The 72,089-nt window shown below is 42.1% G+C and overlaps 2 protein-coding genes across 2 annotated transcripts; both read right to left on the reverse strand.

Annotated features, from left to right (window-relative positions):
- Positions 1 to 44,283: 44,283 nt before the first annotated feature.
- On the reverse strand, positions 44,284 to 45,486 carry LOC140889252 (uncharacterized). The gene is made up of 3 exons (XM_073296964.1): positions 45,317 to 45,486; positions 44,912 to 45,073; positions 44,284 to 44,710 (listed from the first exon to the last, which is right to left on the reverse strand). The coding sequence occupies exons 1-3, from the start codon at positions 45,484 to 45,486 to the stop codon at positions 44,284 to 44,286; spliced, it is 759 nt and encodes a 252-aa protein (XP_073153065.1).
- Positions 45,487 to 63,905: 18,419 nt separating this feature from the next.
- On the reverse strand, positions 63,906 to 64,802 carry LOC140889253 (uncharacterized). The gene is made up of 2 exons (XM_073296965.1): positions 64,597 to 64,802; positions 63,906 to 64,422 (listed from the first exon to the last, which is right to left on the reverse strand). Exons 1-2 carry the CDS (start codon positions 64,800 to 64,802, stop codon positions 63,906 to 63,908), a joined length of 723 nt encoding a protein of 240 aa, XP_073153066.1.
- Between the last annotated feature and the right edge of the window lie 7,287 nt (positions 64,803 to 72,089).

The raw sequence follows: 72,089 nt of genomic DNA on the forward strand, positions 1-72,089 counted from the left end.
GATTTCTGATGAGACCTTGGTTCTTTTGCCTGAGCAACTGCACCAGTGTTGTCGCAGTACACCGGGACTGGATCAACTCCATTAGGAATAACGCCCAACTCTTGGACGAAATTCCTAATCCAAACAGCTTCCTTTGCAGCATCGGATGCAGCAATATATTCTACCTCAGTGGTTGAATCCGCAGTGCTATTTTGCTTGGAACTCTTCCAACAAACAGCAGCACCATTGAGCATGAATATAAAACCGGAAGTTGACTTCGAATCATCAACATCGCTTTGGAAGCTAGAGTCGGTATAGCCTTCCAATTTTAGTTCTCCACCCCCATAAACCAAGAACATATTCTTAGTCTTTCTCAAATACTTGAGAATGTCTTTCACAGCTTTCCAGTGTGGAAGACCAGGGTTCGATTGATATCTACTTGTAACACTAAGTGCAAAGGCCACGTCAGGACGTGTAGATATCATCGCATACATGATACTACCAATTGCAGATGCATATGGAATGCGTGTCATCATCTCTATCTCTGCATCATTTTTGGGAGACATGTACTTGGATAGAGACACGCCATGACACATTGGTAGATGTCCTCTCTTGGACTCATCCATCGAGAACCTCTTAACGATGGTATCAATGTATGTGGACTGGGTGAGACCAAGCAATCTTTTCGATCTATTCCGATAGATTTGTATTCCCAATACAAAAGATGCTTCACCCAAGTCCTTCATCGAGAACTTACTCGATAACCATACTTTAGTTGATTGCAACATTCCTACATCATTCCCAATGAGTAGAATGTCATCAACATAAAGTATTAGGAATGTCACAGCACTCCCACTGACCTTCTTATACACACATGGTTCCTCAGGATTCTTAGTAAACCCAAACTCTTTGATTGTACCATCAAATCTGAGGTTCCAGCTCCTAGATGCCTGTTTGAGACCATAGATAGATCTCTGAAGTTTGCATACTTTATGCTCACTTCCAATAGATGTGAACCCTTCAGGTTGAGACATGTAAATTTCTTCCTTAATATCCCCATTAAGAAAAGCTGTCTTCACATCCATTTGCCATATTTCATAGTCATACCATGCGGCAATGGCAAGCAATATCCTTATGGACTTGAACATTGCGACTGGAGAAAAAGTTTCTTCAAAGTCAACTCCTTGCCTTTGAGTATAACCTTTTGCCACCAATCGAGCCTTGAAGGTCAGAACCTTCCCATCCGTCCCAAGCTTCCTCTTGTAAATCCATTTACACCCTATAGGAACAATTCCTTCAGGTGGATCCACAAGATTCCACACTTGGTTCGAATACATGGAATTCATCTCAGATTCCATAGCTTCAAGCCACTTGGATGAATCGGCATCAGACAATGCTTCCTTGAAGGTCCTTGGATCACATCCATGGTCAGGCTCATCTTGGCCCTCTTCAAGAAGCAGACCATACCTCATAGGTGGTCTTGAGATCCTCTCGGATCTTCTAGGAGCTAGTGTCTCCTCTCTTGGCTGTTCGGGTGTGGGTTCCATAATCGTGGGTGTTTCTCGAACTTCTTCGAGTTCTATCATCTCCCATTTTCTATCCAACAGAAATTCCTTCTCCAAGAAGGTTGCATTCCTAGAAACAAACACCTTTGTTTCTTTGGGATGATAGAAATAATATCCAACCGAATTCCTTGGATATCCCACGAAGTAGCATAAAATGGATCGAACATCCAATTTATCTCCCACTATCTGCTTCACATAAGCAGGGCATCCCCATATTCTTAGATAAGAATACTTTGGAGATTTTCCCATCCATATCTCATATGGTGTCTTATCAACTGCCTTTGAATGGACATTGTTCAACAACAGTGCCGCTGTCTCAAGTGCATATCCCCAAAAGGATGGCGGCAACTCCGTGAACCCCATCATAGACCGAACCATGTCCATCAAAGTTCGATTACGACGTTCTGAAACACCATTCAACTGAGGTGTACCAGGAGGAGTCCACTGTGAGATAATCCCATTCTCCCTAAGATACTCTTGGAATTCAGTACTCAAGTATTCACCACCTCGATCCGATCGAAGTGCCTTGATGCTTTGTCCCAATTGTTTTTCTACTTCATTTCTGAATTCTTTGAACTTTTCAAAAGCTTCAGATTTGTATTTCATCAAATACACATACCCATACCTAGAGAAGTCATCGGTAAAGGTAATGAAGTAAGAATGTCCGTGCTTAGTGGTGATGCTAAGTGGACCACACACATCTGTATGGATCAAATCCAACAGTCCCTTGGCTCGCTCCACATGGCCCTTAAAGGGAATTTTGGTCATCTTTCCTTTTAGACAGGGTTCACAAGTAGTAAGAGAATTAATATCAGACATATCAAACATGCCTTCTCCCACTAGCTTGTTCATCCTTTTAAAAGATATATGACCTAATCGAGCATGCCATAAGTGTGCTGGATTTAGAGTATCTTGTTTTCTTTTGGATGTTGTTGATATCTCTTGGACATTATACATAGGAATATCTTTTAATTTTAAATTATAGAGATCATTTTCCAATTGTCCTGTACCAATTAAACATTCATTCTTGTAAATATTGCAAACACCTTTGCCAAATAAACAAGAATATCCATCTTTATCAAGCATAGAAATGGAAACAATGTTTTTCACCAAATCTGGTACAAACAAAACATCTCTCAAACATAATTTAAAATCATTGTCCAACAATAAGTAAACATCTCCAATAGCTTTGGCTGCAACTCTTGCCCCATTGCCCATCCTCAAGAAGGTCTCACCATCTCTGAGTCTCCTACTTCTTGCCATCACCTGCAAATCATTACAGAGATGTGAGCCACAGCCGGTATCCAATACCCAAGAAGAAGAGTTAAGTGAAATGTTTACTTCAATGTAGAACATACCTTTTCCAGAACCATTCTGGTCAAGATATTCCTTGCAATTTCGCTTCCAATGTCCAGGTTTCTTATAGTGATGACAGACGTCATTAGTCTTGTTAGCCTTAACTGGTGTGGCTACCACAACGGGACTCGGAGTTTGCCTCTTCAAGGGCACGTTCTTTTTGGGAGCATGGAAGGAACGCTTCTTTCCCTTCCCATGTGGTCTATTCTTTGAACCAGATGAAGATCCCACATAAAGAACCGGCTTCTCTTTCTTGATTGTGGATTCAAACGTAACAAGCATGTTAACCAACTCCTCAAGGGTTGGATCTAACCTGTTCATGTTGAAATTCACCACAAAAGGATCAAATGAGCTAGGCAGTGACAAGAGCAACACGTCTGTGGTCAACTCAGTTGGTAGCACAAGATCCATGCTAACGAGTTTCTCCACGAGCCCAATCAACTTCAGGCCATGCTCATGGACCGAAGCCCCATCTCGCATGCGCAAAGTGATTAGCTCCTTGACAATCGCATGTCGAAGAGGGCGTGTTTGTTCACCAAAAAGTTCTTTGAGATGCAAATGAATGTCAGCAGCATGATTTGCACTCTCAAAACGTCGCTGAAGCTCATCATTCATAGAAGCCTGCATATAACACTTGGCTTTCAAGTCATGGTCACACCAATCCTTGTAAGTCTGTAGCTCCTCAGGGCTACAATCAGTCGGAGCCGTATCAGGGGGCGACTCATCAAGTGTGTATGCAATCTTTTCCGAGTTCAAGACGATTTTCAAATTTCTTAGCCAATCGAGGTAATTTGGACCGGTCAGTAAATGTTTGTCGAGTATTGCAGACAACGGATTGCGAATTGATGACATTGTCAAAACTTTGTACTGAAAAATAATAACAGATAAATGTCAATGACTTTTTAAAATATTTAATAAGATATGAAGTATGGACTTTAACTTTATAAATATTTACTCCCACTGTTTTGACATTTTTACTACCCTCTAGTAAAAACGGAAAACTCCTTTCCTCAGTAGGTACATAAGGTCCAATTAGCCAATTACGATCCCGAATAATATCAGCCAATCATAATTTCTAAAAGGTAGTTTCCAATTGCATCTCCATGCAACCCTTACGTAAACTTTTGTCTCACGCTTGATTAGGACCCAATAATATGACGTCGTTCATCTTTACGTGTCAAGCCTTACCCATCGATATCGAACCTTAATGGACGGTCGCCATGAGTTCCCCCAATAAAATGAGCCGAAGTCATGGGAGTTCCACGTAGTTCACATCACCATGTCAATGGATGTCACAGCTTTCTGGCATCCAAGCCCCCCCAATAATATGAGCCGAGCATTGAATACGGGTAGCGTTCGTCATGCATCTATTGTCGATGGAAGACATGGAAATTATAAACAAATTTATAATTCCCCTTTTCGGGCTTGATATAAATTTTGAATCTAATTCAAAATGAGGGTTTTTAATTTTGAAAAGGTCTCATCATTAATTTTAAAGATCGCCATGTTTGATCGTATGTTTGCCGGATTCATGCAACTTTGTTATTATAAAATAATAACGCACATACTAATTAATAAGGATGATTAATCGCCCCAAAAACTATTTGGCCCGTGTGAGCCAAACACGGGCCTAGGTCCAATTCTTAGGGAATGCATGGGATGCAAATGCAACAATTACATAAGCTTCCAATATTTACATGTCTTGAATCTTCATAATTCATCATGGCCCACCATCTTCCAATCTTGAACTTCCGCTATTAAATATTTTACATGAAAATATCCATGGCAAATAGGGATACATCTCATGGGGTGGGAACGGGCCATAAACCAATCCCACTTTGTAATTTGATAATTATTACAACCATTCAACACAAAATATCCTAGCATACACCTAGCAAATTGGTATTGGGCTTTTAATCATCCTTCATGCACAATATCACATATCATACACTATCAATTAATTATCTCAATAATTAATTGATCAAATATTATATATCTTGGTCCAATCACTAACCACCACAATTATAAAATAAATTAACAAAATAAACAAACACCTTTGTTTACTTTCAAATTAATTTATTTATAATTGAATTTCTTGTAAATCACAATTTACTATAAATAATCAAAGTCACACTTTAACTATTTATTTTATGAGAAAAATCACATATTATAAAGTTTAATTTTTCATAAAAATTAACTATAATATATTTAACAATTTAGGGCCTATGAAACATGATATTCCAAAACACCTTTTGAAAAACTCAAGTCGTCATAGTCGTCACCGAAACTCCGTCGCCGGATTCCGGCCAAAACTTTTTTTTTTTTTTATTAAAAATATGGGGCAGCCCACGGCTGCCCCTAGGACACCTTCGGGCAGCCCACGGGCTGCCCGAAAATAAAAAAATAATTTTTATAAAATTTTCCCTAAATGTTAAAATATTGATTTTCTCATGCGGTTAGAAATTGACCTCAACATAATATCCAACAAATACTACACAAAAGAGTAACCTAGGCTCTGATACCACTGTAGGGGATCGGTTAACTCGTGCCCGGAAACGCAGCGGAAATATAAAATTTTTAATAAAATAAAACCGAGCACTTGTGTAGTATTCAAAAGTTAAACAACCATAGGGTGTTTAGAATTTTACCTATCAATCTCAAAGATTGATTTATGGCTCCAACCAAGTTGATAAACAATTAGGCTCTTGAAAAATGGTAGACTCAATCTACAAGCTTCCAAGAGCACTCCTTGCTCAAAATGGATTCAACTCTTCGAGCCTCCGAATTAGGTCCACGACTAGACGATCTAAATCCACTCTAAATATGCACTAGAATATTTAGATGATTTTTCATTGAGATTTTTCTTTTCTTCTTCCACAAAAATGAAAGAAAAACTTGGAAGAAAAAATTGGAGAGTGTTCGGCCACCTTTGTTAATTGGAATGGAATATTGTGTGTTATATGTATATATTATTCATAATAATATATTAATGGTTAAGGATTTAATGGGTACAATTAAACATGCATGGAAAATTGCAAGGCATGCATGGAAAATTGCAAACCATCTTACAACCCTTCAAATTCCATACACACACATATATATATCATATATATATATATACACGCCTATATATATACATATATATAAATATATATATTTAAATGTAATTTGAACTTATTTTTAATTAATTATTAAACCTAAACCCATTTAAGTTTAATCAATTAATTAAATTTAACTTGAACTCATTCAAGTCCACTAGTATCAATAATTATACAACACTATATTAAATTTGAGCTCTGCTAGACTCAATAGTGTTTAATTAATTCAACACTTGAATTAATTTAATTATTTGTACATTAAAATTCCTACTAGTGTTAAATTAATTCAACACTTGAATTAATTAACTAAGTTCAAAATAATAGTTTAGAAAATCACCATTTTCATAAACTAATTATTTTAAGTCAACTTTTAATCTTGGAACACATTCACAAATTAAAAGTTACTTATTCCATTCATTCTCCAATTAAGAAGTCAAACTTCCAATTTATTTTACTTATAAACTCCTTTATAAGTTGTTCAACACAATGAACTAATTTTAATCTCAACGGGATCTAGAAAGCTAGTACTTGTGTGACCCTCAATGGTTCACTGATACAACTAGCAGTGGGTTCACATCTCCATGTGATTCAGGATCAACAAGTCCCTTATATGAGCATACCCTAGATAGCTCCATTCTTATTAATCAACACATTGACAATAAGAACGTCAGAAAACTCAAGTCTGATAGTACCCAACCAGTCATGTAAACATCTAGCAGCATTGCTTACATGACTCCCTAGGTATCAAATGATAGTGCCTGCAAGAACCAATCAATTATGGTTAGCGTACAGTACGGTCCCTTCAACTCATATATCCCGACCGATTCGACAACCATTGGTTTATCGAGAGTTGTCATTGAATCGATAACTATGTGTCATGCCGTAGTTGCATCGAAAGTGTAATTCAAGAAACTCCTTTCTTAATTACCACTTACTCTGATCAGAGATTTCAAGCTACGTATGCATGATATAACATAGGATATCCATACCCGTAGGTAAGCGGTGAATCCCCGACTACAATGCATTGACTCCTATATGTTTCGTCACAACACCCAACATTGCCACCTGATGACCCCAGATGAGTCGGTAAACAAGTCAAAGTGAAGCACTAGCATATAGAGTCTCCATGTTGTCCCGGGTTATAGGACTAATGGTGTACAACCATAAACTAGGACTTATCCACTCGATAAGTGAGAACCACTTGGAAAATCCTTTAGGGAGGGTTGTTCAGTGCACTCTACAAGGAGCACCTATTTGCATGCTTGGACATCTCCATGTCCCCTACCAATGAAACATGGTACTCACATCGCAAATACTAGTCTCAAGCTCGAGCGACCTTTATCCTTCTTTATGGCGGCTGAATCGACTAGGAACAGTTTAGAATATACAGTATTCCAAATATGAGTTTCATGATAGTCATCACATGACCATCTCATATTCTTTCTACTATTTGTATATTCAAGGGCTTTATCTATGCAGCTTGCATGGGTATAAAGATAAAGATGTGCCAAATAAAATAATGTCAAATATTATTAAAACAAAGATTGTCATACAAGAGTTCTCTCAAGGACCATCGGCCAACACATTGGCTCGACAGGCACCTACTCTAACACAAACATCTGAATACTCTGCATACCTTTCTTATGCCTGAATGTATAACCTGAAGTACAACAGTCACTGATCGCACTAGACATCGAACAAGCCTGAAGTGCGGATAGTCGCACCTTGCGACTCAAAGCATCAGCGGTGAGATTAGCAGCTCCCGGATGGTACTTAATCTCGCAATCATAGTCCTTAAGCAAGTCCATCCAACGTCTCTGCCACATGTTCAACTCTGTCTGAGTGAACAAATACTTGAGACTCTTATGGTCGGTGAAGATCTCAAATTTCTCGCCATACAGATAATGACGCCAGATCTTCAAAGCGAACACAATGGCTGCTAACTCCAAATCATGGACTGGGTAGTTGTCCTCGTGAAGCTTCAGCTGTCTAGAAGCGTATCGATCACATGCCCATTCTGAGTCAGGACACAACCTAACCCCTGAAGAGAAGCATCCGTGTATACCACATACCCTCCAGATCCGGACGGTAATGCCAACATCGGCGTAGAAGTCAACCACTGTGGAAGCTCACGGAAATTCTCCTCACACTCGGAGGACCACTCGAAATCCACACCCTTGCGAGTAAGCTGCGTCAACGGTCGAGCTAACTGAGAGAAGTTCAGAATGAAGCGACGATAATACCCTGCTAGACCCAGAAAACTACGGATCTCAGCAATTGTCGTCGGACGCGACCAATTAAGTACCGCTTCAATCTTGCTTGGATCAACAGAAATCCCCTCCCTGGATATGATATGGCCAAGAAAGACCACTCTATCCATCCAGAACTCACACTTGATCAGCTTTGGCGTACAACTGCTCATCTCGAAGAGTCTGTAGTACCAACCGTAAGTGAGAAACATGCTCTTCCGTATTACGCGAATACACCAAGATGTCGTCAATGAAGACCACGACAAACTTGTCCAAATACTCCCTGAAGACACGGTTCATCAAATCAATGAATATAGCCGGCGCATTAGTCAAACCAAATGGCATCACTAGAAACTCGTAATGCCCATAGCGAGTACGGAATGCAGTCTTGGCTACGTCCTGATCACGGACTCTCAACTGATGATACCCAGATCTCAAGTCAATCTTGGAGTAAACTGACGTGCCCTGCAGCTGATCGAACAAGTCATCAATACGAGGCAACGGATACTTGATCTTCACAGTGACTCGATTCAGCTGCCGATAGTCAATGCACAGCCGCATCGACCCATCCTTCTTCTTCACGAAGAGAACAGGAGCTCCCCAAGGAGATACACTAGGACAAATGTACCCCTTGTCCAAAAGATCCTGTAGCTGATTCTTCAACTCATGCATCTCTGATGGAGCCAGACGATACGGTGCTCTAGAAATAAGCGAAGTACCCGGCACCAACTCTATGCCAAACTCGACTTCCCTAGCAGGAGGAAAACCCGGAATCTCATCGGGAAACACATCTGGAAATTCATCTACAACAGGAATGCTATCTATCCCAATACTCTCAGCGGACGAATCAACTGCATAGATAAGGTAGCCTTCCCCGCCAGACTCTAGAGCTCGACAGGCTCTCAAAGCTGATACCAAAGGCATCGGGGGTCGCGCTCCCTCACCATAGAAAAACCAACTCTCACTCCCTTTCGGATGAAAGCGTACTAATCTCTGATAGCAGTCCACTGAAGCTCGATAGGTAGTCAACATATCTATTCCCAGAATGCAATCAAAGTCGTCCATCGCCAGGACCATGAGATTCGCTAACAGAATGTTCCCTTCGAACTCTAAAGGGCAACCCATCACTAGACGCTTAGCCAAAGCAGATTGGCCCGTCGGAGTAAAAACAGACATCACTACGTCTAGTGCAATGCATGGTAACTTATGCCTCTTAACAAAATGTGCAGAAATGAAGGAATGAGATGCACCAGTGTCAATAAGTACAAGAGCAGGTATACCATAAAGCAGAAATGTACCTGCGATGACTTTCTCATTCTCCTCCACCGCCTGATCATGTCTCAGGGCAAACACCTGGCCAGAAGCTCATGGCCTCCAATGAGAACTCCCAGCAGACTGTCCCTGCGACCTCTGCTGAACGGTGGCCTGAGAACTAGATCCTGAACCAGAACCAGAACCGCCTCCCCCAGACAGTGGACAATCTCTCCGGATATGACCAGTCTCTCCACAACGGAAACAAGCTCCAGAAGCTCTACGACACTTGTCGGATGGATGGTTCTTCCCACAGTGATCACACTTGTCCTTCTTACCGAAACGGACAACACCTCCAGAACCAGAGGAAGAAGAAGATCCAGACTTCTTGAAAGTTTGGGCACGGGGACCCAAAGAACTAGCAGGTCTCGACTGAGAGAAAGACCTGTTCCGCCGAATGCTGTCCTCTGCCTGGTGACAACGGCTCACCAAACCCTCGTAGGACATGTCGTCGCCAACCGCCACACGGTCATGGATCTCAGGGTTAAGGCCCTGAAGGAACAGATTATACTTCATCTCTGAGCTATCAGCAATCTCGGGGCAATAGGATAGCAGATCAAAGAACCTCTGCTGATACTCATCGATAGACATGGTTCCCTGTCGCAGACTCTGTAGCTCGCCTGCCTTCGACTGACGGAGTGCAGGAGGAAAATACCGCTTTTGGAAAGCTGTGCGGAACTCGGCCCAGGTGGCCACTCCTCTCGCCGTAACAAAAGGTGCAGAAGTAAACCTCCACCACCTGCGCGCACGCCCATCCAGAAGATAGCCAAGGGTCTCCACCTTCTGCTCATCGGTGCATTGGAAAGTCTGAAAAGTCATCTCCATGCGGTCTAACCAGTTCTCCACATCCTCCGGAGACTCACCTCCAACTAAGGGCTTAGGACCCATAGCTAAGAATCGACGCACAGTGAAACGCTCGTCGTCATGGTGACGATGACGCTGTTCTCGACGAGGCTCCCGGTCGGCATCACCCCAACGCCCACCCACACTGCCATGAGAACTCTGGTCGTCACGATTTGACATCTACAAAAATATCTCAAGATGAGACTAAATCCCAAGAAATCTTTTGCATGCTCTGATACCATAAATGTAGTGACCCTTACCCGGATCACCTACTAAACAGAACTTAGGCATGCAATTAACTTAATAAAACAGATATCAGAATAAAACTGCGGAAACCATAAACATTATACAATCCCAAGTAAAGGAATCTGTAATTTATCCAATAATATACAACCAAATCGAATAGCTGTATAAACCCAAACAACAGTAATAAAACCTAAGCAAAGCTCCAGCTGGCCAACCACTGACTAGCCCCTCCTGGATCCACCCTCCTCGTCCAATCGCAAACCTGCCCCATGGAATAGGGTGTCCAGAAAATACAGAGTACGAGACGTGAGCATAAAACGCTCAGTACGAGAGTATGAGTATACATGCATGCAAAGTGAACTCCCTATAGACTCAAGGTCAAGGATCAGATAACAGAGACAGACCGGGCCCTGGTATGTAGCACGCTGTGCCGTCGCTTCAGGAGGTGGCTCCCATACCGAGATAACCGTGGAAACGCCGGACCCAAATTGATGGAAGTCCATCCACTAACAGGATAGGGTACAACCCTACTAACAGACATCTCGAAGGAGATACAGCAAGATGCAAATGAATGCAGCATAATATCATGGCATATAAATCATGCGGTCACATAATACATGCATACTCAGTCAGGATATCTCGAACGGTACTTTCGTACCTCAAAACAGAGCAAGCTCTACCAACTCTAGGTCCACGCCTATAGTCTGCTCTACACTGCCAAATGATACTACTATCATTAAAGTGCTCTAAAAGCCTTAACTAAGGTATTGCATACTCCTAAATATTTATAGGAAGCAAAAACTATACCTTCGTCCGTCGTTAGCCCTTTGATGTCGATGCCTCCAGAACTTGGGCACAACTCCGCTACGACTACCGAATGCCTCGCCGACCTCCGGACCAAGCCTAAGAAGACTAGAACAGCTTCAAAAGGACTAGAAGGGAAAGGAGAACTCGGAATTGGCAAATGAAAGTGAAGTCTCGGCCTTCTATTTATAGACAACGATCGGAACTTCCGATCCTGGATCGGAACGTCCGAACCTCGATCGGAACGTCCGATCCTGCCATCGCAGCTTTCGAAGATCCTGATCTGCCACGTGTCAAAATATCACTTGTTGACTCCGGATAGGTGTGATCGGAGCCTCCGGTCCTGATCGGAGCTTCCGATCCAACCACACGTCATGCCTGACGTAATACCGATCGGAGCTTCCGATCCTGTTCGGAGCTTCCGATCCTGATCGGAGCTTCCGATCTCACCTTCGGAGCTTCCGAACTCTACCCAAGTAATTATGATTAATCCCTTAATTACTGATACTGGTTACGGGCTACTACATTCTCCCCCACTTAAGATATTTCGTCCTCGAAATCAGATCTTAAGTACCGAATGCAAATACAAAAATCAGAAACATTCTTTATTCAAATCAATCATTTACAGAGTTTGCAACTGAATACAACTTAAAGAATGAAATCAAAACAACTCAGGATGGTCTTTATGCATCCTATCCTCAAGCTCCCACGTAGCTTCCTCAGTTCCTCGGCGCTGCCACTGAACTAAAACCAAAGGAATGACTTTGTTCCGTAAAACCTTATCCTTATAATCCAGGATACGAAGAGGTTTCTCAACATAAGTCAAATCCTTGTCTACCTGAACCTCAGACCGCTGCAGAATATGAGATTCATCTGCCACATACCGTCGTAACAGAGATACGTGGAACACGTCGTGAATACTGGACAGATGCGGTGGCAAAGCTAGTCGATAAGCCAAATCGCCAATGCTCTCCAAGATCTCAAACGGACCGATAAATCTGGGAGACAACTTGCCCTTAAGGCCAAATCTGAGAATCTTGCGGAAAGGTGACACTCTCAGAAACACTTTCTCCCTGACCTCGAACTGCAAAGGCCTACGCTTGATATTAGCATAGCTGGCCTGACGATCCTGTGCAGTCTTAACCCATTTCTTGATCTGATCAACAATGTCTATCGCCTGCTGGATAAACTCCGGTCCCTCAGCCTGTCTCTCCCCCACTTCTTCCCAGAAGAGTGGAGTACGACAACGTCGCCCATACAACGCCTCAAAAGGTGCCATCCCAATACTAGTATGATAGCTGTTGTTGTAATCGAACTCGATCAACGGCAAATGATCCTGCCAGGCTGAACCAAAATCCATGACGCACGCTCTAAGCATATCCTCTAGGGTACGGATAGTGCGCTCTGACTGACCATCAGTCTCCGGATGATAGGCTGTACTCAAACTGAGAGTAGTACCCATCGCACACTGAACACTCCCCCAAAATCTAGAAGTAAACCTGGGGTCCCGATCACTGACAATGCTCACAGGCACTCCATGAAGTCGGACGATCTCCTGAATGTACATCCGTGCCATGCGATCCACAGAGTACTCTCGGCTATAGGCAATGAAATGCGCTGACTTGGTGAGTCGGTCCACCACAACCCAGATAGCATCACAGTTCCTCGGGGATACCGGCAAATGGGTCACAAAGTCCATAGTGATAAACTCCCATTTCCATTTAGGAATAGGCAGACTGTGAAGCAATCCTCCAGGTCGTCGGTGCTCTGCCTTGACCTGTTGACACACCAAACATCTCGAAACAAACTGATAAACACTGCGTTTCATTCCCTTCCACCAGAAACGAGTACGTAGATCCTTGTACATCTTGTTGCTCCCAGGATAAATACTCAACTTAGTGCGATGCGCCTGAGACAAAATCTCCTCTCGCAATTCTTCATCCTGTGGAATCACAAGCCTACCAGACAAACACAAAAAACCATCTAACTGATAATGAAATCCAGACGAGCTACCCTCGTTAGCTAGACGAGCTAAACGCTGGGTCTTCGAATCAGACATCTGAGCATCTCGGATCCGCGAATACAAGGCTGGCTCAGATAATATCGCAAACATCTGGATACTCTGCATACCTTTCTTATGCCTGAAGGTATAACCTGAAGTACAACAGTAACTGATCGCACTAGACTTCGAACAAGCCTGAAGTGCGGATAGTCGCACCTTGCGACTCAAAGCATCAGCGGTGAGATTAGCAGCTCCTGGATGGTACTTAATCTCGCAATCATAGTCCTTAAGCAAGTCCATCCAACGTCTCTGCCACATGTTCAACTCCGCCTAAGTGAACAAATATTTGAGACTCTTATGGTCAGTGAAGATCTCAAATTTCTCGCCATACAGATAATGACGCCAGATCTTCAAAGCGAACACAATGGCTGCTAACTCCAAATCATGGACTGGGTAGTTGTCCTCGTGAAGCTTCAGCTGTCTAGAAGCGTATGCGATCACATGCTCATTCTGAGTCAGGACACAACCTAACCCCTGAAGAGAAGCATCCGTGTATACCACATACCCTCCAGATCCGGACGGTAATGCCAACACCGGCGCAGAAGTCAACCACCGTCGAAGCTCACGGAAATTCTCCTCACACTCGGAGGACCACTCGAAATCCACACCCTTGCGAGTAAGCTGCATCAACGGTCGAGCTAACTGAGAGAAGTTCAGAATGAAGCGACGATAATACCCTGCTAGACCCAGAAAACTACGGATCTCAGCAATTGCGTCGGACGCGACCAATTAAGTACCGCTTCAATCTTGCTTGGATCAACAGAAATCCCCTCCCTGGATATGATATGGCCAAGAAAGACCACTCTATCCATCCAGAACTCACACTTGCTCAACTTTGGCGTACAACTGCTAATCTCGAAGAGTCTGTAGTACCAACCATAAGTGAGAAACATGCTCTTCCATATTACGCGAATACACCAAGATGTCGTCAATGAAGACCACGACAAACTTGTCCAAATACTCCCTGAAGACACGGTTCATCAAATCAATGAATATAGCCGGCGCATTAGTCAAACCAAATGGCATCACTAGAAACTCGTAATGCCCATAGCGAGTACGGAATGCAGTCTTGGCTACGTCCTGATCACGGACTCTCAACTGATGATACCCAGATCTCAAGTCAATCTTGGAGTAAACTGACCTGCCCTGCAGCTGATCGAACAAGTCATCAATACGAGGCAACGGATACTTGTTCTTCACAGTGACTCGATTCAGCTGCCGATAGTCAATGCACAGCCGCATCGACCCATCCTTCTTCTTCACGAAGAGAACAGGAGCTCCCCAAGGAGATACACTAGGATGAATGTACCCCTTGTCCAAAAGATCCTGTAGCAGATTCTTCAACTCACGCATCTCTGACGGAGCCAGACGATACGGTGCTCTAGAAATAGGCGAAGTACCCGGCACCAACTCTATGCCAAACTCGACTTTCCTAGCAGGAGGAAAACCCGGAATCTCATCAGGAAACACATCTGGAAATTCATCTACAACAGGAATGCTCTCTATCCCAATACTCTCAGCGGACGAATCAACTGCATAGATAAGGTAGCCTTCCCCGCCAGACTCTAGAGCTCGACAGGCTCTCAAAGCTGATACCAAAGGCATCGGGGGTCGCGCTGCCTCACCATAGAAAAACCAACTCTCACTCCCTTCCGGATGAAAGCGTACTAATCTCTGATAGCAGTCCACTGAAGCTCGATAGGTAGTCAACATATCTATTCCCAGAATGCAATCAAAGTCGTCCATCGCCAGGACCATGAGATTCGCTAACAGAATGTTCCCTTCGAACTCTAAAGGGCAACCCATCACTAGACGCTTAGCCAAAGCAGATTGGCCCGTCGGAGTAAAAACAGACATCACTACGTCTAGTGCAATGCATGGTAACTTATGCCTCTTAACAAAACGTGCAGAAATGAAGGAATGAGATGCACCAGTGTCAATAAGTACAAGAGCAGGTATACCATAAAGCAAAAATGTACCTGCGATGACTTTATCATTCACCTCCACCGCCTGATCATGTCTCAGGGCAAACACCTGGCCAGAAGCTCGTGGCCTCAAATGAGAACTCCCAGCAGACTGTCCCTGCGACCTCTGCTGAACGGTGGCCTGAGAACCAGATCCTGAACCAGAACCAGAACCGCCTCCCCCAGACAGTGGACAATCTCTCCAGATATGACCAGTCTCTCCACAACGGAAACAAGCTCCAGAAGCTCTACGACACTTGTCGGATGGATGGTTCTTCCCACAGTGATCACACTTGTCCTTCTTACCGAAACGGACAACACCTCTAGAACCAGAGGAAGAAGAAGATCCAGACTTCTTGAAAGTTTGGGCACGGGGACCCAAAGAACTAGCAGGTCTCGACTGAGAGAAAGACCTGTTCCGCCGAATGCTGTCCTCCGCCTGGTGACAACGGCTCACCAAACCCTCGTAGGACATGTCGTCGCCAACCGCCACATGGTCATGGATCTCAGGGTTAAGGCCCTGAAGGAACAGATTATACTTCATCTCTGAGCTATCAGCAATCTCGGGGCAATAGGATAGCAGATCAAAGAACCTCTGCTGATACTCATCGATAGACATGGTTCCCTGTCGCAGACTCAGTAGCTCGCCTGCCTTCGACTGACGGAGTGCAGTAGGAAAATACCGCTTTTGGAAAGCTGTGCGGAACTCGGCCCATGTGGCCACTCCTCTCGTTGTAACAAAAGGTGCAGAAGTAAACCTCCACCACCTGCGCGCACGCCCATCCAGAAGATAGCCAAGGGTCTCCACTTTCTGCTCATCGGTGCATTGGAAAGTCTGAAAAGTCGTCTCCATGCGGTCTAACCAGTTCTCCGCATCCTCCGGAGACTCACCTCCAACTAAGGGCTTAGGACCCAAAGCTAAGAATCGACGCACAGTGAAACGCTCGTCGTCATGGTGACGATGACGCTGTTCTCGACGAGGCTCCCGGTCGGCATCACCCCAACGCCCACCCACACTGCCATGAGAACTCTGGTCGTCACGATTTGACATCTACAAAAATATCTCAAGATGAGACTAAATCCCAAGAAATCTTTTGCATGCTCTGATACCATAAATGTAGTGACCCTTACCCGGATCACCTACTAAACAGAACTTAGGCATGCAATTAACTTAATAAAACAGATATCAGAATAAAACTGCGGAAACCATAAACATTATACAATCCCAAGTAAAGGAATCTGTAATTTATCCAATAATATACAACCAAATCGAATAGCTGTATAAACCCAAACAACAGTAATAAAACCTAAGCGAAGCTCCAGCTGGCCAACCACTGACTAGCCCATCCTGGATCCACCCTCCTCGTCCAATCTCAAACCTGCCCCATGGAATTGGGTGTCCAGAAAATACAGAGTACGAGACGTGAGCATAAAATGCTCAGTACGAGAGTATGAGTATACATGCATGCAAAGTGAACTCCCTATAAACTCGAGGTCAAGGATCAGATAACAGAGACAGACCGGGCCCTGGTATGTAGCACGCTGTGCCGTCGCTTCAGGAGGTGGCTCCCATACCGAAATAACTGTGGAAACGCCGGACCCAAATCGATGGAAGTCCATCCACTAACAGGATAGGTTACAACCCTACTAACAGACATCTCGAAGGAGATACAGCAAGATGCAAATGAATGCAGCATAATATCATGGCATATAAATCATGCGGTCACATAATACATGCATACTCAGTCAGGATATCTCGAACGATACTTTCGTACCTCAAAACAGAGCAAGCTCTACCAACTCTAGGTCCACGCCTATAGTCTGCTCTACACTGCCAAATGATACTACTATCATTAAAGTGCTCTAAAAGCCTTAACTAAGCTACTGCATACTCCTAAATATTTATAGGAAGCAAAAGCTATACCTTCGTCCGTCGTTAGCCCTTTGATGTCGATGCCTCCAGAACTTGGGCACAACTCCGCTACGACTACCGAATGCCTCGCCGACCTCCGGACCAAGCCTAAGAAGACTAGAACAGCTCCAAAAGGACTAGAAGGGAAAGGAGAACTCGGAATTGGCAAATGAAAGTGAAGTCTCGGCCTTCTATTTATAGACAACGATCGGAACTTCCGATCCTTGATCGGAACGTCCGAACCTCGATCGGAATGTCCGATCCTGGCATCGGAGCTTCCGAAGATCCTGATCTGCCACGTGTCAAAATATCACTTGTTGACTCCAGATAGGGGTGATCGGAGCTTCCGATCCAACCACACGTCATGCCTGACGTAATACCGATCGGAGCTTCCGATCCTGTTCGGAGCTTCCGATCCTGATCGGAGCTTCCGATCTTACCTTCGGAGCTTCCGAACTCTACCCAAGTAATTATGATTAATCCCTTAATTACTGATACTGGTTACGGGCTACTACATAATGTGAGACCCCGTTTCTAATCTCCTATTCTCGAATAATTAAAAAAAATCAAATACGAAGAGCCGCGTAAAAACGAATCAAAATATATATATATATTTTTTTAAAGGAGAGCCTCGCTCCCGCGCGAGGTCATCACCTTGCGCGCGCGCAGGCTATGCGAGCAGAGGCTCGCGGAAATGCTCGCGCCCGCATGAGAGGAGAGCTCGTGCGCGCGCGGGCAAAATCTCCCGAGCCTCTCCAGGCTCCTCGTGCACGCGCGAGGTGATTCCTCGCCCGCGCGCAGGCAAAATGGGCAGAGAGGTCGAGTATCCTGCGAAAATTCAACAAAGGCAATTCTAAATAATTCCAACTCAACACAATACAAATCAATATTTAGAACATGCCAAATCTAGGTTCTTCCCAAAATACAAAACTAGTTCGAGTTCCATCAAAGAGTTCTAACGACTCAACAAAACTAAAACAAATACAATCGACTCGACCCTACACTGCGGAGACTCACTTCTATCAATCTCACCCCGAGCTAACCAAGATGACTCGATCCAGCTCCTGATCCTCCTGTTGCCAAGTACACATACAAACAATGACAACAGCCGGATAACCGGTTAGAAATAGAATTTGTAAGTAAGAGAGACAGGCATGCAATATCAGATAAACACCTCAGATTGAAATGCAATAATCAATAACAAATCAAAATGAGAATGAATGAATGCATGACTTCAAAACTCAGGACTATCAAATCAGATAATCGAAATATCAATCGGTATTCGGTTGGGATCCCGGGGCCAATTCTTCACAACAACTCACCGACATACCCATTCGAGGTGGATGTCGTTCTACTCAACCCCTAGACTTCAGAGCAACTATAAGAAGTATTCTGGAAAATGGAAAAACTCAAAATCCAAAGCCACTTCAATATAGCCCCCTAAATCGTCTATATTCAAAACGAATCAAATAATCGGCTCAATATGAATGCAAGTGTAAACAAATCATAAATCAAGTTCACACGAACAAATATCATGCAGTATGTGATTTTCAGGCCTCGAGAATCAGCCGAACTCGAGTATTCTACCCCCATCGAAACCAATGTCATCTTTTACTTTTTAAGTCCGTCGATGATTAAAATCTGAAAATAACAACGAACTCAAATAAATAACCAATCGAATCACAACCAATCGAAAACAAATACACTCAATCAATATACCGTCTTCGCTTCTCAAATCGATCAACTCCCAAGTTCGATCCAAAAGCCGAAACTCTAATCCAAATCTGAAATGAAGAATAAACGGATTCGGTGTCAATCCAACAACTCAAACAAACCCGGAATTGAACAAAACAAACAACCGATAAACCAAAACTCGATTTCGACGGCATAACGGCTAAAACCGATCAAACCAAAAATCATCAACATCATCAAATCATCCCAAACAACTCATATCAACTTCCCCAACCAACCAATCCATCAAAATCCAACCAAAAACAAAACCCCATTCTTGAACTTAAGCCTAAAAATTCATATAAAATCCCAACTTCGTTCTTTTTCCAAACCGACTTCGAATACACGATCTATGCTAGCTCAAGAACAACATACTCCAAGATTATCAAATTCTAACAACCCGACAAAAATCAAAGTTCGAGGATCGTAGCAAAACTTACGTCAGAACGAAGCCTTCGTTGCGGTGATCGTGAATCTCAATTCGGAAATTAAATCTAACGGTCGGATCGAGCGAATCAGACGGAAAGGAAGCTTGGAGAATCGTCTCCCATGGCTTTGCTTCAGTACGTACAAAAAAAGGAGAGGAGGGGAGAGGGAAGGAGTGAGTGAGGTGATGGTGAAGTGATGGGGGAAAGATCAACTTGCTTGGATAATAATAAAAATCCAACTTTTGCATTCCGGTCCCTGAAACTCCCAATTAAATTCGATTCAATCCCCGCTCAATAAATCTCCAAATAATTAATAATCAATTCCAAAAATCACGAAAAGTAATTTCAAGGCCTTACACTTATGGCAATTTGGAATGGAGATGTGAAAGAGTATATGGAGAGCATAAAAGAAGGAAGTGGAGGAGGCTCGCCTAGGGTGGGCGACCCCCAGGGTGGGCACCCCCTAAGGTGGGCGACCCCTAAGGTGGACAAACTCTAGGGTCCTAAGCTGGGTTTTGTGTTTGGAGTTGTATTTGGATGACAAACTCTAAAGGAGAGGCGCGTGAACTACACGCTCGTGGTCCTCTACAAAGTATGTGTGGTCCCCTACTTTGCCTCCTATAAATACAGGTTTGCTCTCTCTATTTGTAATTAATTCACTTTCATTTTAAGGGGCACCCAAGCTCCTATTTCTCTTATTCGTTCACGTCTCTGACTTGAGCGTCGGAGGGGCTACGCCGGGATACCCTCCCGGCCCCCTCTAACATTATTTTTTTGATTTCAGGATCATCTCTATACTTGAAGCTTTGGGCTTGAGTGGGACTCGGGTCATCAAATTTTAGTGAGTATCAGTAGTCATTTGGAAATTGTTGCTACAGAAACTATACTTGTGCAATTCTCGTTGTTTTCTGTTTGTTGGACTACATTTTGTGCACATGTTTATTGAACTTCGATTAACTTCCTCTTGATTTATATGTATTTAGCCATTGGGTGTGGTTTTTTAATGTAGAATCTTTTTGTACGGATTCGATTTTATACCAAGGAGCTTGGAGGAAAGATAACTCGACAACCAGGACCAATTCCTGGAATCAACACTAAGATCACTTCTTTCCTAGATCCAGATGGTTGGAAAACTGTAAGTTTGATATTTTGGATATTTACTTAAATATATGGAAAGTGATACTAGTTGTAGTTCTTAGTAGCTTGCAACACTAATATACTGACCATCATCTGCCTTGTCGAGCAGCCCCATCGTACCCTTCTTTTTAACATCATCTTGACTCAAATCTCAGGTTTTCGGGATTTTTTTTGCTTCTTGTAGGTTCTGGTTGACAATGCAGATTTTCTGAATGAACTCGAGAAGCAAGGGTGAGAGGAAAAATCTTTTTGTTTATGGTTTAAGCTCCCAAACCCTGTTGAATAAGTAAGTATAAACAACATATAATTCCCTTTGCTAGTATTGCGTCCAAGTATGGAATGCTAAACCGCGTCTCCTGACTTTGTTTATATCCATCTACTAGTTACTACTATATGTTGTGTTGTAGTATAAATATTTATGGCGTTTTGTTTGTTGTGCGCTATATATCTCGATTATCTGTACGAAAGCAGGGTGAATTAAAGGAACATAATGAAGTTGAAAGTTATCTGCATGAAATTTGTTGGAGGATAATAGTGGGTAATGACTCCCTGCTCTCGTCTGTTGAAGGAGACATTTCAGTGTTGAACAATTTAATATATTGAAGCTGTAACGACCCACTGTATCAAGACGGGTCTTTTCAGCGTGATTATGTCCTCACTCATACTCACCCTGAGAAACTTTCCAGGGGGGTCACCCATCCTATAATTTCCCCAAGTCAAGCATGCTTAACTTTGAAGTTCTTATATGATGAGCTCCTAAAAAGAAGATGCACCTTCTTGATATGAGTACTACATATGAAATGTAGTGACCCTTACCTGGATCACCTACTAAATAGAACTTAGGCATGCAATTAACTTAATTAAATGGATATCAGAATAAAACTGCGGAAACCATAGACATTATACAATCCCAAGTAAAGGAATCTGTAAATACCCAAAAAATAATACAACCCAATCGAACAGTTGTATCAATCCAATAACAACAGAATAAAACCTAGGCGAAGCTCCAGCTGGCCAACAACTGCCTAGCCCCTCTTAGATCCACCCGCCTCGTCCAGTCGCAAACCTACCCCATAGAATAGGGTATCCAGAAACAAAGAGTACGAGACGTGAGCATAAAACACTCAGTACGAAAGTATGAGTATACATGCATGCAAAGTGAACTCCCTATAAACTCAAGGTCAAGGATCAGATAACAGAGACAGACCGGGTCCTGGTATGTAGCACGTTGTGCCGTCGTTTTAGGAGGTAGCTCCATACCATAATACCAGTGGATTTGCCGGACCCAAAGCCATGGAAGTCCATCCACTAACAGGATAGGGTACAACCCTACTAATAGACATCTCGAAGGAGATAGCTCAGTATGCAAATGAATGTAGCATAAATCAATGACATATAAACCATGCAGTCACATAATACATGCATACTCAGTCAGGATATCTCGAACAGTACTTTTGTACCTCAAATCAGTGCAAGCTCTACCAACTATAGGTCCACGTCTATAGTCTCCTCTACACTGCCAAATGATACTACTATCATTAAAGTGCTCTAAAAGCCTTAACTAAGATATTGCATACTCCTAAATATTTATAGGAAGTAAAAGCTATACCTTCGTTCGTCGTTAGCCCTTTGATGTCAAGTGCCTCAAAACTAGGCCACAGCTCCGCTAAGACGCCTGGATCGCTATGCCACTTTCGGATTCCCCATGGGACGCCTAGAATTCCCTAGATCTGAGTTAGAAGGCTAAGGAATTGAGAGAGAAGAGAGGAATTGGTGCACTCAAATGTGAGCTCGGCACCCCCTATTTATAGACGACGATCGAAACCTTCGTTCCTCGATCGTTCCTTCGTTCCGATCTCATTTATCTGCCACGTGTCAAAATCTCACTGGTTGACTTCGGATAGAGGTGATCGGAACTTCCGATCCTGATCGGAGCTTCCGATCCTGCCACACGTCATGCCTGACGTAATTCGATCGGTGCTTCCGATCGCTCCTTCGGAGCTTCCGATCCTGCCTTCGGAGCTTCCGAACCCTTCCCAAGTAATTATTATTAATTCCTTAATCACTGATTTTTGTTACGGGCTACTAAATTCTCCCCACTTAAGATATTTCGTTCTCGAAATCAGATCTTAATTACTGAATGTAATACAGAAACCAGAAACATTCTTTATTCAAATCAAACATTTAAAGAGTTTGCAACTGAAAACAACTTTAAGAATGAAATCAAAACAACTCAGGATGGTCTTAACGCATCCTGTCCTCAAGGTCCCAAGTAGCTTCCTCAGTGCCTCGGCGCTGCCACTGAACTAAAACCAGAGGAATGACTTTGTTCCACAAAACCTTATCCTTATGATCCAGGATATGAATAGGTTTCTCAACATAGGTCAAATCCTTGCTCACATGAACCTCAGACCGCTGCAGAATATGGGACTCATCCGCCATATACCGTCGCAACAGAGATACGTGGAACACGTCGTGAATATTGGAAAGATGCGGTGGCAAAGCTAGTCGATAAGAAAAATCGCCAATACTCTCGAAGATCTCAAATGGACCGATAAAACTGGGAGACAACTTTCCCTTAAGGCCAAATATGAGAATTTTGTGAAAATGTGACACTCTCAAAAACACTTTCTCCTCGACATCGAACTGCAAAGGCCTACGCTTGGTGTTAGCATAGCTGGCCTGACGATCCTGTGCAGTCTTAATTCGTTTCTTGATCTGATCAACAATTTCTACCGCTTGCTGGATAAACTCCGGTCCCTCAGCCTGTCTCTCCCCAACTTCTTCTAAGAAGGGTAGATTACGACAACGTCGTCCGTACAATGCCTCAAAAGGTTCCATCTCAATGCTAGTATGATAGCTGTTGTTGTACGCGAACTCGATCAATGGCAAATGATCCTGCCAGGCTGAACCAAAATCCATGACGCACGCTCTAAGAATATCCTCCAAAGTACGGATAGTGCGCTCTAACTGACCATCAGTCTCCGGATGATAGGCAGTACTCAAACTGATAGTAGTACCCATCGCACGCTGAACACTCCCCCAGAATCTAGAAGTAAACCTGGGGTCCCGATTGCTGACAATGCTCACAGGCACTCCATGAAGTCGAACGATCTCCTGAATGTACAACAGAGCCATACGATCCACATTGTACTCCCGGCTATAGGCAATGAAATGCGCTGACTTGGTGAGTCGGTCCACCACAACCCAGATAGAGTCACAGTTCCTTGGAGATACCGGCAAATGGTTCACAAAGTCCATTGTGATAAACTCCCATTTCCATTCAAAAATAGGCAGACTGTGAAGCAACCCTCCAGGTCGTCGGTGCTCTGCCTTGACCTGTTGACACACCAAACATCTTGAAACAAACTGATAAACACTGCGTTTCATTCCCTTCCACCAGAAACGAGTACGTAGATCCTTGTACATCTTGTTGCTCCCAGGATGAATACTCAACTTAGTGCGATGCGCCTGAGACAAAATCTCCTCTCGCAACTCTACATCCTGTGGAATCACAAGCCTACCAGATAAACACAGAAAGCCATCTGACTGATAGTGAAATCCAGACGAGCTACCCTCGTTATCTAGACGAGCTAAATGCTGGGTCTTCGAATCAGACATCTGAGCATCTCGAATCCGCGAATACAATGCTGGCTCAGATAATATCGCAAACATCTGGACACCCTGCATACCTTTCTTATGCTTGAAAGTATATCCTGAAGTACAACAGTCACTGATCGCACTAGACATCGAACAAGTCTGAATTGTGGATAGTCGCACCTTGCGACTCAAAGAATCAGCAGTGAGATTAGCAGCTCCCGGATGGTACTTAATCTCACAATCATAGTCCTTAAGCAAGTCCATACAACGTCTCTGTCCCATGTTCAACTCCGCCTGAGTGAACAAATACTTGAGACTCTTATGGTTGGTGAAGATCTCAAATTTCTCGCCATACAGATAATGACGCCAGATCTTCAAAGCGAACACAATAGCTGCTAACTCCAAATCATGGACTGGATAGTTGTCCTCGTGAAGCTTCAGCTGTCTAGAAGCGTATGCGATCACATGCCCATTCTGAGTCAGGACACAACCTAACCCCTGAAGAGAAGCATCAGTGTACACCACATACCCTCCAGATCCTGACGGTAATGCCAACACCGGCGCAGAAGTCAACCGCCGTCGAAGATCACAGAAGTTCTCCTCACACTCGGAGGACCACTCGAAATCCACACCCTTGCGGGTAAGCTGCATCAAAGGTCGAGCTAGCTGAGAGAAATTCAAAATAAAGCGACGATAATATCCTGCTAGACCCAGAAAGCTACGGATCTCAGCAACTATCGTCGGACGCGACCAATTAAGCACCGCCTCAATCTTGCTTGGATCATCAGAAATCCCCTCCCTGGATATGATATGACCAAGAAAGACCACTCGATCCATCCAGAACTCACACTTGCTCATCTTGGCATATAACTGCTCATCTCGAAGAGTCTGCAGTACCAACCGCAAGTGAGAAACATGCTCTTCCGTATTACGCGAATACACCAAGATGTCGTCAATAAAGACCACGACAAACTCGATCCATCCACGGAATGCAGTCTTGGCTACGTCCTGATCTCGGACTCTCAACTGATGATACCCAGATCTCAAGTCAATCTTGGAGTAAACTAAAGTTCCCTGCAGCAGATCAAACAAGTCATCAATACGAGGCAAAGGATACTTGTTCTTCACAGTTACTCGATTCAGCTGCCGATAGTCAATCCACAGCCACATCGACCCATCATTTTTCTTTACAAAAAGAACAGAAGCTCCCCAAGGAGATACACTAGGACGAATGTACACCTTGTCCAAAAGATCCTGTAGCTGATTCTTCAAATCACGCATCTCTGACGGAGCCAGACGATACGGTGCTCGAGAAATAGGCGAAGTACCCGGCATCAACTCTATGCCAAACTCGACTTCCCTAATAGGAGGAAAACCCGGAATCTCATCAGGAAATACATCTGGAAATTAATCCACAACAGGAATACTCTCTATCCCAATGCTCTCAGCGGACAAATCAACTGCATAGATAAGGTAGCCTTCCCTGCCAGACTCTAGAGCTCGACAGGTCTCAAAGAAGATACCAAAGGCATCGGGGGTCGCGCTCCCTCTCCATAGAAAAACCAGCTATCACTCCCCTCCGAATGAAAGCGTACTAATCTCTGATAGCAGTCCACTGAAGATCGATAGGTAGTCGGCATATCTATTACCAGAATGCAATCAAAGTCGTCCATCATAAGAACCATGAGATTTGCTAACAGAATGTTCCCCTCGAACTCTAAAGAGCAACCCATCACTAGACGCTTAGCCAAAACAGATTGGCCCGTCAGAGTAGAAATAGACATCACTACGTCTAGTGCAATGCATGGTAACTTATGCCTCTTAACAAAACGTGCAAAAATGAAGGAATGAGATGCACCAGTGTCAATAAGTACAAGAGCAGGTATACCATAAAGAAGAAATGTACCTGCGATGACTTTCTCATTCTCCTCCACTACCTGATCATGCCTCAAGGCAAACACCTGGCCAGAAACTCGTGGCCTCAAATGAGAACTCCCAGCAGGCTGTCCCTGCATCCTCTGCTGAACGGTGGCCTGAGAACCAGATCCTAAACCAGAACCAGAACCGCCTTCCCCAGATAGTGGACAATCCCTCCGGATATGACCCACCTCACCGCAATGAAAACAAGCTCCAGAAGCTCTATGGCAACGGTCGGTTGGATGTTTCTTCCCACAGTGATCACACTTGTCCTTCTTTCCGAAACAGACAACACCAGCAGAGCCAGAGGAAGAAGAAGTAGATCCAGACTTCTTGAAAGATTGGGCACGAGAACCCAAAGAACTAACAGGTCTCGACTGAGAGAAAGACCTGTTCTGCCGAATGCAGTCCTCCGCCTGGTGACAACGGCTCACCAAACCCTCGTAGGACATGTTGTCACCAACCGCCACACGGTCATGGATCTCAGGGTTAAGGCCCTGAAGGAACAGATTATACTTCATCTCGGAGCTATCGGCAATCTCGGGGCAATATGATAGCAGATCAAAGAAGTTCTGCTGATACTCATCAATAGACATGGCTCCCTATCGCAGACTCAGTAGCTCGCCCGTTTTCGACTAACGGAGTGCAGGAGGAAAATACAACTTCTAAAAAGCTGTGCGGAACTCGGCCCAGGTGGCCACTCCTCTCGCCGCAACAAAAGGTGCAGAAGTAAATCTCCACCACCTGCGCGCATGTCCATCCAGAAGATAACCAAGGGTCTCCATCTTCTGCTCCTCTGTGCATTGGAAAGTCTAAAATGTCATCTCCATGCGGTCTAACTAGTTCTCCGCATCCTCCGAAGACTTACCTCTAACCAAGGGCTTAGGTGCCATCTGCAAGAATTGACATACACTGAAACGGTCCTCATCTCGATGATGATGGCGGCGTTCCCGACGAGGCTCCTGGATGGCATCACCCCAACGCCCACCAATACTGCCATGAGAACTCTGGTCATCACGATCTGCCATCTACAAAATTAACCTAACGGTTATATTATGTAGAATCTAAATCCCAAGAATACTTTGCATGCTCTGATACCATAAATGTAGTGACCCTTACCTGGATCACCTACTAAACAGAACTTAGGCATGCAATTAACTTAATTAAATGGATATCAGAATAAAACTGCGGAAACCATAGACATTATACAATCCCAAGTAAAGGAATCTGTAAATACCCAAAAAATAATACAACCCAATCGAACAGTTATATCAATCCAATAACAACAGAATAAAACCTAGGCGAAGCTCCAGCTGGCCAACAACTGCCTAGCCCCTCTTGGATCCACCCGACTCGTCCAATCGCAAACCTGCCCCATGGAATAGGGTGTCCAGAAACACAGAGTACGAGACGTGAGCATAAAATGCTCAGTATGAGAGTATGAGTATACATGCATGCAAAGTGAACTCCCTATAAACTCGAGGTCAAGGATCAGATAACAGAGACAGACCGGGCCCTGGTATGTAGCACGCTGTGCCGTCGCTTCAGGAGGTGGCTCCCATACCATAATACTAGTGTATTTACTGGACCCAAAGCCATGGAAGTCCATCCACTGACAGGATAGGGTACAACCCTACTAATATATATCTCGAAGGAGATAGCCCAGTATGAAAATGAATGCAGCATAAATCAATGACATATAAACCATGCAGTCACATAATACATGCATACTCAGTCAGGATATCTCGAACAGTACTTTCGTACCTCAAATCAGTGCAAGCCCTACCAACTCTAGGTCCACGCCTATAGTCTGCTCTACACTGCCAAATGATACTACTATCATTATAGTGCTCTAAAAGCCTTAACTAAGCTATTGCATACTCCTAAATATTTATAGGAAGCAAAAGCTATACCTTCGTCCGTCGTTAGACCTTTGATGTCGAGTGCCTCAAAACTAGGATCTCCGCTACGACGCTTGGATCGCTATGCCACTTCCGGATTCCCCATGGGACGCCTAGAATTCCCTAGATCTGAGTTACAAGGCTAAGGAATTGAGAGAGAAGAGAGGAATTGGTGCACTCAAATGTGAGCTCGGCACCCCCTATTTATAGACGACGATCGGAACCTCCGTTCCTCGATCAGAACGTCCGATCACGATCGGAATGTCCGATCCCGACATCGGAGCTTTCGATCTCACTTATCTGCCACGTGTCAAAATTTCACTAGTTGACTTCGGATAGAGGTGATTTGAACCTCCGATCCTGATCGAAGCTTCCGATCCTGCCACACGTCATGCCTGACGTTATTCGATCGGAGCTTCCGATCGCTCATTTGGAGCTTCCGATCCTGTTTGGAGCTTCCGATCCTTCCTTCGGAGATTCCGAACCCTTCCCCAGTAATTATGATTAATTTCTTAATCACTGGTTTTGGTTACGGGCTACTACATGAAATCTTTTAAACTCTCTTCAACTATGCAGTCTCATACCTACACAATCTCAGAATCCCTCTCATTTCGGCAAGATCGGTTCATTCATGTCTCCCTCCGCCTAGAAGCGTACCAGGAGCCGCTTATTGTTCGTGCAACCTCTTGGCACCGGCGATCACTCCCCGCCTCCTCAGCCCCGGGCGTCACTGTGAATTAATTGAATGGAATATATAGGAAGTTTTCTAGATAAGCTATAGATTTACTTGCCGATGAAATGCTAAGGTACTGGAGGAAAAAGTAGGAGCATTTACACTCGGATTACAAACTTTTCGAGGTGTCCAATCGTATACCAAGTTCTTGGAATATGAATTCAGGTTGTACCATATTTTAATTTGGGAATTTTTGGATTTTTCAGACTTGTTGTTGAGTTGAGCTAGAGATTGGAGATATGTCCTCAGGTGATATGTAAGAATTATATTTTGGACATAGGGATAATCTAATTCCATAAATGGTTAATAGCTCATGGTATGTTTTTGTTTCAAGAGTCAATATGGATTTTTTAGTCGTTGCGTCTGAGATAGAGAAATGTGGATAAATCTTTTGGGAAACTTTAACTAAGAATTAAACTTTTGGTAGAACCAAGAATGCCTAAGAGACAAAAATATAAAATGATGAACGAATGATCGGGATATGTTTAGTTGCCATTTGGGTTCTTTATGTTATTGGATAATATCTTGGAATTGAACGACAATGGATTTTAAGGTTATGTTTTCTTTTCAAGGATTAGATTAGATTTATTTATAGAATTGGGTCAATAAATCCTAAGATGAGTAGAGTTAATTGTTCCACTTGTAGGCTAACCGAACTAGAGTTGTTGCCTAAGAAAATTTTCAATCGCTCGTAGAAGCGTTGTGAGTTGTGGTAAATAATAAGGGATCGAGCATAGTCCATGAACATTAAGCATAACACTTCTAATAAGTGGCGTAGACCTTCAGAATTTCGATTTGGTTATTAAATTGTCTTTGAAGGTATCGTTGTTCCGTAATGTTATTGATTTGGGTATAAAAAGGGAAATTAATTCATTTTGTCAGTCATTATGTGATTTTAAGGAGATTCGTAATTTGTTTTATCGTTTGAGCATATTCTCGTTGTGAGGAAGCCTTTAATTATGGGAAAGATCGACATAAATTATTTATTGATTTTGCGAACTTTACTGCTTGAAGTTGTGATTACGGATTTAAGGTCATCGAACTAAGGAAAGTATCGAATATTTTAGGACTTTAAGTGGCGAACTAGAACTTTTAAAATTGCATTGGATCCGTGATTAGGAATTTCGGTTAGAATATCATCACTTGGGAATAAATTAGAATCGTGAATGCATGTTGCAGTAAGAGTTGGTGACCTAGTTGTTTGAATCCGTATCTAGTTACTAAGTTGTAAATTTCGAGGACGAAATTTAATTTAATGGGGAAAGAAATTGTAGCACCTAAATTTCAATCTACTAAATCGCATGCATTAGATTTAATAAAAATAAATATTAGGATTATTATTTTTAAGTTTAATTAATTTAAATTATTTATTTGAATTAGATGCTAATAAAATATTAATTATTTATTCAAATGATTTTATTTTACTAACTATTTAATTAATGCTTTTAATTGTGTAAGTTTATTTGTCAAAATTATTTCTATTGTGCAACTTAATTATTCTAAATGTTGTAAAAGTTAAGCTTGCTTAATTAAATGATGTAATTATTTAGTTTATTCATTTAAATGATCTTAACTGTTTCGTTTACTTATTTAAAATTAATTGAGCTTATTTGATAGTTATTTAAATGATTTTTTTAATTGCTCAACTTATTTATTTTAAATAATTTAAGTTTTGGGGTTAGTTAGTTTAAATTATTTTAAATGTCTAGCTTATTTATTTAAAACATTTTTAATTGTCCAAATCATTTTAAAGGTTTTTATTTCCACTTATGTATTTATTTAAATTGCTTTTAAATGTTAGTCTAGTTTGTTTAAATTATTTAATCGCTTTGCTTATTATTTAAATATTTTACTCGTCGCCGTGACATCAAAACATTTAAAGTGTTGATTTTAATTCCTAAGTTAGAGCTTAAATTTCCTCCAGATGTTATTTGTTTAATTATTAAGTTAATTATTTTTGAGTTTCTTGAGTTCAGTGACTTCCAGTTCCGGCATACGGTGATGGTGGATTTCGGCGATATATTTCAAGATTTTATTTTAAGAGTTATAAGATGAGAGAAATGAGGAAATTAGATGAAAGTTAAGTTTTAGAATTTTCCGGGTGACGAAAATCGCTTTTATCGCATTCTTGAGCTTATCCTTAAACTTTTAAAAAATTTGCACTTTTAAACCCGGATTAGTAAAAATCCAATTTAAAATTTTAAGTTGGGAATTTTAAACTTAGGAATTTTATAGTGCAGTGTCTATTTAAAAAAAAAGTTGTAACAAATAGAGTAACACTTTTATTATTAGGAGTAGCACGTTTTAAACTCACTTACACACCTACAAATAGATACATACACACACATATACACCTAACACTTAATTTTTAACACAAAATAAACTCAAACCCTAACACTATCACAACACAACAAGCCGTCTTCTTCATTTTCTTCCCCCCCCACCCCCACCCCCACATCCACATTCTCTAGCATTTCGTCCGTCCCCTTCCTTGTGCAATTCCGGCCGCCGCCGTCCTCCCTCCACCGCCGCCGCAGCCGGGAAGCTCACCTTGGAAGTCCACCTTCAGCTGCTGGCCGAGTTTCAGCTCTATCCCATCTAATATTTTTCTTGAGTTTGGTCAAGTGAGGCAAGTATAAGCTACCATTGGGCTCCAAGCTAGCTATTTAATTTTCTTGTTATAGTTCTTTGTCTATTTTCGAAATGTTCTTGATTTTTAACAAGGCGAGTTCGGCTCCTTCAAAATTCAGCAAGGTTTTGGGCGAAATTTTCAAGTTATGCTTATGTTTGAAGTTATATGAGTTGTATGATGAATTTTAATATGATACATGAGGATTCTTTTTTATTCATATTGAAATTTCAGAATTTTCAGAAGTAATTTATGCCTAAATTCGAAATTTACATGGTGTTTGAGTTGAGTTTAAAGTGGTGTTATGAGAATATTATTGCAAGTCATTAGTCTCTTTGTTTGTCCAAGTGTTTGATGCATTTTGGTGCTTATTCTTGCTATTTTCAAAATGTTGGATTGTGGTATGGTTGAGGGCCGCCAAGTGCTTGTTTAAATTCCTAAGAGATGATATTAGATTGGTTTTGTGGGTTGGGAGGAGTTAGAATTAAGAGAAAAGGGGCATAGAGTTGGATTTTGAAGTATAGGTGAAGTAGAGAAGTGATTGAGGCATTATGTATGGACTGCTGATTTCTGGGCAGGGGAGTTGCCATTTCTGGGCTGGCCGGGTTTTGGGCTGGTCCTAGGTCAATTTTAAGATGTTTTGGTCGCGTCAATGTAAATTGGGCTCGATTCGGTTAAGTATTGAATGTATCAAGGGTCATTTAAGTTATAGAGGTTGAGCAGAATTTTTGATGTAATGGGTGAGGGGTTGGGTTGCTTGATTAAACTGAACGGTTTGGGAGACTATGGATGGGTAAGGGCTGGTCCTAAGTCAAGTTTAGGATGTTGTGGTCGTGTCGGTTCAAATTGGGAGCTAATCGGGTTAGTTTTGGTCAAGTTAAGAATTTTTCAAGTTAATGTGTCTAGTGCAGAATTTTTTAAGCGTGAGGGCTGCCCAGAAATCCATTTTGAACGGGATGCTCGGGTAGTCTTTGGAGGTCCTACCTTGTCCTTGGGTTATTTTGAAGTGTGTAGAGAGTGTCGGTTCAAGCGGGATTGAATTTGGTTAAGGTAAGATTGAGTAAAGGGCTTTTCGGTTTGATTGCTTGGGTTAAGACACGTTTGAGGAGAAATGGAGTATAAGTTGGGTAACCATCTTAGGGGCAGCCACTCACTCACCTAATATTCTTATTTTGAGTTATGTTTTTTTCCCTAAAGTTTCATATTCGTGTGTGTGAGTTCTCGACTTCGAGTTGAGTAAAGTTTAAGCAAATTGAAGCATTTTCTTTTGCATCAAAGGTAAAGTTAAAGTTCCAAGTCAAGGAAAGTAAATGTTTTGAATGAAGTAAGTTGATTTGTGACATAGACGGGTTTGGACGGGTTGGGAGAAATCTTGGCTTTTCTTACCAATAGACGGGTTTGGACAGGTTGGGATAAATCCTGGCTTCCCTTACCAACAGACGGGTTTGGACGGGTTGGAAGAAATCCTGGCTTTCCTTACCAACAGAGGGGCAATGCGGGGTCGGGAGAAATCTTGACTTCCTTGACGACATAGTATACTGCAGCCATGATCGATCAAAAACAAAGAAACGTCACAATCAATGATCTAAATTCATAGAAAGGAAAAGTTAAGTAAAGAAAGTTTCAAGTAAAGTTTCAAGTAAAGTCTAAGAAAGTTTCAAGTTTCAATGTGTGAGTTTGTGTGAGTTCATTGTATACAGTTATTCTCATTCTCTTTTATCATACAAATTTTTAGTGCAAGTTTCAAAGTATTATATGTACAGTAATTTAATTATTGTCGGAGGTATTTTTAACTCTTGTTATTACAAAGTTTATACTTGTTGAGTCATTAGACTCACTATGCTTGCTTGGTGCAGGTTAGATTATCGTTAAGATCGAGGGGCAGGACCATCGAGTGGACTGCGATGCGGGCACGACACATCCCTCCGACCTATGCTAGACTTCCGCAAAAGTTTATAGTTATTACTTTAGTCTTTCATTTTGTTGATTGGATAAATGTAAGATTAAGGGTTCATATAATTGTTTGTGGGCATGTAAAAGTCAGAATGTTGAACTTTTGGATGTTGTATTACCGAAATATTATGATTATCAGATTTTCTTTCATTTTTAGGGTCTATTCTATTTTTGAACTGCTGAGTTGAGACAGGTGGGATTTTGTATTTTCAAACAAGTCATGGAATTTTTTTTTAAAAATCCGTATTTTCTTTATTAATTAATTTAAAGTAAAAGTCAGGGTCGTTTCAGAAGAAGCCCTCAAGAATCGAGAGGACAAAGGAAATGATCTAAAAACTGAAATTTGCAAGTTGCATTTTATCTTTCTTGAATATTTGCCCTCACCAAATACAAAAATCATCCAAAGAAAGTTAACTCGTATGATTTATATATATTAATTTGGAATGTTGAAAGTTGACCATAATATTTTATACTTGAGCATTTGGTTTATTGTGGAATTTCATTTCCGTTCTATAACTGCTTACCCATGTGGAATTACATAAATCTACTTTTAGAGACGGTATCACCTCGTCCTTGATTTATCCATTTACATTAGTTAATAACTTAGGGTGAGTTTGGTTTATGGGAAGAGGATTTGTAAAATATTATACCCCCTATATCTTATGTTTGATTCGTATTTGCTTTTTTCATCTAGGTATTTTGATATGGTCTTAATTTGTATTTTGGGATGACACTCATTACACGTATGAGGCGTGAGTTGTTCATACCAATTACCATTTATTTTTTTGTCAAATTACTAGAATTGACCCACACTTTACCAATCTAAAAACCAACGAAACCAAATTCTATGGAATCAATCCAAAACAACACGTGGTACTCTGAAACTACCAAATCCTAAAAATCTAATTATTTTATCATTAAAAAATATAGTTGGTTTAAATTATAATTTTTTTCCATTAACATGTCAATTATTTTGTTTGCATGGGTCATTAAATTTTTAATTTTTGTTTTTTAATGCACTACCTTCATTTTTCAAATTTTATCATGTCTATTCTTCTTTGAATGTCATATGCGAATATGCGCATCATATTATTGCCTCGGGAGGTTATGTAGTTGAGTTTCTTACAATTTTTGTAAGACTTTGGTTTCTTTATTTATTCATAAAGTATTAATTTAGATAAATTTTTTTATTGTTTATTCCTTGCTGAAAATTATTATTTGTCCTTGTTATTATTCACATCCGTTGTTGTTGTTATTATTATTATTATTATTATTATTATTATTATTATTATTATTATTATTATCCATGTAATATGGTTCAATTTTCAAATTTCAATTTTCGTATAAATGATTTATTTATGTTTATTTATAAAAATTTTAAAATGAAAAGAAGAAGGGAAATTAGACAAGTGAGAGAGAGTAAAAGGACAAAGAAAGGGGAATCACCGTCAGTTTGAAAACAAAAAGTTCTGAAAAATGAAATCGCCGATGCTTTACAGGTACAAGAGTAGTTTTAGTCATATTACATAGAGGTACTAAAATCTATTGACATGTATGTTTGTCATTTTTATGATAAATCAGCTGCATTAACTTTTGAATCTAGCACAAATGTTGTTGCTTATGGTACTATTATTTGTGTTGATCCTCATAAGTTGCTTCATGGGGTTCCATTACCAAAAATTGCATGTGTGTCTCTATTGATGTAGCAGTTAAGAAATCAGCGCCATTGCCATTTTCTATTGCAAATGAATGTGAAGTAATTGGTGATGCTATTGGAACCCATGTGGCTTGGCCACAACACTTGATAGTGGAGCAAGATAAGGTATATGTGATAATGTAACTTTTTTCATTATTTAACCAATCTAACTTGTATGTAATTACAATAATAGAAGCCTCGAAAGAAGGATTTTGCACCACCCAAAGATAAACATGTTGTGGCACCTAGTGTCCCAATTTCACTACATATGTTTTATTGTTATAGCAAGCATGCTTTGGATGAAAAAAAATTATATCACTGCATTTAGATCGTGAGGTTCTCGACGATGATTGTGTAATTCTTTTGCACCTTGAGGACATTGGTGGTTTGTATCATGTTGGGCCAGTATCAGGCAATTGTGTGATTGCCTATATGTGGTAAGTCTTTTGTTTTAAGCTTAGTAATTGATATTTGTGTTTACATGCATGTTTAATTTATTATATTTACAATGAAAGGTATCTTTACAAAAAAATGTTGGATGATAACAACAAAGAAAAATTAAGATTTTTGAATCCACGCTGATACTCACTATAATTTGATGACCCGAGACCCACTCAAGCCCAAAGCCTCAAGTATAGAAATGAACCTGAAATCAAGCAAATAATGTTAGAGGGGGCCGGGAGGGTATCCCGGCGTAGCCCCTCCGACGATCAAGTTAGAGACGTGAACAAATAAGAGAAAGAGGAGCTTGGGCGCCCCTCAAAATGAAAGTGAATTAATTACAAATGGAGAGAGCAAACCCGTATTTATTGGAGGCAAAGTAGGGGACCACGAGCGTGTAGTTCATGCGCCTCTCCTATAGAGCTCGTCCTCCAAAGACAACACCAAACACAAAACCCAGCTTACGACCCTAGAGTTTGTCCACCTTAAGGGTCGCCCACCTTAGGGGGCTCCCACCCTGGGGGTCGCCCACCCTAGGCGAGCCTCTCCTCCACTTCCTTCTTTTATGCTCTCCATACACTCTTTCACATATCCATTCCAAATTTCCATAAGACTTTGACTTACCTTAGAGACCTCATGTCTAAGGTCCAACTCGATGGGGCTCTTCTTCACCCCTTAGGAGCCAACATACACTTTCTTCCATAATCCTCTGATGAGCCAGACCAACCTCTAAAAATGAGTCTCGGACCTTAGTCTTTGGTTATGGGCCTTCATTGGGCTCAAGCACTTAATGGGCCAATTCATGGGGTATCAACAGTCTCCCCCTCCCAAGTCGAGTTGAATCGCAGGTTCAAAACTCGATTGTGTGAATTTCAAAGTCAGGACCCCTTCTTTCTTGCATTCTTATTAAGTTAGGCATCTAGGGTTGGAGAGTAAAAAATTTCTCTAACAGACCCAAAAAATTCGTGGTGCGACCAATTGACGACTTTCGCGGGATTAGTTGTTTTGGTTGAGGGATCGGGCCGATAAGGGGTGCGGGGGCGGAGCCCCCGAGGTATGGACCTTAGAAATTTTGAAATAATATAAAGGTGAATTTTATTTTGGTAGAACCTTTCACGCATCCCTAGACCCATCTTTCACCATCCATTTTTAAATTTTAGATGGTTGGATCTTACCCATCCTCCCTCTATAAATACTCAACCTTCCCCTTCATTTTCATTTTCTTTCTTCCCCTTTCACCCCAAGCTCTCCCCTCACCCCTATCACAGCCCTCGCCCAACCCTCGCCCGACCCTCGCCCTCCAGCACCCGCCAACTCCCCCTCGCCCTATCGCCCATCCACCTTTACCCAGCCCTCGCCCTTGCCCGCTCGCCCCTCCCAACTCCACCTCGCCTTCTCGCCCATCACCCTTCTCATCCTCGCCCATACACCATTCCTTGCTCACCCTAGCCCCCTCCGCAGCCTCTCATTCTCGCCCCTACACCATTCCTCGCTCACCATCGCCCCCTCTGCAGCCTCTCATTCTTGCCCCTTACCCCTTTCGCGGCCCTCGCCCTCGTCCCATCTCATCCTCGCCCCTCGCTCACCCTTGCCGCATCTCATCCTCATCACCCCTGCACCATTCACCCCACAGCCCTTACAACACTACCCCATAACCCCTACGTCCTTGCCCCTCGCCATCCCCCCTCGCCCCTCGCCTCCATCTTCATCCCTCGCCCCACAGCCTATCCACCGCGCAGCCTCACTACGCGACCTCGCCATTTCGCCTTTGTCCCTCGCCTACCACTTGCTCGATGAATTGCTCGGCTCAAGTTGTTCGTGTTGGATAGCTCTCTCCTCAACTTACTCGGTTTCTTCGGTCGTTCCTTAGCTTTTTGTTTCCGTAAAATTTTCAAATTATTCGGTAATTATTTCCTCCCCTTTGAAAACTTGATTTTACTTGTGTTCCCTATATTCCCATTGAAAATCATCTTGAGCTAATGTCTTCTTCTGAATCTTCCAATTTTTCACATGATTCTGATGAATGTAGTGATTTTGAGGAGAATAGCAAGACCAAGTAAAGTAGTGAGTCTTGTGAGCCCGAGAAAGTTGAGGAAAACATAGTCCATAGTCGTCTTGGGAAAAAAATTAGTCATGTCCAACGACAAATGAACATTGATAATACCGACACCCTTTGGTTTGGACACTTGACCCTCCACCCTCAAGCCTAGTTCTGAATCCATCCTTAGGGCCTTAGGACACATTCCCGCCTCCCACCAGATCATAATCCCATCTTCGGAAGATTGCCCTTACAAGCTCCCCCCGGGTATTATACATTCTTCCTGCAGCAGCTAGAGGTGGGTCTTAGGTTCCCTATACAAGATTTCTTCAAGGATCTCAGTAGTTACTATCAAGTGCACATCGGCCAGTTGTCACCCAATGCCTTCTGCATCATTTGTATTTTTTCAGTGTTATTCCACTTTTTGGGTCTTCCAGTGAATTGCACCACTTTTTCATACTTCTTGGTTTTGGGTCAATCGAAAGAGGGGTCTATTTATGTGGCTTCTCGCTCCAATCCCAAACTTTTTGGCGGTGCTCCTAGTCACGTGAAAAGCTGGAAAAAATGTTTTTTTTCATCAATCCCCCTGAAGAGTGGCAGTGCACCACTGAGTGGTATTCCTCTTTCACTAAACTTGATCCTCCCAAAAACCTCAATAAAAACAAAGAATATCTTCGCATGCAAGATAAACTGTGAGATAGGTGCTTTAGCATTCCTCTTTTTTTATCCGAAGATCTTTTATTCCATGCTAATCTTAGCCCTGCAGGTGTCGAGTTGGAGAATGATGCCGATAGCTACTTTATATTTTAAACTTTATGATGAAAAGTCTTCCACATATTCTAATATTTTCATGCTTTAATATCTTCATAATTTCAAGGACTAGAGTCATGAATGCCATATTCCTTCGCGAGCTTGAGTATAAGGAGAAAGCTGGTGGTTCATCACCTGTTCCCAAGAAACAACTGGCTTCAACCGCCACTAATCCCAAGAAAGATTCTCAAGTTGAGCCACCCAAGAAAACACAGGCGAAGGCCCCTGCAACTATCAAGAAAGATGAAGGTCCCTCTCCCCCTACCAAAAAAAAGCAAGCTCCGCCTAAGAAAGTCTCCAAGAATTCCAACTCTCTTACCTCTCCGACAGTCAAGACTTCTCGTGCCCGTGGCGAGGAGAAGATTCCCGCCAGTCCAAGGCCTTCAGTTGAATCCAAAGGAAAACGGAAGCTCTTTACTTTGATTGCATCTCTCTCCTCTTCAGAGGAAATAGATTTCAGCCAGCCATGCAGCCCTCACACAGGTCCGAGCATATACTACTCGTACACCCCAAAGTCGACCATCGTGGGACGTGGTCCCAATCGCATTGCGCATGGGCTCATATAAAATCTTCTATCTACTGCTGATGCCACGTTTCTTAGCTCTCTCGAGTACATCGACGTCGTTAGTCACACTTGCAGTAGCATCACAGAAGTAAGCTCCATTTCTTACTTTTTTAAGTTCCTTATTTATAATCGTGTGCTATAAATTCATTCTCACACTGTTCATATTTGATCTTTTGTTTTAGGGTTCCATGTGTTTAGGAGAGTTTGGTTGCACACGTCAACTCCTTCAAGAAAATCATTCTCGAAAACTCGAAAAACAAGTCCATCATTGACGGGCTTGCGGCCAAGATTGAGGAGTCACAAAGAGCACGCGACCATGAGCTGCAAGAGTTGAAGGCTCAATCTGACGAGCTATTGATGAAGAAAGAGGAGGAGCTCCAGCAGCTAAAGAGTAGTCATGAGATGGAGATTCAGAAATTGAAGGAGGAGATGGACTCTTCCCAAGCTAAGGCACAACAGTAACACCAAGAAGAACTAGCTCGAGAGAGATCATCCTTCAAGGAAGAGTTCCTCAAATCCAAGGAGTTCAAAGAGATTTGCGGTCCCAAGGCATTTTGGTATTTGGACGAGGAGTTTGAGGGTTGGAGGTTGAAAAACGTGTTTTTCCTACTAAGGTCATGACCTAGTAGAGGATTTTGAGGGTTGGAGTTTGAAAAACGTATTTTTCCTATTAAGGTCATAACCTAGTAGAGGATTTTGAGGGCTGGAGGTTGAAAAATGTATTTTTTTCTATTAAGGTCATAACCTAGTAGAGGAGTTTGAGGGTTGGAGGTTGAAGGACAATGGATACCCTCCTCCAGGCGCCTCCACTGATTTCATCTGCCATAGTGACCTTTTGGCAAGCCTTCCATCTGATATCTAGGCTCATGCTGATTTATTTATGTTTTGTCATCATCGCCGTGGACGATGCACGCCTTTAGGTGCTTATTTTGTCATGATGAATATTGTTTTATCTTTCGTCTTTACTTTTGACATGCAAGTATCCATTGTATGACTTTTATGTTTTATCATTTTGCATCGCAATATTCATGTACATATGAAATTCCTCTTCTTTATTTTTTTACATGTATAAATTTTTCTCCATTTGCAATTGTTAATTTTCACATGGCACACCACATACTACAACATTAATTCCCACCTGACAATATCCTTCTCGCGCATGAGCTCACTTACAGTCTTAATCTCCCTGCCCGTGGTGGTAATGTCATTCTGAAATTGGACATGGCTAAGGCCTATGATAGAGTCCAATGGTCTTTTCTTCTGGATGTCCTCCGAAGGTTTGGTTTTTCGGAGCAGGTTGTAAGAATGGTGAGGCCTTGCATTTCTTTTTGCAAGTTCTCGGTTAATGTCAATGGCACCCCTGCAGGTTTCTTTGCTTCCTCGAGGGGCCTGAGACAGGGTGACCCGTTATCTCCCCTCCTCTTTGTTCTTGGAGCGGAGTATCTGTCCCATGGCTTGGACCGGTTGTTCCTCCAGCATGCTGATTTGAGGTATCGGTCTGGGTGTGATTTGCCGATTTCCCATTTGGCCTATGCTGACGATGTCATTATTTTTGCCAATGGGGGATCCCGTGGTCTTCAGCGTCTCAAAGATTTTCTGGCTCACTATGAAAATTGCTCGGGCCAGCTCGTTAATGTGGCCAAGAGTGCTATGATCTTTCCTCCGGGCTGGACCGCTCGTCGCAGCTCCCGTTTGCTGCAAATCACTAGATTTGCGGAGGGGCAGTTGCCCTTGAAATACCTTGGAGCTCCGCTTTTCCGTGGGAACCGCAAGTGCTCTCTCTTTGAGCCTCTTCTGCAGTCGGTTCGGAAAAATCTGGAGGGCTGGGAGTCCCGTTCCCTTGCTCCTGGGAGTAGGATGACGCTGATCCGCAGTGTGCTCCTTTCGATCCCGATCTATCTCTGCCAGGTGATCCAGCCTCCTTTGGTTGTTTTGGAGAAATTGGAGCGTATTTTCAATGCTTTTCTTTGGGGCTCCAGACCCTTAGAGAAGAAGTGGCACTGGGCCCGATGGTCTCGCACCTGTCTCCCTGTGAAAGAAGGAGGCCTGGGTTTTCGCAGGCTCAAGGACATTGTTGACAGCTTTTCCATGAAGCTGTGGTTCAGATTCCGGCATGGTTCCTTTCTCTGGGCGAGATTCCTTTCGAGGAAGTATTGCCGGACTGTCAGCCCTATTTGTGCTCCTTCTCGTGGAGACATTTCCTCCACTTGGAGGCGCTTGCTCCAGATTAGACCTCGTGCGGAGCCTGGTATCCGGTGGAGGATTGGTCTTGGGGATGTCTCTTTTTGGGATGATACTTGGTTGGGTGATGCCCCTTTGTCGAGTAGGTGTAATGTCAGAGGGGATCGGTGTGTGCGTGTTTTCAGCTTCCTTTTGGAAGGAGACTGGGATTTTGATCTCCTTTGCGCTGTCGTCGCTCCCTCGGTGGCGGAGGAGATCATTCAGATTCCTGTTTTGGTGGATGAGCCGGATGCGACTATCTGGATCCACAGAACCGATGGTGCCTTTTCTGTGAGATCTGCTTGGGAGCAGGTCAGACCGAGAGGCTCGGTCTCGGATATCTTTACTCCCTGTTGGGGATGCTGGATGAGGCCCACCATGTCCTTCTTTCTGTGGAGGTTTCGGCATCGGTGGTTGCCTGTGGATGAGGTGCTCCAGCAGCGGGGTTTCTCCCTTGTGTCCAAGTGCCAGTGCTGTGAGATATTGGAGACATTCACTCACATTTTCATCAACGATTCCATCGCCCGCTCTGTGTGGCATTTATTTGGGGCTATCTTTAGAGTTCGCATCCCTGCCACTGAGAACTTAAGTCTGTTTCTCAGTGCTTGGAAAAGGGGACGCGAGTGGTCTCCGGGGGGTAATGTGAGGGAATTCATTCCTTTTGTCGTGCTTAGGTTCCTCTGGACTGCACGCAATGATACTAAGCACCGTCACTTACCCTACTCTACGGAGAAGGTTAAGTTCCAAATTTTGTCTTATTTGAGACTTGCTCATTCCGCAACTATTATCAAGCCCCGTCTTTGGCTGGGGGCTTTGCAGGCTGTGAGGAAGATGGGCATTTCGGTCGGCCTCCAACGGATTCACAAGACTGCGATCGTCCGTTGGTTGAGGCCTCCACCTGGGTCCTTCAAGCTCAATGTGGATGGGAGCTCGAGAGGTAACCCGGGTGAGTCGTCTGTGGGGGGGGGGGGGTTGTCTGGGATTCTTCTGGTAGGGTCTTGGCATTTTTTAGTGAGTTCATTAGTTTGGGGTCCAATGTCCGTGCAGAACTCTGGGCGATTTGGAGGGGTATTCTTCTCTATTCTGACCTTAGCATTTTTCCCCTTTGGATTGAGACTGATTCCCAGATTGTTATTCAGATTCTTAGATCTCGGAGGTGCCGTTGGGATTTGGACCATATTGTTTCGAGGACGCGTGTTTTGGTGCGGAATAGGCCGGTTCATTTCTCGCATATCTATCGGGAAGGGAATTCGGTTGCGGATGCGTTGGCGCGGCAGGCTCATGATCATAGGCAGTGTTTGTTGGAGATTGGTGTTTCTTTAACCACTCCCATCGCTGCGTTGGCACGTTCTGACTCTTCCGGGCTTCCTTACCTTAGATCTAGGTTTTCTTAGAGCCTCACGCTCGCTTATAGCCGTTTCTCTTGGGCTTTCTTTTTCTTTGTTTGCTCTCCTTTTTGGTCTAGGTCATCCTAGATTTAGATATATGTAGCTATTTATTTTTCTTTGCAGGTACAGCTCTCCGGCCCTTTTTCGGAGTTTTTGGAGTTAGTCTGTTCCCCTGTCGCTTGCTTTGCTTCTTCAGGGTGATGGATCACCAGGCTTTCTCTGTGCTTCTCCTTGCCTGGTTCTTGCTGTTGTTTGGATGTTTTGTGGGTGGTCTCTCGTGCCCCTCGCTTTTTGGATTTCCAGTCTTCTTGGGAGTTAGGTTATGGCTTGAGTTTCCTTCGCCATTTTCTTGCTTTTTTGCTCTGGGTCTGTTGGTTTGTGGTCGCTCCTCTTTTTCCTCGCGGCCTATGTATAGTGACTTCCCAGCTGATCATGACTTTTGGACATATTTCTTGCATAGCTTTTGTGGATCTCCTCTAGGTTTTACTGCACAGGTTGATACCAGCCACTCTTCGCGCCTCAGTGTCCATTTTTGATTTTGCTGGGCCGAGCTGTGGTTCTCTTCTAGCTTTTGCTGCTCAGGATGACTGCTGACGTTGACTTAGTTAGCTATCTTTGATGTTATTTGTTTATACTTATTTCTTAGGGATGCTTTGGTTGTATATTTTTCGATACCCTAGCTGTTCTGATGTTCTTATTAAAAAAAATAATAATAAAATAAATATACCTTAATTTTTTTTAAAAAAAAAAAAAACTCCTCTACTAGATTATAACCTTAGTAGGAAAAACCTTAATTTTAAATCTCCAACCCTCAAACTCCTCTACTAGGTCATGGCCTTAGTAGGAAAAATACGTTTTTCAACCTCCAACCCTCAAACTCCTCTACTAGATTATGACCTTAGTAGGAAAAACACGTTTTTCAACCTCCAACCCTCAAACTCCTCTATTAGGTTATGATTTTAGTAAGAAAAACATGTTTTTCAACCTCCAACCCTCTAACTCTGCTACTAGGTCATGACCTTAGTAGGAAAAACACGTTTTTCAACCTCCAACCCTCAAACTTCTCTACTAGGTCATGACCTTAGTAGGAAAAAAATGTTTTTCTACCTCCAATCCTCAAACTCCTCTACTAGGTTATGACCTTCGTGGAAAAAATACGTTTTTCAACCTCCAACCCTCAAACTCCTCTATTAGGTCATGATCTTAGTAGGAAAAACCCGTTTTTCAACCTCCAACCCTCAAACTCCTCTACTAGTTCATGACCTTAGTAGGAAAAACATGTTTTTCAACCTTTAACCCTCAAACTCCTCTACTAGGTCATGACCTTAGTAGGAAAAACACGTTTTTCAACCTTCAACCCTCAAACTCCTCTATTAGGTCATGACCATAGTAGTAAAAATACGTTTTCAACCTCCAACCCTCAAACTCAATATTCTTAGAGTTCGCATAATTTAGGAACCCATGCGAAGCACCATTCACTTTTTATAACAGAACAACACATATTATTTCAAAACAAGAAATTGATTTAATTGAACTTTAAATGCTTAAAAAAGTGATAGTTCAAAACGAGATACATCAGTAGGTAAGTTAAGGATAATATTTTCTAAGATGATAGGCGTTCCAGGGTCTCTTCAAAGCTTTGCCATGTGTATCTTCCGAGTAGTAGGCTCCCGAGCTAAGCTTCTAAATGACTTTAAAAGGGCCATCCTATTTCGGGTCCAATTTCCCTCTTTGCTCCTCTTGGACCTTCTTTAAGAAGAAATCACCCACTTTAAAGATTATCTGGACAACTCGATGGTTATAAGCTTGAGTCATATGAATTTTATAAGCTTCCAACCGAATTGTTGCAGCCTCCCTCTTCTCTTCCAGCAAATCAAGATCAGTAAATCTTCTTTCTCCATTATTTTCATCGTAAAACATAACCCTAGCTGATTCCATCCCGATTTCTACTGGCAACACCACCTCATTGCCATAAACCAAGCTGAATTGAGTTTCTTTTGTTCGTTCTCTACGTGTAGTTCGATACGCCCACAAGACACTTGGCAACTCATCTACCCAATTCCCTTTTGCTTTCCCAAGTGTAGTCTTTAAGCCTTGCAACAATGATCTATTTGTCACTTCCACTTGCCCATTACTTTGAGGTTAAGCCACAGATGTGAAAGCTTGCTGAATTTTCATCTCCTTACACCACGCTTGAATCTTAGCTTCTTGATACTGTCTCCCATTATCGGATATCAGTCTCCTAGGTACCCCATACCAACACACTATATTCTTCAACAAAAATTTCAATACATCTCCTTTAGTGATCCTAGCCAAAGGCTCAGCTTCCACCTACTTCGAGAAATAATCAACCGCCACCAATAAAAACTTCTTTTGAGCAGGAGCTACGGGAAAAGGACCCACGATATCCATACCCCATTGATCAAAGTGGCAAGAAGAGACAATATCTTTCATCAGCTTCGCGGGCTGATGTTGCAATCGAGCATGTCGTTGGCAACTATAACAGGATGTGACCAACTATTGAGCACTTCCTAAGACGTTAGGCCAACAATATCCCCCCAACAAGACCTTTCTTTCCAAAGCATGAGCTCCCAAGTGATTCCCACAACACCCTTCATGTACTTCTCTAAGTACATAATCATCCTCTTGATAACTTAAGCACCGAAGGAGAGGTCCCGCGAATGACCTCCTATATAGCACTTCCTCAATCAATACATATCATGAACTCTTTAACTTCAACCTTCGAGCTTCCCTAGGGTCCTCGGGCAGCTTTCCTTCCTTCAAATAATTAGTTATAACGACCCTCCAATCCTCCTCCACGAGTTTAGGTATAACCGGACTCATATGAGGTGCAAGCTCCACCTGAAATACCACATCTCTAGTTTTCAAACTCCCCATAGAACCAGCCATCTTCGCCAAAGAATCTGCTCTCTAATTTTCCCTTCTAGGTATCTGTTCGAAGACCACCTCCGCAAATTGTTCTTTTGCCCTATCCACTTCTCGAGCATACTCAATAAGCTTTTCATTCTTCACATCATATGCCCCTTTCATTTGCTGTGCCACCAATTGTGAATCAGAAAAGAGGTGTATCCGTATATCTCCCATATTTCTAGCCACTCAAAGTCCAGCTAAGATGGCTTCGTATTCAGCTTCATTGTTACATGCCTTGAAATCTAATTTCACTGCCAATTTCACCTCCTCACGAGTAGGAGAGATCAACACCACCACTACTCTACTTCATTCCATAGACGATGAACCATCGACAAATACCTTCCACGGATCCTCACTTTCCAAATGAACGGTTTTGGTTAAGAAGTCAGCCAAAGCCTGCGCCTGAATAGCAGTTCTTGGCTCATACTGTATATCATACTCTCCCAACTCAGTAACCCATTTCACCAATCGTCCCGACACGTCTGGGTGAGTTAAAATCCTTCCTAGAGGGCTGTCTTTAAGAACCACAATAGGATGAGATACAAAACATGGCCTCAAACGTCTTGCCGTCATCACCAATGACAAAACAACTTCTCCAACCCCGGATACCTCAACTTAGCCCCTTTAAGGGCATGCAACACATAATAAATAGGCTTTTGTGTTGAACCTTCTTTTTTAACAAGAACTGAACTCACGGCTCCCTCCAAAGTTGATAGATACACACACAATACTTCTCCAGCCATCGACTTGGCCAACACAGATAACTCAGCCAAATACTTCTTCAATTCTCCAAAATCTTTTTCACAATCCTCACCCCATTCGAACTTCTTGGCTTTCCGTTAGGTATGGAAGAAAGGCAGGCTACGATGAGCGGACCGAGAAATGAATCGCGCCAAGGCCGTGATTCTCCTGGTCTGTTGGACCTCCTTCGGACCCCAAGGAGAAGTCATATTTTGTACAGCTTGAACCTTCTCCGGATTAGCCTCAGTCCCATGCTCGGTTAACATGTATCCCAATAATTTTTCACTCTTCACTCCGAACATACACTTTTGGGGGTTCAACTTCAATCCATAAGACCTAGGGTGGAAAATTTCTCTGCCACGTCATCGATGAGGCGAATTGCGTCTTTTGATTTTACCATGATATCATCCACGCACACCTCCACATTTCTCCTTTTTTTTCTTGGAAAACACTTTGTCCATCAAACGCTGATACATAGCTCCGGCATTTTAAAGCCCAAAGGTCATGACCACATAGCAAAAAGTTCCCTCAGAAGTGATAAAGCTTACCTTATCTTGATCTTTCATAGCTAAAGGGATTTGATGGTACCCTTGCTAAGCATCCATTAGGCACAAGTATTGATGTACAGCCGTAGAATCCACCAATTGATCTATTCAAGGCAATGGATAACAACCTTTTGGACATGCTTTTTTGAGGTCCCTAAAATCCACACCATCCTCCATCTACCCAAGATCTTGGGCACTGTAAGGCCCGGGATTAATTAATATTAATCCGAATTTATTTAATTTTAATCCGAGTATATTTAATTTGGGAATATTTAGAGTTTCGATTTAAATTCTAATATTCTTAAATTATTTAGGATTGAAATTGAATTAAAATAAGGGCCAATGACCAAATTGCAAATAGTGAAGAATTGAGGGGCTAAACTGCAATTATGCTTGAAATTTATCAGATTGTTAATTGATTACTCAACATGAGTACGTGTATGTTTATGCATATTCAGAATTTTCAGAACAGAGCAAAGCCGAGAGACCATCTTCTTCATTTTCCTTTGAAATTGTGATCTTCAAATCCTTGTAACTTTTGCTTCGGTTATCCGATTTCGATTTCGTAAATTGTTCTAGAATCCTTACGACAAGGGATTCGATCTCGTGTAAGTTTTTTGATGTTTTATTTGAATTTCGAAATTAGATTGGGGCAGAGATGAGGTTTTGAGCTCTTGATTATTGTTATCAACGTTTATGCGATTCTATTTCGAAACCGAATTGATGAGCTTATGTTATTTATGTTGAAGCATGATTCCAGCATGTAAATGAATTATTATAGCTATTGAGATGAATATTTGAATGATATATCAGCTGGTTATTGATTTGAATACACGTATGAGTTGGTTGAAGTTAGAAATGATTTCGGGATTACGTCGGTTACTGATTTTCAATCGCTACGCCGTCGATTCGAGTTTTTGGACCGTTTTGATAGCCTATATTTGAGTTGAAGTTGTTATCTAGATGTTATGAATGTTATAGCATTTTTATTCTTAAATTTTAGTCGAGTTTGAAGGCCAACAATTCAAGACGCCGAGTTAAACCGAAGAAGAAAGAGTTGAGGTTTGAAATGAGTTTGATTGACGATCGATTAATGGTTTTGATTCGTTTATGAAATAATAGTCTTGAATGAAGTTTGATATGAGTATTTTGGTTGTTATATTTCAGATTGAAGAGTTCAGAACCGAGATATTAGAAGGTATAATGACGACATCGCGAAGTAGGGTCTTTGAAACTCAAGAACGACTATTTTTGAGTTGGCCCGTAAAAACCACATACTTGTTTATGTTTTTGATTTGATTTTGATGTTGTCGATCCATCCCAGGTAGTGGATCTTTAAATTTGAGTTGATATGATGCTATATTGAATTGATTCTATGCCAAGGTTGCTGTTAACCTTATTTGCGAGTCGGTTACGAACTCGTTAGATGGATATCCATGTCAAGATCATTTATTAATCTTGATGGCCTCGAAGTTATATGAATCAGTTCTTATGCGGAGCGTTAATTTACTCTATTTGTTGAGTCGAGTTTAAATAGAGTCGATATGATTTATTTAACGATTTCTATATGTTTGTTATACTGAGATTGATTTCTCACCGGAGTTTATTCAGCTGTTGTCTTGTTTTGTATGTGTGCACGACAACAGATGGGGCAGAAGCTGGTCATCGACGTTGTTGACAGCTGGGAGAGAGTCTAGCACGTGAGGACTCGGGTTGTAGATGAAGTTTTGAGATCTAAAAGAATCAAACCTTAGAACTTGTTGGTTTTGGAATGCATGTATGAAACTTGAGATAGTTTATGACGTTTATCGTTATTTAGTGACTTGTTCGATGTAACAAATACATGTATAGATGTTTGAGACCTTGATTATGTTTATATGCATGATTTGGACCTTATATACATGTTTTAGACTTGAATTTGATAGCTTGGAATGGATGGAAAGGATCAAGAATGGCTGCTGAAAAACAGGGTGAAATTCTGCCCAAGAAGCGCCCGAGCTGCAGTTTTTAGCAACCCGAGCGCGAGCCTCCTGTTTTAGGAAAAATCAGGGGCGCCGGGCGGTAGTTTTTGACCGCCCGAGCCCACCCCCTTTTGAAAAATTAAAAATTCTTGATCCTTATTCTTTCCTTATTAGATTAATGATGCTTATTCATTAATTGCCCCTTAAGATTTGAGATTAGCAACCCGAGGCCCCACAACAGGTGGTATCAGAGCATAAGTTTCTCGGACTGAGAATAGATGAGCGGGGTAGATCGAGTCTTTTATTCTGACTTAGTTCTTCTTGAAGCATGTTTATTATCTGACTTGTTTTACAGCTTTAAGAATTGCATGCTATCTGTTATCTGATATGATTGGAAGCATGAATGACTAAGACTGAATCAGATTCAATCTTTTGAGAAGGCATTATGGGCTGAAACAGACTTGTTCTATCTGAGATTGAACTATACACTAATCTGTTTGATTATCAGATATGTCTCCCCGACCAGCACCGAGAGTTAGACAGACATTGGCAGTGAATGAACCAGAACAGACCAATGCTGCACAGGTCCCAGTGACAGCAACTGAACATGGACAGGGTAGTACTTCTACTGATGAGTTCAGTGATGCTAATCCGATGGAGAAACTTCTGAAACGATTCCAATCATTCAAACCACCGAAATTGCAAGGAAATGAGAATGCTGTGGAATGTGAAAATTGGTTGGAATATATTGAGCAGTTATTCGAGTCCCTCGACTATATAGATGATTGTCGTGTCAGACTTGTGATTCATCAACTACATGGCCTTGCCAAGAGTTGGTGGATAGCGACGAAGAGAGCATTGGAAAACCAAGGTACTGTTATTACCTGGTTTGTATTTCGAACTGATTTCTATCAGCGTTTCTTTCCTGTGTCTTATCGCAAGGACAAAGGAGCAAAGTTTGCGAGTTTGCAACAAGGACAGTTAAATATCGAGGAATATGTTACAAAGTTCACTAGTCTGTTGAAGTTTGCTCCACATATTGCTGTTAGTGATGAAGCTCAAGCCGATCAATTTATCAATGGCTTGAATCCTGATGTGTTCACACTTGTAAATTCAGGAAGACCGAATACCTTTGCCGATGATCTGAATCGTGCAAAGGGAGCTGAAGCAGGGATACTGAGACAAAGAGGAGCATAGTTTGTGCCACAGCCAGTGAGACAGCTGCAAGAGCAGCCACAGATTCCACCACCACCTCGATTTAAAGCTGGAGGAAGTAGTAGTGGAAAGAAAAATTTCTTCAAGGGCAAAGGGAAACAGTTTAAACGTCTTGGTAGTAGCTCTTCTAGTTCCAGTGGATCTCGACAGTCTCGAGCTGGACAGAGTTCCGATGTATATTGCACCAATTGTGGAGGTCGACATAACAGTGAACAATGCCGAGGAGTTTTTGGTACTTGTCACATTTGCAATCAGACAGGTCATTTTGCACGAGTCTGCCCCTAGCGTGGTTCTGGAGGTGCACAGGGTGCTGGATCATCGAGACCAGTGGTTCAATCAGGATCTTCTGTGCATTTATTTCAACCACAACCAGCAGCACAGGGTAGAACAGGAGGAGGAGGAGAGCATTGACTGAAGAGCAAACACAAGCGGCACCAGACGATGTGATTGCAGGTAACTGTTCTCTTTATGGTTATCCTGCCTATGTCTTATTCGGTACGGGTGCATCGCATACCTTCATATCTGAACACTTTGTTACGTTGTATTCATTTCCTGTTGAGTCATTAACTACTGTTTTGTCTATATCTTCACCGTTGGGAAAAGGTATAGTGTCAGTGAAGTCTGTTAGAAACTGTGTACTACAGTACGAAGGTAATGAAGTTGAGCTTGACTGTATCGTTCTTGGTTTGTCTGATTTTGATTGTATAATCGGTATCGATATGTTAACCAAGTACAGAGCAACAGTGGACTGTTTTCAGAAGATCGTGAAGTTCAAACCTGATATGACTGATGAATGGAAATTCTATGGTAAGGGATCACGAGCCAGAATTCCTTTGATATCTGTTATTGCTATGACTGATTTGTTACAGAAGGGAGCAGAGGGATTTTTGATCTATGCAGTCGATATGCTGAGGAATAGTCCAAAATTGACTGATCTACCAGTGGTGAATGATTTTGCAGATGTATTCCCTGACGAGATTCCGGGATTGCCACCATTCAGAGAGGTAGATTTCAGTATTGAATTGATGGCAGGTACACAGCCGATATCGAAAGCACCTTACCGAATGGCACCGATTGAACTGAAAGAACTGAAAGACCAACTTGAAGATTTGTTGGCCAAAGGATATATCAGACCGAGTGTATCCCCATGGGGTGCTCCGGTATTATTTGTTAGAAAGAAAGACGGATCGATGAGATTATGTATTGACTATCGGCAATTGAACAAAGCAACGGTAAAGAATCGCTATCCTTTACCTCGTATCGATGATTTATTTGATCAATTGCAGGGATCGTCGGTATATTCGAAGATTGATCTACGATCCGGATATCATCAACTGAGGGTTAGATACGAAGACATTCCTAAGACTGCATTTAGAACCAGGTATGGCCATTATGAATTCATATTAATGCCTTTTGGTCTAACGAATGCACCAGCAGTTTTTATGGGATTGATGAATAGAGTATTTCAAAGATATTTAGATGACTTTGTGATTATCTTTATTGATGATATTTTTATATACTCTAAGAATCTGTGTGAACATGCTGATCATCTCCGAATTGTACTGAGAACATTAAGAGAAGAGAAATTGTATGCCAAGTTATCCAAATGTGAATTTTGGTTGCAGAGAGTTGTTTTTCTTGGTCATATAATTTCAGGAGATGGCATTTCGGTTGATCCGAGTAAAGTTGAAGCTGTGATTAGTTGGCAGAGACCGACATCCGTGCCAGAAATTCGAATTTTTATGGGCTTAGCTGGTTATTACCGTCGATTCATTCAAGATTTTTCATCGATAGCGAAGCCTATTACACAACTTACACAGAAGAATGCATCATTTATTTGGTCTGAAGCGTGTGAAAGGAGTTTTATCGAACTAAAGAAGAGATTGACTACAGCGCCGGTTTTGAAAATCCCTACAGGTACTGGTGATTTTGTTGTTTATTGTGATGCTTCTCAACAGGGTTTGGGATGTATTTTAATGCAGAAAGGACATGTTGTCGCTTATGCTTCTCGACAACTAAAACCACATGAAGTCAGGTATCCGATTCATGATCTTGAATTGGCTGCAATCGTCTTTGCATTAAAGATCTGGAGACATTACTTATACGGCGAGAAGTTTGAAATCTTTTCTGATCACAAAAGTTTGAAGTATTTGTTCTCACAATCTAAATTGAATATGAGACAACGGCGATGGCTTGATTTGTTGAAGGATTTTGATTGTGAAATCAAATATTATCCGGGAAAATCTAATGCAGCAGCGGATGCCTTGAGTAGAAAGGTATGTGCTTTATCCTTGTCTACGGTTAGTGCATCTAATTTGATAGAAGGCCGATGAGAGTGTATGCAATCAGTGCTGAGCCAGAATTTCTAATTCGTATCAAAGAATCACAGAAAGCTGATCAGAATGTACAGAAATCGATTGAAATGATCCGATCAGGACATCAGTCTGAGTACAAGGTTAGTGACGATGATATCTTGTATGTGAATGACCGAATAGTTGTTCCCAATATTGCAGACTTGAGACAGAATATTTTGAAAGAAGCCCATTGCAGTCTCTATAGTGTTCACCCAGGAGGCAGAAAGATGTACAATGACTTGAAGAGTCAGTACTGGTGGAAACAAATGAAGTCTGATGTGACTGAATTTGTATCTAAAGGTTTGAATTGCCAACAGGTGAAGGCGGAAAAAAAGAAACTGGGTAGCTTATTACAGAGTTTATCGATTCCTGAATGGAAATGGGATCACATTTCCATGGACTTTGTAAAGAATTTACCACGATCATCTCGAGGATGCGATGCTGTTTGGGTGATCATCGACAGATTGACGAAATATGCGTGCTTTATTCCTTACCGAATGACTTATCGTCATGATCAAATGGCGGATCTCTATATTCGAGAAGTGGTAAGACTACACGGTGTGCCAAAGTCGATTGTATTTGACCGAGATCCGAGGTTTACTTCGCACTTTTGGCATAGCCTACAGAAAGCTCTAGGTACGCGTTTACATTTGAGTACCGCTTATCATCCTCAAACTGACGGTCAATCTGAACGATCTATTAAGACACTTGAGGATATGCTTAGAGCTGTAGTACTTGATTTTGGTGTTACATGGCAAAATTCTATACCACTTGTGGAATTTTCTTATCACAACAGTTATCAGACGAGTATAGAGATGACACCATTTGAAGCATTATATGGAAAGAAGTGACGATCGCCTTTGTAATGGGATGATGTTTCTGAGGTACCTGAGTTAGGGCCAGATATGATCAGACAGATGACTGAGAAGGTGAAACTGATACAGCAGAGAATGAGAACAGCACAACACAGACAGTCCAGATATGCAGATATACGATGACGGCCATTATCTTTTGATCAGGGAGATAGAGTGTTTCTAAAGATTTCACCGTTCAGGGGCACAGTTCGATTTGGCAAACGAGGAAAATTATCTCCGAGGTATATTGGGCCGTATGAGATTCTCGAGAAGATAGGCAATCTAGCTTATCGACTCGCTCTTCCTATGTCTTTATCTGGAATACATGATGTCTTTCATGCATCGATGTTGAGGAAGCATATATCTGATGCATCTCATGTAATTCGATCTGATGAAGCTGAGTTGGATGACACTCTTTGCTACTTCGAGCGACCTATTCAGATTCTTGATAGGAAGACAAAACAACTCCGATCGAAGACCATTCCATTGGTGAAGATTCAATGGAGTCGGCACGGAGTTGAAGAAGCGACGTGGGAAGTTGAAGATGATATGAAGCAACGATTTCCTTATCTATTCCACTGATGTGAGTTCTTATTCAGTTTTCAGTTATTCTTTATTCTTATGAGCATGCAGTCTGCATATCTATACTGTTTATGAATTCGAGGACGAACTCATGTCTTAGTGGGGGAGAAATGTAAGGCCCGGGATTAATTAATATTAATCCAAATTTATTTAATTTTAATCCGAGTATATTTAATTTGGGAATATTACAGTTTCGATTTAAATTCTAATATTCTTAAATTATTTAGGATTGAAATTGAATTAAAATAAGGGCCGAGTACCAAATTGCAAATAGTGAAGAATTGAGGGGCTAAACTGCAATTATGCTTGAAAGTTATCAGATTGTTAATTGATTACTCAGCATGAGTACGTGTATGTTTATGCATATTCAGAATTTTCATAACAGAGCAAAGCCGAGAGACCATCTTTTTCATTTTCCTTTGAAATTGTGATCTTCAAATCCTTGTAACTTTTGCTTCGGTTATCCGATTTCGATTTCGTAAATTGTTCTGGAATCCTTACAACGAGGGCTTTGATCTCGTGTAAGTTTTATGATATTTTATTTGAATTTCGAAATTAGTTTGGGGCAGAGATCAGGTTTTGAGCTCTTGATTATGGTTATCGACGTTTATGCGATTCTATTTCGAAACCGAATTGATGAGCTTATGTTATTTATGTTGAAGCATGATTCCAGCATGTAAATGAATTATTATAGCTATTGAGATGAAGATTTGAATGATATATCAGCTGGTTATTGATTTGAATACACGTATGAGTTGGTTGAAGTTAGAAATGATTTCGGGATTACGTCGGTTATCGATTTTTAATTGCTATGTCGTCGATTCGAGTTTTTGGACCGTTTTGATAGCCTATATCTGAGTTGAAGTTGTTATATAGATGTTATGAATGTTATAGCATTTTTATTCTTCAATTTTAGTCGAGTTTGAAGGCCAACAATTCAAGACGCCGAGTTAAACCTAAGAAGAAAGAGTTGAGGTTTGAAATGAGTTTGATTGACGATCGATTAATGGTTTTGATTCGTTTCTGAAATAATATTCTTGAATGAAGTTTGATATGAGTATTTTGGTTGTTATATTTCAGATTGAGGAGTTCAGAACCGAGATATTAGAAGGTATAATGACGACATCGCGAAGTAGGGACTTTGAAACTCAAGAACGACTATTTTTGAGTTGGCCCGTAAAAACCACATACTTGTTTATGTTTTTGATTTGATTGTGATGTTGTCGATCCATCCCAGGTAGTGGATCTTTAAATTTGAGTTGATATGATGCTATATTGAATTGATTCTATGCCAAGGTTGCTGTTAACCTTATTTGCGAGTCGGTTACGAACTCGTTAGATGGATATCCATGTCAAGATCATTTATGAATCTTGATGGCCTCGAAGTTATATGAATCAGTTCTTATGCGAAGCGTTAATTTACTCTATTTGTTGAGTCGAGTTTAAATAGAGTCGATATGATTTATTTAATGCTTTCTATATGTTGGTAATACTGAGATTGATTTCTCACCGGAGTTTATCCGGCTGTTGTCTTGTTTTGTATGTGTGCAAGACAACAGATGGGGCAGAAGCTGGTCATCGACATTATTGACAGTTGGGAGAGAGTATAGCACGTGAGGACTCGGGTTGTAGATGAAGTTTTGAGATCTAAAAGCATCAAACCTTAGAACTTGTTGGTTTTGGAATGCATGTATGAAACTTGAGATAGTTTATGTCGTTTATCATTATTTAGCGACTTGTTCGATGTAACAAATACATGTATAGATGTTTGAGACCTTGTTTATGTTTATATGCATGATTTGGACCTTATATACACGTTTTAGACTTGAATTTTGTAGTGACCCTTACCTGGATCACCTACTAAACAGAACTTAGGCATGCAATTAACTTAATTAAACAGATATCAGAATAAAACTGCGGAAACCAATAAACATTATACAATCCCAAGTAAAGGAATCTGTACTTTATCCAAATAATATACAACCAAATCGAATAGCTGTATAAACCCAAACAACAGTAATAAAACCTAAACGAAGCTCCAGCTGGCCACCCACTGACTAGCCCCTCCTGGATCCACCCTCCTCGTCCAATCGCAAACCTGTCCCATGGAATAGGGTGTCCAGAAACACAGAGTACGAGACGTGAGCATAAAACGCTCAGTACGAGAGTATGAGTATACATGCATGCAAAGTGAACTCCCTATAAACTCGAGGTCAAGGATCAGATAACAGACACAGACCGGGCCCTGGTATGTAGCACGTTGTGCCGTCGGTTCAGGAGGTGGCTCCCATACCGAGATAACCGTGGATACGCCGGACCCAAATCGATGGAAGTCCATCCACTAACAGGATAGGCATCTCGAAAGAGATACAGCAAGATGCAAATGAATGCAGCATAATATCATGGCATATAAATCATGCAGTCACATAATACATGCATACTCAGTCAGGATATCTCAAACAGTACTTCCGTACCTCAAAACAGTGCAAGCTCTACCAACTCTAGGTCCACGCCTATAGTCTGCTCTACACTGCCAAATGATACTACTATCATTAAAGTGCTCTAAAAGCCTTAACTAAGCTATTGCATACTCCTAAATATTTATAGGAAGCAAAAGCTATACCTTCGTCCGTCGTTAGCCCTTTGATGTCGATGCCTCCAGAACTTGGGCACAACTCCGCTACGACTACCGAACGCCTCGCCGACCGCCGGGTCAAGCCTAGGAAGACTAGAATAGCTCCAAAAGGACTAGAATGGAAAGGAAAACTCGTAATTGGCAAATGAAATTGAAGCCTCGGCCTTCTATTTATAGACAACAATCGGAACTTCCGATCCCCGATCGGAACGTCCGAACCTCGATCGGAACGTCCGAACCTCGATCAGAACGTCCGATCCTGCCATCGGAGCTTCCGAAGATCCTGATCTACCACGTGTCAAAATATCACTTGTTGATTTCGAATAAGGGTGATCGGAGCTTCCGGTCCTAATCGGAGCTTCCGGTCCTAATCGGAGCTTCCGATCTTGCCACACGTCATGCCTAACGTAATATCGATCGGAGCTTCCGGTCCTGTTCGGAGCTTCCGATCCTGATCGGAGCTTCCGAACTCAACTTCGGAGCTTCCTAACTCTACCCAAGTAATTATGATTAATTCCTTAATTAATGATTTTGGTTACGGGCTACTAAATTCTCCCCCACTTAAGATATTTCGTCCTCGAAATCAGATCTTAAGTACCGAATGCAATACGGAAATCAGAAACATTCTTAATTCAAATCAAACATTTACAGAGTTTGCAACTGAATACAACTCAAGAATGAAATCAAAAAAACTCAGGATGGTCTTCACACATTCTGTCCTCAAGCTCCCAAGTAGCTTCCTCAGTGCCTCGGCGCTGCCACTGAACTAAAACCAAAAGAATGACTTCGTTCCGTAAAACCTTATCCTTATAATCCAGGATACGAATAGGTTTCTCAACATAAGTCAAATCCTTGTTCACCTGAACCTCAGACCGCTGCAGAATATGAGATTCATCTGCCACATACCGTCGCAACAGAGATACGTGGAACACGTCGTGAATACTGGATAGATGCGGTGGCAAAGCTAGTCGATAAGCCAAATCGCCAATGCTCTCCAAGATCTCAAACGGACCGATAAACCTGGGAGACAACTTGCCCTTAAGGCCAAATCTTAGAATCTTGCGGAAAGGTGACACTCTCAGAAACACTTTCTCCCCGACGTCGAACTGCAAAGGCCTACGCTTGATATTAGCATAGCTGGCCTGACGATCCTGTGCAGTCTTAATCTGTTTCTTGATTTGATCAACAATGTCTATCGCCTACTGGATAAACTCCGGTCTCTCAGCCTGTCTCTCCCCCACTTTTTCCCAGAAGAGTGGAGTACGACAACGTCGTTCGTACAACGCCTCAAAAGGTGCCATCCCAATACTAGTATGATAGCTATTGTTGTACGCGAACTCGATCAACGACAAATGATCCTGCCAGGCTGAACCAAAATCCATGACGCACGCTCTAAGCATATCCTCTAAAGTACGGATAGTGCGCTCTGACTAACCATCAGTCTCCGGATGATAGGCAGTACTCAAACTGAGAGTAGTACCCATCGCACGCTGAACACTCCCCCAAAATCTAGAAGTGAACCTGGGGTCCCGATCGCTGACAATGCTCACAGGCACTCCATGAAGTCGAACGATCTCCTGAATGTACATCCGTGCCATACGATCCACAGAGTACTCTCGGCTATAGGCAATGAAATGCGCTGACTTGGTGAGTCGGTCCACCACAACCCAGATAGCATCACAGTTCCTCGGAGATACCGGCAAATGGGTCACAAAGTCCATTGTGATAAACTCCCATTTCCATTCAGGAATAGGCAGACTGTGAAGCAATCCTCCAAGTCGTCGGTGCTCTACCTTAACCTGTTGACACACCAAACATCTCAACACAAACTGAAAAACACTGCGTTTCATTCCCTTCTACCAAAAACGAGTACGTAGATCCTTGTACATTTTGTTGCTCCCAGGATGAATACTCAACTTAGTGCGATGTGCCTGAGACAAAATCTCCTCTCGCAACTCTTCATCCTGCGGAATCACAAGCCTACCAGACAAACACAGAAAACCATCTGACTGATAATGAAATCCAGACAAGCTACCCTCGTTAGCTAGACGAGCTAAACGTTGGGTCTTCGAATCAGTCATCTGAGCATCTTGGATCCGCGAATACAAGACTGACTCAGATAATATCGCAAACATCTGGATACTCTGCATACCTTTCTTATGCTTGAAGGTATAACCTGAAGTACAACAATCACTAATCGCACTAGACATCGAACAAGTCTGAAGTGCGGATAGTCGCACCTTGCGACTCAAAGCATCAGCGGTGAGATTAGCAGCTCCCGGATGATACTTAATCTCGCAATCATAATCCTTTAGCAAGTCCATCCAACGTCTCTGCCTCATGTTCAACTCCTCCTGAGTGAACAAATACTTGAGACTCTTATGGTCGGTGAAGATCTCAAATTTCTCGCCATACAGATAATGACGCCAGATCTTCAAAGCGAACACAATGGCTGCTAACTCCAAATCACGGACTGGATAGTTGTCCTCGTGAAGCTTTAGCTGTCTAGAAGCGTATGCGATCACATGCCCATTCTGAGTCAGGACACAACCTAACCCCTGAAGAGAAGCATCCGTGTAAACTACATACCATCCAGATCCTGACGGTAATGTCAACACCGGCGCAGAAGTCAACCGCCGTCGAAGCTCACAGAAATTCTCCTCACACTCGGAGGACCACTCGAAATCCACACCCTTGCGGGTAAGCTGCGTCAACGGTCGAGCTAACTGAGAGAAGTTCAGAATGAAGCGACGATAATACCCTGCTAGACCCAGAAAACTACGGATCTCAGCAACTGTCGTCGGACGCGACCAATTAAGTACCGCTTCAATCTTGCTTGGATCAACAGAAATCCCCTCCCTGGATATGATATGGCCAAGAAATACCACTATATCCATCCAGAACTCACACTTACTCAGCTTAGCGTACAACTGCTCATCTCAAAGAGTCTGCAGTACCAACCGCAAGTGAGAAACATGCTCTTCCGTATTACGCGAATACACCAAGATGTCGTCAATGAAGACCACGACAAACTTGTCCAAATACTCCCTGAAGACACGGTTCATCAGATCCATGAATATAGCCGGCGCATTAGTCAAACCAAATGGCATCACTAGGAACTCGTAATGCCCATAGCGAGTACGGAATGCAGTCTTGGCTACGTCCTGATCACGGACTCTCAACTGATGATACCCAGATCTCAAGTAAATCTTGGAGTAAACTGACGTGCCCTGCAGCTGATCAAACAAGTCATCAATACGAGGCAACGGATACTTGTTCTTCACAGTAACTCGATTCAGCTGCCGATAGTCAATGCACAACCGCATCGACCCATCCTTCTTCTTCACGAAGAGAACAGGAGCTACCCAAGGAGATACACTAGGACGAATGTACCCCTTGTCCAAAAGATCCTGTAGCTGATTCTTCAACTCACGCATCTCTGACGGAGCCAGACGATACAGTGCTCTAGAAATAGGCGAAGTACCCGGCATCAACTCTATGCCAAACTCGACTTCCATAGCAGGAGGAAAACCCAGAATCTCGTCAGGAAATACATCTGGAAATTCATTCACAACAGGAATACTTTCTATCCCAACGCTCACAGCGGACAAATCAACTGCATAGATAAGGTAGCCTTCCCCGCCAGACTCTAGAGCTCGACAGGCTCTCAAAGCTGATACCAAAGGCATCGAAGGTCGCGCTCCCTCACCATAGAAAAACCAACTCTCACTCCCCTCCGGATGAAAACGTACTAATCTCTGATAGCAGTCTACTGAAGCTCGATAGGTAGTCAACATATCTATTCCCATAATGCAATCAAAGTCGTCCATCGCCAGGACCATGAGATTCGCTAACAGAATGTTCCCTTCGAACTCTAAAGGGCAACCCATCACTAGACGCTTAGCCAAAGCAGATTGGCCCGTCGGAGTAGAAATAGACATCACTACGTCTAGTGCAATGCATGGTAACTTATGCCTCTTAACAAAACGTGCAAAAATGAAGGAATGAGATGCACCAGTGTCAATAAGTACAAGAGCAAGTATACCATAAAGCAGAATGTACCTGCGATGACTTTCTCATTCTCCTCCACAGCCTGATCATGTCTCAGGGCAAACACCTGGCCAGAAGCTCGTGGCCTCAAATGAGAACTCCCAGCAGACTGTCCCTGCGACCTCTGCTGAACGGTGGCCTGAGAACCTGATCCTGAACCTGAACCAGAACCACCTCCCCCATACAGTGGACAATCCCTCCGAATATGACCAGTCTCTCCACAATGGAAACAAGCTCCAGAAGCTCTACAGCACTTGTCGGATGGATGGTTCTTCCCACATTGATCACACTTGTCCTTCTTACCGTAACGGACAACACCAGCAGAGCCAGAGGAAGAAGAAGATCCAGACTTCTTGAAAGATTGGGCACGGGGACCCAAAGAACTAGCAGGCCTCGACTGAGGGAAAGACTTGTTCCGACGAATGCTGTCCTCCGCCTGGTGACAACGGCTCACCAAACCCTCGTAGGACATGTCGTCGCCAACCGCCATACGGTCATGGATCTCAGGGTTAAGGCCCTGAAAGAACAGATTATACTTCATCTCTGAGCTGTCATCAATCTCGGGGCAATAGGATAACAGATCAAAGAACTTCTGCTGATACTCATCAATGGACATGGCTCCCTGTCGCAGACTCAGTAGCTCGCCTGCCTTCGACTGACGGAGTGCAGGAGGAAAATACCGCTTTTGGAAAGCTATCTGGAACTCGGCCCAGGTGTCCACTCCTGTCGCCGCAACAAAAGGTGCAGAAGTAAACCTCCACCACCTGCGCGCACGCCCATCCAGAAGATAGCCAAGGGTCTCCATCTTCTGCTCCTCGGTGCATTGGAAAGTCTGAAAAGTCATCTCCATGCGGTCTAACCAGTTCTCCGCATCCTCCGGAGACTCACCTCCAACTAAGGGCTTAGGACCCATAGCTAAGAATCGACGCACAGTGAAACGCTCATCGTCATGATGACGATGACGCCGTTCTCGACGAGGCTCCCGATTTGCCATCTACAAAAATACCTCATGATGAGACTAAATCCCAAGAATTCTTTTGCACGCTCTGATACCATAAATGTAGTGACCCTTACCTGGATCACCTACTAAACAAAACTTAGGCATGAAATTAACTTAATTAAACAGATATCAGAATAAAACTGCGGAAACCAATAAACATTATACAATCCCAAGTAAAGGAATCTGTACTTTATCCAAATAATATGCAACCAAATCGAATAGCGGTATAAACCCAAACAACAGTAATAAAACCTAAACAAAGCTCCAGTTGGCCACCCACTGACTAGCCCCTCCTGGATCCACCCTCCTCGTCCAATCGCAAACCTGCCCCATGGAATAGGGTGTCTAGAAACACAGAGTACGAGACGTGAGCATAAAACGCTCAGTACGAGAGTATGAGTATACATGCATGCAAAGTGAACTCCCTATAAACTCGAGGTCAAGGATGAGATAACAGAGACAGACCGGGCCCTGGTATGTAGCACGTTGTGCCGTCGCTTCAGGAGGTGGCTCCCATACCGAGATAACCGTGGATACGCCGGACCCAAATCGATGGAAGTCCATCCACTAACAGGATAGGGTACAACCCTACTAACAGACATCTCGAAAGAGATACAGCAAGATGCAAATGAATGCAGCATAATATCATGGCATATAAATCATGCAGTCACATAATACATGCATACTCAGTCAGGATATCTCGAAAAGTACTTCCGTACCTCAAAACAGTGCAAGCTCTACCAACTCTAGGTCTACGCCTATAGTCTGCTCTACACTGCCAAATGATACTACTATCATTAAAGTGCTCTAAAAGCCTTAACTAAGCTATTGCATACTCCTAAATATTTATAGGAAGCAAAAGCTATACCTTCGTCCATCGTTAGCCCTTTGATGTTGATGCCTCCAGAACTTGGGCACAACTCCGCTACGACTACCGAACGCCTCGCTGACCGCCGGGTCAAGCCTAGGAAGACTAGAATAGCTCCAAAAGGACTAGAATGGAAAGCAAAACTCGGAATTGGAAAATGAAATTGAAGCCTCGGCCTTCTATTTATAGACAACGATCGGAACTTCCGATCCCCGATCGGAACATCCGAACCTCGATCGGAACGTCCGATCCTGCCATCGGAGTTTCCGAAAATCCTGATCTGCCACGTGTCAAAATATCACTTGTTGATTCCGGATAGGGGTGATCGGAGCTTCCGGTCCTGATCGGAGCTTCCGATCTTGCCACACGTCATGCCTGATGTAATATCGATCGGAGCTTCCGGTCCTGTTCGGAGCATCGGATCCTGATCGGAGCTTCCGAACTCACCTTCGGAGCTTCCGAACTCTACCCAAGTAATTATGATTAATTCCTTAATTACTGATTTTGGTTACGGGCTACTACAAATTTGATAGCTTGGAATGGATGGAAAGGATCAAGAATGGCTGCTAAAAAACAGGGTGAAATTCTGCCCAGGAAGCGCCCGAGCTGCAGTTTTTAGCAGCCCGAGTGCGAGCCTTCTGTTTTAGGAAAAATCAGGGGCGCCCGGGCGGTAGTTTTTGACCGCCCAAGCCCACCCCCCTTTTGAAAAAAAAATAAAAATTTCTTGATCTTTATTCTTTCCTTATTAGATTAATGATGCTTATTTATTAATTGCCCTTTAAGATTTGAGATTAGCAACCCGAGGCCCCACAGGCACTAACACAACATTCGACATCCAAGTAGGTGATTGCACCTCTCGAATGTGCCCAGCCTTAAACAATTCCTCGATTTCCTCTTTTATCACTTTATCTTTGTCGGGTCCGAAATGCCTCTTCTTTTGCTTTATGGGTCGAACTCCAGATAAGAGATTTAGCTTATGCTCCATAACCGCTGGTTTTATACCTATAAGCTCTTGAACAAACCAAGCGAATACATCAGGGTTAGACTTCAAGCAAATAATGAGTTTTTCCTTGGCCTCTGTTTCCAAATCAGCAGCAATCTTAAGCTTCTCACCTCTAGCCCCCAGTTCCACTACTTCAGGTTCCTCATCCTCTAATGTTTGAACCTCTTTCTTAACCACTGCTAACATAGCTCCACCCCCTCGTATCATGAAAACTTCCACATGTGTATTTTTTCCTTCTTCCCGCACCACTCCCTCAGAACATCGGCGTGCCACTTTCTGATCCTCACGCAACATCCCAACCTCTCTTCCTACAGGAAACTTTAGCTTTTGATCATGCGTAGAAGCCACGGCTCTGAAATAATTCATAGTTGGTCGACCCAAAATCCCATTGTATGAGGAAGGAGCTTCCACCACCCTGAAGCTCACTATCTTGGTGACCCGTCGAGGGCCATTTCCCATGGATACTAGGAGGAAAATCTAGCCCAACGGTCGAATAGCATGGCCCGTGAATCCATACAAAGGTGTTGAGATAGGCTCCAATTCAAATCCTTCCATTTTCATTTGATCCAACGTCCCTTTGAACAACACATTCACTGAACTCCAATGTCAACAATTATCCTTGCCACATCATAATTTGCAATTGTGACCGTGACCACCAAAGCATCATTATGCGGAGCCACAACACCACGAAGGTCTTTGGGTCCAAAACTGATTATGGGATCTTGAGGTAAATTCAAATCTTTAGATATTTCAAAGTTCTCCATCCTCCTTCCATGAACTTTACGTGCCCGTCCGGAATCACCGTCGGTGGCATCTCCAGAAATAATATGAATCATACCTCTGGTAGGGTTATTAGCCTCATCCACCCTCCCTTTTTGGTCAAGCCCTTTAGGAGTAACTTGACCCTCCATCTGTCCTCTCGGCACCTCCGTTCTTGGATTTACCCAAGGAGGACCCCGACCTTTCCGCGAAGGTGATCGAAACTCCTGATTGCCTCTTGGGGGAGTTCTTTCCCTCCTCATAGGTGGAAGGAACTTGGGGCCTTCATCGACCTTTTGTGAACTTTCTTTCCTCCTTCTTCCTTCATCTACCCCCATCACCTTGTCCCTATTTGGAGGCAAGGGAACATAAGGTGAAAACTTCCTTTAACCTCGAGCTCGATCATCATCCTTTTCTCTCACCCCTCTTTTTCTGCCTCCCTTATCCGCCCCTTCCACGGTACTACCCCCTGGCCTATATTCAGTCCTCCTATATCTTTGAGCATCCTATAAATTCTCATACTTCTCCGCTCGTGCCAAAAGATCATCGTAACTTGATGGAGGCTTCTTAACTAGAGACTTGAAGAATTCACCTCCTTTCAACCCTTGGGTAAAGGCGCTGATCAGTATATCAGGAGTAGCGGTCGACACTTCCAAAGCTGCCCCATTAAAGTGTTGGATAAATTTCCTTAAAGTTTCTTGATCCTGTTTGTTACGCCTTAAACGCATATAAATCTCGAATTATGAGATTAATGTTTTTAATGCATTAACAAAGTCTTATTTCTCTATGTTTTGATGATTAACAAAACTAGGTTAAAATGTTACTAATATTTACATTGAGCTTATTACAGAGTTAAAATTTTCAAAGATGAATTAATACTAAATTCATACTCAAGATCAGAAACACAATTCGAAGAAGTTTACTACTATGGGATCGGAAGCTCCGATTAGAGATCGGAACCTCCGATCAGGATCAGAAGCATCTTCGAAAGCTAAGGGTAGATCGGAAGCTCCGATCTTGGTTCGGAAGCTCCGATCTATTTCAGGGATTTTTTATATTGGTCGGAATGAGGAACGAAAGCTACGAAGAACAGGTTCGGAAGCTCCGATCGTGGTTCGGAAGGTCCGATCAGTTTCTATGTAAAATTATATTGTTCGGAAGCAGATCGGAGGCAACGAAGTGAAGCAGATCGGAAGCTCCGAACAGGATCGGACGTTCCGATCCTGAACGGCCGCCTGATAATCTTGTCCGGAAGACTTTTGCCCGACACCATATTTATTGTGCCGATCGGAAGCTCCGAAGTGGATCGGACGTTCCGATCCAGTACACCCGCGTGTCTTAGAATTCAAATTTCGGAAGCTCCGATGCAGGGATCGGAAGTTCCGATCGATGTCAAAATTTCAGCTATAAAAGGAGGCATTCCGAGGCCATTCAAATCATCCCAACATCTTCAAGTCTCTCAATCCTCTCAAGCATCATTCAAGTCATTTGTTGAGCAATTTGTAGCCCCTTTTGAGTGTTCAAAATATATTCACATATCGAGTTGTATTCGGGGTTGTAATATCGAGGGTTGTTAGTTTGTGAGTTGGTTGCTCGGTTTTATAAACACTTGTGTGTGAAGCCAAGTGTATTTTACGAGTGTTGAGGCTATCCTTAGAGCCCTAAAGGCCAAGAGTGTTGAGTTGTATCGGCGCGGTGATCGTGTCAAGTTGTAAGGCTATCCTTGGAGCCATCAAGGCCAAGACGTTCGAAGTGCTAGTGGATCCTTGGTTAATCGACTTAACCAAGAAGGGGAGACGTAGACGATTTATCGTCGAACTTCCATAAACATCTCTTATCCCTTTTACTGCTTTATTTACATTACGCATTTATTTACCGCACTTATTATTTGATTGCTTAAGTCTTCCGCTTGCGTACTTGCATAATCGCTTTAAATTGCTAAAGTTGCCAATAGAACCTAAATCCCCCCCCATTAGGTTCTAACAAGTGGTATTAGAGCCATTTGAAAATACTTTTCAAAACCTTTTTATGGCAAACCTAGCAAGTGATTATGCTCAAGGGCAATCTACTAATCGTCCTCCTCTTTTCAATGGCATAAACTACGGGTATTGGAAAAATCGTATGTCCCTATATATCCAATCCGTAGACTATGACCTATGGAAAGTGACGGTGAAAGGTCCCTATACACCTATGAAAATAGTTGATGGGGTTGAAATTCCTAAGGGAATGGATGACTTTTCAAAAGAGGACATGAAATTAATTTCGCAAAATGCTAAAGCTATGAATATCTTGCACTGTTCCTTAGATATGAACGAGTACAACCGGATATCGATGTGCTCATCTGCTAAAGAGATATGGGACAAGCTAGAGATATGTCACGAAGGCACCAACCAAGTGAAAGAAACAAAGATCGACTTACTCCAACTCAAATACGAAACATTTGAGATGGAATCCAACGAAGATGTTGACACCATGTTCCGAAGGCTTACTCAAATCATCAATGAGTTAGCACAATTGGGAGAACAATATCCTACCAAGCAAGTTTGGAGGAGAGCTCTTCGTGCCCTACCAAAAGAATGGGATGCCAAGAGAACCGCCATCATCGAATCCAACAAAGGGGACACTGCCGCCTATGATCTTGATCAACTACATGGGACCCTAAAAACCCATGAGTTAGAAGTGTCCACAAGAAAAGAATCAAAGAAAGAAGATGTCAAGCACAAAGGGACAGCCTTGACTACACAAGTCGAAGAAGATGACGATGATGACATGGCTCTCTTCGCAAGAAAATTCAAGAAATTCATGCGAGGAAACAAATTCAAAAAGGACAAGAAACCTGAGAAAGAAGTGACCTGCTACAACTGTCAACAACAAGGTCACTACGCCAATGAATGCCCACTCAAGAAGAAAGTGGACAAAGGAAAGAAGAAAGCCCTACTAGCTACTTGGAGTGATAGCGACGACGACGACGAGGAAGCAAACCTCTGCTTAATGGCTAAAAGTTATGACATCGTCTCTGACGACGATGACGAGGTACCTACTTACGATGAACTCTTACATGCTTATAAAGATATGTTTGATATGGTTAAGGTTCTTAGAAAAGAGAATAGAAATCTTAAAAAGGAATTAGAAACTAAGGAGCATGATAACCTTAGACTTAAGGATGACTTAGATCACTTAGAAAAATCTTTCGATAAATTCAATGTGAGTAGCAATAAATTAAACAACCTACTTAGCATGCAGAAATGTAGCTTTGATAAGGGAGGAATAGGCTATGGTAAGAAGTCTATAGACTTTGCTAGTCTAATAGCTAAGGCTAAGATGAGATCACCCCCTACTTGTTCTTATTGTTGCAAATCTGGTCATGTTAGACATAAATGCAGATCATTGAAATATCAATATGTTCAAAAGAGCTATATGAAATGGAGGCCTAAGAGTACTTAACAACTCATTAGTCGACATTATGAGATCACAATCTAAGGGAGTTCAATATAGACCGGCTTAAAAATGCCTTGACTTGCGGCTGGTCTCCCTGTTGAACGTTGCTCTGTCCAAGGAAATAGGTTTTTAAAGTGGCCATATGCCCTACCTACTACTGGGAGCACTCTTGGAAAGTGGCGATGATGTTGCTATGAGAGACTGAACTCTTAGAAGTCTATTTTGTATCTCTCTTTTCTAACATTGTGGACCCAAAAGAACTAAAGGGTACCAAAATCAATTATTTTCAGGGAAACAAGAAAAATGCTCTCCCTAGCATATGGTATCTAGACAGTGGATGTTCTAGACATATGAAGGGGAACAAGGATCTTCTTCAATCAATCAAACCAAAGGAGAAGGGGACTGTCACCTTTGGAGACAACAGCAAAGGAGTAATTGAAGGCATCGGCTCAATAGGTATATCTAATTCTTGTCTAATTGATGATGTACTCCTAGTGAAAGGACTTAAGCATAATCTACTAAGCATAAGTCAATTGTGCGATAGAGGTTATGAAGTCAAATTCACTCCCCAACACTGCACTGTATCATTTATTAGTGACAAATCCATAAATTTCAAAGGATATAGAAGTGAGAACGTTTACAAGGTCTCTTTAAATAATTTATCTTTATCAAATATAAAAAGCCTTGTATCCGTGAATGTTGATGACAACATTCTTTGGCATAGACGATTGGGTCATGTTGGTCCTAGTACCATCGAAAAACTTTTAAAACTTGACTTAGTCGTTGGTATGCCAAAACTTGATTTGAAACTTGATTCTGTTTGTGATGCGTGTCAATTTGGCAAACATACAAGGGAATCTTTTAAAAACAAAAATTTTGTATCCACTTCTATGCCCCTTGAACTTCTCCACCTAGATCTATGTGGTCCCTCGAGGAACGCTAGTTTAGGAGGAAAGCTTTATGCGTTTGTCATTGTAGATGATTTTTCACGTTACACGTGGACATTGTTTTTAGCTCACAAAAATGATTCCTTTGAGTATTTTAAAACTTTTGCTAAACGAGTTGAGAATGAGAAAAATCTTTCAATAAAACAGATCCGTAGTGACCACGGAACTGAATTTCAAAATGAGAATTTTTCAAACTTTTGTATAGAAAAAGGCATCGGTCACAATTTTTCTTGTCCTAGGACTCCTCAACAAAACGGGGTCGTTGAGAGGAAAAATAGGACACTAGTAGAGATTGCAAGGACCATGTTATGTGAGCATTCTCTACCAAAATATTTTTGGGCTGAAGCAATGAACACTGCCTGTTACATCATCAATCGCGTATCAATAAGGCCAATTCTCAAGAAAACTTCATACGAGTTATGGAGGGAGAGAAAGCCTAACATTTCATTCTTTCGGGCTTTTGGATCTAAGTGCTTCATTCACAACAATGGTAAGGACAACCTTGGCAAATTTGATGCCAAATCCGATAAAGGTATTTTTCTTGGGTATTCTACTACAAGTAAGGCTTATAGAGTATTCAATAAGCGCACCTTACTTGTTGAAGAATCAATGCATGTTATTTTTGATGAATCTATGTCTACTATTGTTCGCACTAACAATGATGATATAGAAATACTTGAAGAAGAGATGGTTTCCTCAAGCTTAAATGATATAGATGCTACAGTTGAGGAAACACCACTTCCTAAGGAATGGACACATCACAAAGATCATCCTAAAGATCTGATAATTGGAAGTCCATCAAAGGGAGTATCTACTCGCTCTTCTCTCAATAATATTTGTAATCATCTTGATTTTGTTTCTCATGTTGAGCCAAAATGTGTTGATGATGCTTTACTTGATGATTCCTGGATTATTGCTATGCAAGATGAGTTAAATGAATTTAAACGCAATAATGTTTGGGATCTTGTTTCTAGGCCGCATGATAGACCTGTGATAGGTACTAAATGGGTGTTTAGAAATAAACTTGATGAGCATGGCACCATCACTAGAAACAAGGCTAGGCTCGTAGCTAAAGGATATAGTCAAGAAGAAGGCATTGATTATGATGAGACTTATGCTCCTGTTGCCCGTCTTGAATCCATTCGCATGCTACTTGCTTTTGCTTGCTCTAGAAATTTTAAATTATTTCAGATGGATGTTAAAAGTGCTTTCTTGAATGGTGATTTGAAAGAAGAGGTCTATATTGAACAACCTGATGGCTTTGTTGATAATTTGTTATCTGATCACGTATATAGACTCAACAAAGCTTTGTATGGATTGAAACAAGCTCCTCGAGCTTGGTATGAAAAACTCTCTTCTTTCCTTATTACCAATGGCTTTACTAGAGGAATTGTTGATATTACATTGTTTACTTTATCTAGAGATAATGATTTGCTTATTGTGCAAATTTATGTGGACGATATCATTTTCGGTTCTACTAACGAAGATCTTTGCCAAGAATTTTCTAAGCTTATGCAAGATCACTTTGAGATGAGCATGATGGGGGAACTTAACTATTTCCTCGGATTGCAAATCAAGCAGTGCAAGGATGGGTTCTTTGTGAACCAAAGCAAATACATAAAGGAGATTCTAAAGAAATTCGGGATGGAGAACACAAAATCATCATTCACACCGATGAGCACAGCAATCAGACTCGACAAGGATGAAAATGGTAAAACTGTAGATCAATCTTCCTTTCGTAGTATGATTGGCTCCTTATTATATGCTACTGCTAGTAGACCGGACATTATGTTTAGTGTTTGCTTGTGTGCACGATTTCAATCATGTCCAAAGGAATCACATTTGTTCGCCTTAAAACGCATTTTCAAATATCTTTCAAATACTCCAAATCTCGGCTTGTGGTATTCGAAAAATTCTTTCTTTGATTTAAAAGCATATTGTGATGCCGACTTTGGTGGATATAAGGTGGACCGGAAAAGCACTAGTGGAACTTGTTTCTTTTTAGGAAACTGTTTAGTTTCTTGGTTTTCAAAGAAACAAAATTGTGTTGCGTTGTCAACGATCGAAGCCGAATATATGGCTGCTGGTAGCTGTTGTGCGCAAATTCTTTGGATGAAGCATCAATTGCTCGACTATGGCGTCTCTTTTTCAAAAATCCCTATTTTCTGTGACAACACTAGCGCCATTTGTCTTACAAAGAATCCGATTCAAAATTCGCGCACCAAACATATTGACATTAGTCATCATTTTATTCGTGACCACATCGAACGAAATGAAGTTGAACTTCAATATGTTGACACTAAAAATCAAATTGCCGATATTTTTACAAAACCACTAGATGAAAATACTTTTATTCGTTTGCGTGGTGAACTTGGCATGATTGAATTGTAATCACTTGTAGGCATAAATTAAATTTAATGTCATATTAAGGGGGAGCTTAATATTAAATTCGAGCAAATTAATTTTGGATAATGCAAATCAATTGTATTTATTCAAAATTAAGAAGCTCACATTCTTATGTGAATTATTTGCTTAAATGTTAAATAAAATAAATTTTAAAAGAGTAGAAATCATGCATTCTTCCTATGGCAGATCGGAACCACCGCTCCAGATCGGAACCACCGATCCAGATCGGAACCACCGATCTGTATCCCGCCACTTTTCATCTTGCGCGGTAATTTTTCCCTCCTAGATGCGGATCGGAACCACCGATCACGATCGGAACGTCCGATCCCCATCTAATCCGACTTTTCAAATTACTTTTCACCGTCTTATCTTTAATTACCGCCTCAGGATCGGAACATCCGAAGCATGTTCGGAGCTTCCGATCGACACGTGGCCATACCTCAGTGGACCGCACGATCGGAACGACCGATCCAGATCGGAGCTTCCGATCGTTCCATCCCCTATAAATATCAGATCGCTCATTCCGATTTCTTGCACCTAAAATTCTTCTCTTATCTCTATTTTATCCGATTCCAACATATTAAAATGCCTGTCAAACGCCGTTGCGATCAGGCGAGTTCTAGTCGTCCTATTATTGTCCGTGATCCTACCCAACCAGCTGTGTCTAGGCCCATACCTGATGATTATTTACATCGTCAGATTCATCCGGGTCGTATCTTAGATACTATTTACTTGGCCCAATCCCATCTCCTACTGTTGAACTTAATCAATGTTCAACATTGGGAATCCTTTTTTCAGCCATCTGTCCCCGACCGAATCTTTCCTCCACTAATTCATGAGTTCTATGCCAACCTTGAAATCGAATTAGGGCATGGTGATATCACCATTGCCACCATCGTTCAAGGTAGGCATATCATTTTTTCTTCTGCTGATCTGTCCTCCTGGTTTGATCTTCCCAGGAATGGAACCGGTGAATACTTTTCCCAAACTTGGCCACAAAATGATCCAAAATTTGATCGTGATCTCTTTCTTTCTACTATTCTCGGTCGTCAAGCCACTGCTGCTGATGATCGAATCCATCTCAAGAGTCTTTGTCCTGATTTCCAAATCATTCAAAAACTCATCACCACATCCATAGTTCCCCGCAGTGGAGACCTCTCCACTTGCAAATATCTGGATTTGTATATTCTTTTTCATATCATCTCCTCTCGACCTTTTAACCTT

Source organism: Henckelia pumila, chromosome 3, assembly GCF_033568475.1.
Source record: "Henckelia pumila isolate YLH828 chromosome 3, ASM3356847v2, whole genome shotgun sequence".
In the NCBI taxonomy this organism is placed as follows: Eukaryota; Viridiplantae; Streptophyta; class Magnoliopsida; order Lamiales; family Gesneriaceae; genus Henckelia; species Henckelia pumila.

What these genes read in the sequence shown, in the direction of transcription:
- LOC140889252 (XM_073296964.1), bottom strand. Translation starts at nt 45,486, where the DNA reads ATGGCTGGTTCTATGGGGAGTTTGAAAACTAGAGATGTGGTATTTCAG. An exon ending in GACCCTAGGGAAGCTCGAAG is followed by an intron (nt 45,074 to 45,316) that starts GTTGAAGTTAAA and finishes ATCCTGTTATAG; the next exon opens with TTGCCAACGACATGCTCGAT. An exon ending in GCGGTTGATTATTTCTCGAA is followed by an intron (nt 44,711 to 44,911) that starts GTAGGTGGAAGC and finishes TTAACCTCAAAG; the next exon opens with TAATGGGCAAGTGGAAGTGA.
- LOC140889253 (XM_073296965.1), bottom strand. Translation starts at nt 64,802, where the DNA reads ATGCGTTTAAGGCGTAACAAACAGGATCAAGAAACTTTAAGGAAATTT. An exon ending in CTTTTGGCACGAGCGGAGAA is followed by an intron (nt 64,423 to 64,596) that starts GTATGAGAATTT and finishes GCCTCCAAATAG; the next exon opens with GGACAAGGTGATGGGGGTAG.